The sequence below is a fragment of the Polistes fuscatus genome, unplaced genomic scaffold (assembly GCF_010416935.1).
Source record: "Polistes fuscatus isolate 324 unplaced genomic scaffold, CU_Pfus_HIC Scaffold6, whole genome shotgun sequence".
Taxonomy (NCBI): Eukaryota; Metazoa; Arthropoda; class Insecta; order Hymenoptera; family Vespidae; genus Polistes; species Polistes fuscatus.
The window spans coordinates 10,313,718-10,385,806 of NW_025113140.1; the positions used below are offsets into that span (position 1 = coordinate 10,313,718).

The 72,089-nt window shown below is 32.3% G+C and overlaps 1 protein-coding gene across 2 annotated transcripts; it reads right to left on the minus strand.

Annotated features, from left to right (window-relative positions):
• Nucleotides 1-4,516: 4,516 nt before the first annotated feature.
• On the minus strand, nucleotides 4,517-48,895 carry LOC122523144 (zwei Ig domain protein zig-8-like). 2 transcript variants are annotated; one of them, XM_043644760.1, is made up of 8 exons: nucleotides 48,770-48,895; nucleotides 48,246-48,559; nucleotides 25,934-26,212; nucleotides 10,637-10,818; nucleotides 10,129-10,342; nucleotides 6,154-6,340; nucleotides 5,588-5,709; nucleotides 4,517-4,941 (listed from the first exon to the last, which is right to left on the minus strand). In XM_043644760.1, exons 2-8 carry the CDS (start codon nucleotides 48,250-48,252, stop codon nucleotides 4,808-4,810), a joined length of 1,125 nt encoding a protein of 374 aa, XP_043500695.1. In that variant the 5' UTR covers nucleotides 48,253-48,559; nucleotides 48,770-48,895; the 3' UTR covers nucleotides 4,517-4,807. The 2 variants fall into 2 exon arrangements, with proteins under 2 accessions (XP_043500695.1, XP_043500694.1); XM_043644759.1 differs by having other exon boundaries at nucleotides 10,637-10,821.
• Between the last annotated feature and the right edge of the window lie 23,194 nt (nucleotides 48,896-72,089).

Consider the following 72,089-nt stretch of genomic DNA (forward strand, 5'->3'; position numbering starts at 1 on the left):
CAAGGTATGTAACATCTCTACTCATATTTTAATGAACAAATGTATCTTGCAATAACTATGGATCGATGTATCTCATACATACACACACACACACGTACCACTTCACTGCATTAAAATCTTCTCATAATTTCGTTCAACTGTCGATCAACTGTAAGTTCTATGCCACTTTTTTCCATATCGTTTCATACAAAATTTTATCGTTACCAGTCGTTTAAGAAATCTCACCCGAATAAGTGAGAATAATTATAAATGGAAAACCAATTATTCTTTATAAATTAAAACGAATGTAATTAAACGTAGATTTTCAGAAAGAAAGAAAGAAAGAAGAAAAAAAAGAAAAAAAAGGAAAGTATCAGCAATAATTGTTAATCAGTTTAGGTTTGTGTATGTGTATGTGTACGCGTGTGTGTGTGTATGTATGTATGTAATTTTCAACGTGTTCTACGATAAAAATGAAATTGTACGATAGCGGTTGAACATCATTGGAAGAGAAAAATTGGATTATCGTTCTCATCGAGAATCTCGAGTAGTCACGTACGTCGTTTTCGCGTTCACGGCATATAACGGTCCTCGTTATAACGTTTGTGATGCAAAAGGAAAACTTGTACTTTGTCTTCCTCTCTCCTTCTCTCTCTCTCTTTCTCTCCCTCTTTCACTCATTTTCCTTCTTCTTCTTCTTCTATCGTTCTTGTTCGCTGGCTTTAAAGTTTCCAGAGAATAAGAAATATTTATCGATGAAAAGTCGGTACTTGTGGAAGTGATCGAACGATCGATCGATCATTGATCGATCTTTCTTCCTTCGAATAGCAATTTGCACGTCTTCCAGCGGTCCCACCGTGTGCGTAGGTGAAGGTCTCGTCGTTGTCATAAATCTTGAAAGAAAGAATTTAAGAGATGTTCTTCCTATTCGTAAAAGATCTTCCTCTCTACCACCACCACCTTTTCCCCCTCCCTCACCTTCGTCGAGCCGTCATATTTTATAAACATTCTTTTAAGTGGATCTAAAAGCAACATTATGTCTTAAGAAGTTAAAATCGTGTGCACGCCACGAATGTGGGTCAGTGTCGTTACTTTTTTCGGTCAAATGTATAATACTTACATATGTGTTCTACATATCCAGAATACGAGTTGCTCTGTTACGTTAAATCGATAAGGATGATTAAACATATGTAAGAGTTCGTTACAATGCAATAATATATATATAAATCGTTCGAACATTTTTATTTTATATAGGAATATTTAATTCATTTTAAAATGAAACATCTAAAGTTTCTATTTGAATTTTTCGATCTTGTTTGAAATTAATTTTATTAATCAAACAATTATGAGATATCTTTTAGCGAGTATATGTCGTTCAAAAAATATTTATGTGTGTATAGCCAAACATATATGTTACAATATATACGTATGCATAACAAGCGCTACAATGAATATGTTATTTCGATGTTAATTGGTCGTAAATGTAATTACGTTAATTGAAAATATACTTCAACGAATGGACTTCTTTTAATGTTGTTTCATTTATTACGAACTTCAATATATTAATACGGTAACTTGGGTAAATGCAAGTTTATCGAGAATTTAACTTCGATTATATTTATGTATGTGTATGTACATACATATACATATATATATAAAGAAATATATATCTAAGTATACATATATATATATTTTGTAACCATATGTTCACACATGTACTTGATTATCCAGTATGTCGGTTAATAGAATTGCAGAAGGGTCGAGGGGGAAGAAAAGAGGAGTGAGTAACACCCTCTCTCGTGTTCGTTTAACGCTTGTTCTCGCTAACACGACTGTAACAACGACGAAATGTCAGAGAACTGCAAACGCAATCGTTATAATGATTACGCCTCGAGGTCGATGCATCGTTATGCATTTCTACGTTTGTGTCGCTACCCATCTGGTATATTGTACCTCTCATAGTCAATATGAAAATAAATTACCAACAATAACCAACGACGTATATATTTGGATTAAAAAATGATCATAAATGATTTCTTGAGCTTACACAGTTTTATCGTTGGCTTATGTTCCATTGTTTTGCTTTTGAAGATCGAATTCGGTAAGTGATATCTTAATCATTCGTTTTTATTCTCTAAATTCTTTTATTTTTTGTATATTTATTATAGATTTTGATCGTGAATTTTGTTCGAAAATTGATTTACCCAAGAACGATCGCTAAAACTTGTTACTTGTATAAATTCAATGAATATTAAATTGAGATTACACGAGAATAGAATGCTTTCGGGTAAAGTTCTGTTATGTGTAGGACATACACGTGTCTGCTCTAATAATACCTCATTACGTAACAACATCGGAGAAAACTCTGTTTATACAAGTAATTATTAATCGCGGTTTAGTTTAATTAAACTTTGGCTCGATAATATGTAAATTATTTGAAATACTAAATGCGGAGAGACTATTTTGTTTCGGTTAGAAAGTTTTCTACTTGTCGTTATATCAGCAAATTATTTTCTATAATCGTTCTAATTGGATGGAAGTTTTGATTTTAGAAACATCGTTGATTATTGGTGTAAATTTATCTTAAGGTGAAGTGAACAATATGATTTATCGTATAATTTTAATGTATAATTTGGTAATATCTCACATAGAAAGAGAAATTGGATACAAGTATATTGACCAAGTATTCGCATTGTTAAGAGTGATGCACCATAAATTCTTGATAAGTTTGACATAATACCGCACGAAAACCTTGAGCAAGCTTTCACGCAAGACGGCTATACACGCGATGTCGAACTTCCGTGGAACTTCTCTAACTTAGTTTCATGAAAAGGGTTTAACGTGTGTCGAGGTACTATCTAAATTTACGGTCATTAGTATTTAGCAAAATGAAAGTTAGAAAATGTCTACTATATATGTGTGCTGGACGTTCGAATAACGTGAGAATTTCTACTGTTTTAAACTATAAGACGATTTCAATTTTTGTACTTTTAATATAAAGTAAATAAATTAACAATGAATATGTATACACAATGTTACTAAATAAATTTCTTGTTAAATGACATCAAACGAGGAGCTTACTGGAATATTTTAATGTCAATTGATTTAATTCGAAAATGATTGATAAATATGAAATATCTTTTTTATGTTATATTGAACACGACTAACTATTTTTATATCATTTAATGTTTTTTCTTGAATTAATTCGAATTTATTTTTCAATTGACAAAGATAATATCACTGTAGATAAATTACTATATTATGATAGTTAGATCATGTTATCGCAGATGTTCGTTATCTTAGAAGTACGATAGCTAATAACGAAAATGCTTTAAATTTTTGATATTGAACATTATTTTCTGTTGGTAAGGAAATACAACTTCTTAGAACTTATCATGGGATACATTGAGTTAACAACAAAAGTTAAATAGTTTTGAATGTAGAAAATTTGATATTACGTTTTATCGACAATAGGTATACCACTAGTAATAGATATATCACTAGCAATAGGTATATTACTAGCAATAGATATATTAATAATAATCGATAAAATTACTATCAGTTGATAATATCGTTTACTGTTATCAATATTCTAGGAATATCTTGCGATTTTAACATCATTTAGATCATTTAAATTGTAACTTATACTATTTTGTTATCAATGAACTTTGTTTTCTTTTTTTCTGATTATAACAAAATTTGGGGTAACTAAATAAAAATGAAACAACAATTTGTCATTATTATTCGGAGCTCTTTATTTTACGAGATCACGAGTGCACTTAAAAACAGTTTATGCAACCAATTAATATTTCCAAGATATCGGTAACTCCTTAAAAACAAAACTTATCGCGAAATGTTTAATCATAACTTTCAGGTTTTTTACATTTACATTTCACATCGTTTCTTACATACATATAATTTCGAAACCGTCCCCATTCGGTCCCAATTTCGAACGTTTTCTTACGATACAGCGAACGTTTTTTTATCTTATATACAAGTTTCTTACATTCATATATATATTTACGTATATATTTATAATATCAATCGAACACTCTTCGCAGAGACTTGAAATAATACTGTCATTTTTCACTCGACTTAGGTACAGAGATCGATTCTTCAATATTTTTAATTTAAAGATAACTCTCCTCGCTGAGTACTTATTCAACACTCACGTACACTTACTTATATTTTATTATTTCTCGCATAACGAAATAATGATCTTACAGTATGGTATTATCATTTCATCGTAAGATAAAAATAATTTTATCGATTAAAATTATTTAATATAATCGATATTATCAATCAAGCCAGTGAAAACGAGAATGATGCAAATTAATTTACATTGTTTGAAAAAAAACATTATTTTCATCGATAGAAATATTTTAATTAAAATTGCAAATAAATTTGATGTTTTTCTTATACGTTAAATGATCAATTATTTTTTTCAATAATCACTTAAGAATTTCGTTTTCTTTTTTATAGAAGAAAATCAAAAATTATATTTTTCATTTATAATAGAGCTTAAATATTTTTTTAATTTTTACGCTTACAATAACCATTCATCTATTCACTAGCTTGATCGAGAGCAAAATCTTAGTAGCACGCAAAGACATGGTCACGATACGGTACTTCGTTTTCTAATACCACGACGAAGTATTTAGAAACGTGAAAGGGAAGAAAATTGCGCGAAAATGAACAGTAGCGTTATAAGCCGTAGCTCTTTTACAAGAATGAATGCTGCGAGCACGTGCGTTTGTATGTAGGTTTGTGTGTGTGTGTGTTTGTGTGTATGTGCAACGTCGTATGAATCGAGTAGGAAAGACACGATTTACAATGAATGTATTGCCAAAGTATGTAGTATTAGAAAGGTTGTTAGGAAGATGAAAAGATCGCCATTTCTTTCGTAATAATCGGTACACGCTGCGTTCCATTGATCGTGATGAACGGCCGCTTGTTTCTCACCTAAAATCAAATCCAAAATTTTATCGATATATTATTTTTTAAGATTATGAGTCAAGGATTCGATTTAAAGTCTAATAGGATAATAATAAAATAATAATTAAAAAAAAACTAGCATAAAATTATTATTTAGTTTTTTTCGGTACAAATTGTAATACAAATAAGAGAGATATAAATTAGGAGTCTTCGAGTAATTATCAAAGCATTCTCTATCTCTTTATTTCTCATTCCATCCTTTTACGTGGTCCATTAAAACGCGGGTCTCAACTAAATAGGTTGCCGTTGGTTCGGTTCGACTTAGTCACCGACACGAAATCTTTACGTTGATATTAGTTTAAGAAGAATATGACCGTGAGTGTATTTCTCTAACGACTTCTTTGATACTATATAGTTTTGCAATGGAAATATCCGTATGTCATGTATTTCTTTTCGAATTAATCATTTCTTTTTTTTTTTCCTATCGTTTTCTTTTTCCCTCCTTGCATGTCGATACGTATGAATAAAAAATTAATTAACCTAGAAACTAATGAAAAATATTTGATTAGCATTTAGATATAAAGTTATATAAAAAATATAAAAAAATAATATAGAGAGAATAGGGTGGAGAAAAAAAAAAGAAAAGAAGAAAAGAAAATTTAATAAAATTTACCATTAAGAACATGAATGTGAACGACGGTCGTGCTGAATTGTCCAACGGAACAGGCATACTCTCCACTGTCAGTCTTTTTTGCTCGTTCGATATGAAGCTTCGTTATCACCTCCTCGTTCGACCTGGAAAATCCATTTCTCCGAATATTTCTATCGCATAAAGATACAGGCTATATTATATCGTCACGAACGTCGAAACGATATTCCCTTGTCGAAGCAATCGAGATGATTGTACGGCTATTCTCGATCACTTTAAACGATATTACTATGAATTCGTGCACGGCGATCTTTGTATATGTGTCAGAGAAGATCCACGAAACTTGATCGATTCGTATGTATTACCCAAATAGATTTAATATTTTCTACGAGCTTTAAACATACCTTATCTAAACTTTCGTTACATCAACGTTAAACTAAATTCCATTGTATTTGATAAGTGTCAATTTAAGATTCAAACGTCACAACGGATTATATTCGTAAGTTTACGTAAAATGTACATTTCATTTAAATGATTGACAGAATGGTAGTGTTTTATTTTAAATAAACTATACGATTGATTGTACTGACCCGTTAATGTAATGAACATTTACACGATCCGATAAATTTTCACCACTTTTCCTCCATACCGGGTGCGGTACTTTCGAGTCTGGACAAGATGGCCTTACAATGCATAAAAGTTCAATTCCACTTCCAGTTTTATAATAACGATCGTGTAACTCGTGTCTGGCCTCATCGACGATTCTTATATCAGGAGCTGTAAAATATTAATTGATTGAATATTTTTCCTCGCTTACAATAAGAATATAATTAAATGTTACACTTTTTAAATTATTCCACTGTTCTATACTTATTCCGTATAATAAAATTGATATTTTTAAATGTGCGCGCAAAAAAGAAAATTGCGAGAATTCGAATTAACGATCGGAGAACATTTCGACAGTTTCCATTAACGATAAAACAATTTTACTTTAAAATATCCTAATGAGATATAAATTTAATTTTCTTCTTAATCGATTAAAAATAAAAAAAAAAAGAATTCAAAGAAAGATCAATACTTTTTCTGTATATTAGCATTGTGTCAGTGTTTGTTTTATGCATTTCAAAAGACAAAAGAATTGGGTTATCAAAAAAATATCGAAATTATTTATTAGATAAAGAAAGGATGCTGAAACTTATAAAAAAGAACGCGCAAAAAATGACGTACAAAAAAGATTTCTTATGTTTAGATAACAATTTTTAATTTTTCGATGCATCATCGAGTCGACGTATCGATTTATGAATTATAAAACAATATTTTTTGGATGATATAATATAAACATTATACGATAGGACGGTTCAATTTATCTTGTGTTTCCATAAACAAACACTTAGCTTGGTATCGATCTAATAAAAAGTAAAACGATCGGAAGAAAATCTTAGCAGCATTGTGCTTTAATTGAACACTGAATTTCTGCAATGTCGAAGCAAAGAAAGAATGATTGATATTGTGTATATGCTATAGGTTAAATGGATTCCCTTCGGCAAGACTTTAAGGTATTTTTACGACAAACGATCTCATGGTTCCTCTTTTCTCCAGCTTATTCCACTTATGACTCAAAATCGATGAAAAATGAATGATCGATCGACTTCGTGTATTTATCCAGCATATGTATGTGTGTGTGTGTGTGTGTACACGCCACACACAAGAGTACATTGTCTCTTATCCCTTCAAATTTCTTTTGTATTTTATTAAAAACGTTTTAGAAAGCTTTATATATAATATATTCTTCATTTCTCATTTCCTTATAACATATTTAAAAAGTCGTTAGTATAACCATTATATACAACCTACTACGATAGAAAGATTTATTTAAAATCCCTACTTCTTTTCTTTTTTTTTCTTTTCCGTATTAAATTATCGGCTCTGTTGATTCACAAATACGACGAAAAAAAAAAGATAAAAATATGGAACTTGTATTTCATAATTTAAAGAAATCCTTGTCAGATTATGTCAGTAATCGGGTATCTGTTTCAGTGAACACTTTGAGGAACGATCGTAAAAAAAAAGGGGAGAAAAAATATAGGCAGAAAGAAAGAATCTTGTAAAATACTAAACAGGGATTGGGAGGGGTGAATTTAAAATTCTGGTAAGTTTTGTAAAAAAAAAAGAAAAAGGAAAAGAAAAGAAAAGAAGCTGGCAGAAAAAGTTTCTCGTCACTTAAAACGAATTAAAAGCGAAAAGAAGGTTTAAGTTTCGCGCATTCTATTTGCCGATGTAGAAGAGTGAAAAGAAACGAGGATAAAGAAAAGGAGGGGTGGAGAATGGTGGGAGGGGAAGGGGATTGAAACGGGGAAAGGTCGAGTACAAAATGTCTAGCAAAGTGTTCAAACCGATGACCAATGAACGAGAAAACTTTTTGAGGATAAATCCCAGGGAAAGAGTAATCGTTTCTTCCATCATTCTTTTTCTTTTTCTTTTTCTTTGTTCAATCTTTTATTTTCCATTAGAATATCTAAACTCTTATCTACGAACTTACAATGCGGAATGCGACGCGTTCGAAGAGTATCCTTCGATGACTCACCGATCCGATCGAAGAGTCGAGATATCCAGTTTGTAATAAGCTTTAGAAGGTTTCTCAAAAGAAGCTTATACTAGAGTTTCGTTTCTTAGAAAGAAATGAAAAAAGAAAAAAAAAGGAAGAAAGACGCAAAGAAAAGGAAAACACGATTTATTGAATTTCCTCCACCCCCACCCCCCGATTTAGTATACCTATACTTGCATCTGTCCTTGTAAATACATATATAATATAATTTAAACACCAACTCTCTCGCGTGACTATGACAAAATGTTAATTAGGAATATTATTCGGTGCAAAATAATTGTTGATATTACGAGATTCGACTTTTTCATATTTCGTCGTATTGTTACGAATTATTTTGAATGAAATTTCAGATGAGTAATTTTGATGAAAATTTGTTAGAGAAATCGGACATAATGAATTTGTATGAATAAAATGAAAATAAAATGAGTATTTAAAAAATGTTGGTAAAAAAAAATAACAAAGTTTAAAAAATATTGTTTGTATGTATATTAGACGTTAGATATTCCATTGAAAGTAAGTACGACAGGTACATGGATATGCCATCAACTGAACCTACTTCAAAGTGATTTGAAATCCTTGTTCAGATTGATTTGAATAAATAAATCGAGTTACATATATATATAAGAAGAGACGATCGTACAGAAAATTTCTTCTCGTATCATTGACGAGAAAGAAAGAAAGAAAGAAAGAAAGAGAAGGAGAATAATAATACCAACCATTTTATCGTTGTAACGTTACTTTCTTTTGTCTTTTTGAAAAATCGATTTCCTTCTCCTAATTGCATCATTAAAAATTTATTACCACCGATAGGAAAAAATAATACTATAAAATGAAATAATTCTATCCGTTTCAAATTCTATTATACGAATGAACGAAGGAACGAACGAACGAACGAAAGAATTGAATAGATGAAAAAAAAAATCTTCGGGAAAGAAATAGTATCTTATATCGATTTGTATTATCTACGTAAAGTACTTGCTTTTCTTTGGGATTTGAAAATCGATTTCTATTAAAAACGTTTTGAGGAGTTTGAGATCGTCTCTTGATGGAGAATAATAGAAAGAGAATTGTATCTTATGTGTTTGTACAATCAAGATCAGAAGTGAATGGCAAATTCTTGAATAAATACGTTCGATTGTAAAGTCAACTTCGAACAAGGTTCTCACGGTCGAAAAGCGATATGTGTTCGTTCGTTCGTACGTACTGGTGGCACCTATCGATCTATCCATTCTTACAGAGTCAAGTGGAAGAACGTAAAAACAAGGATATTCTTCGAGTTCAAGATAGAATTTATTACTACATTGGAAAATTGAGACCGACTTTACACATATATTTTTCTCGACTTTTATTTCTTTTACTGTAAATATGTAGGATACTGTAAATATCAGATAACATGAAAATAAAATGAAATCTACTCATTATGCAGATATTTATTTTAATCAAACAATAAATAAATGAATTTAAAATGCCGTAGGAATAATAAATTTACCATAACGCTACAATAAATAGATTATTTTTAGAGTGTTGGTACTATAAATTAATATTAATTATAATATCATCAAAAAATTAATATCGAGTTAAGAATCAGTTAACAGTTAATACACTGCTGCTATAAGATAAAATTTTGTTTTCTCTTTATTAAAATTTCATTCTGTGAGAGAGAAATATAAAATAATTTAATTAAATTTATAATTATTCACGGGGTAACGTTTAAACACATATAATATAAGAAATGTTCTCCAATTGATATTTAAGTATCTAGAGATAATGAATTAAAGTTTCAAAGAGCGTTTAAAACTCGAGCTTTAAACAATTTAGGTGAAAAGTTTAGTAGGAACTTCAACCCTTATAATATATATCTCATGTTGTTCGTATTTCTTGGATGTTGAGTTTTCTTCGTAATTAAACACAGACAGATAAGTCAACGTATCTTTGGCTAAATTTAAAGTTACGATATTACCAAGAACAGTGACATTCGTAACCAGCATTCTCGGTGGATGTGTATTCACTTGACAGATGTATATCCCATGGTCTTCCCTCTGCACACCAGCGATTACTAGTCTCCAGTTATTCGGATACTGGAAACTGACGCTGTATCTTGTACCGGAAATGTGAGTCGTGTTGCCCAGAGTTAGAAGTGAGCTCCAGTCGTCGTTTCGACGAACCCACATGACCTGTGATCGAAATATATCGGTTTACATACGAACTCGAATTAGACATGAAATATCTTATTGAATTCTCATATAACCTTACTATTAGATTATACCGACCGATATTATCCAGTAAATATATTTAAACAATTTCCGATTTCCTCATTCATCTGTATTATTACCTTTTCTTTCACATTTTAATAACAATAATATCCAATAATTCCGTGTAACTTCATTATAAATTAAATATAAATGTATACCTAACATTTTTATTTTTTTTTATTATTTATAAAATAATTCATTTTCGTATATACTAACTTGTCTTCCAGCAAGCATAGCAACGCGACAATCTAGCAAAGCCGTAGCACCCAAATGCAATGCCACGTTCTGTGTTCCATTGATTCCTTGTCCTTCGGCATTTTCAAAATAAGGGTCCCAATCGGTGACACGGTGATGCCTCAAGCGAGGTATCCTAAATGGTGGCAATACAGCAGACATTTCTTCTGAAATTGATTCAAATAAACAAATTATATAACAATATGTAAATTATTATAATATTTTCAAATTATATGAAAATCTTTTTTTATTCATATACGAGTTCGTATTTATTTGTTAAATTTTTAATGAAAAGATTTTGATCATAGACGATTTATTTAGAATAGGTACTGTAAGTATTTCACGCAAGATTACAATGCATTACAATTCCCTTTTGCTCGTTTGCCTATCTTTTCTCTATTTCTCTCTCTCTTACTGTTTCTCTCTCTCTCTCTCTCTCTACCTGTCTCTTTCTTCCTCTCGTAATGTTCCAAACAATAAGGGATAACAGAACCATCCACTGTCTGGGTATACGAGTAAAGCCTCGATCTAATTTCTCTGAGAGCACAATTTCAGTAAGATTTTCACGTAAGCCATAGACATATGTCTTGCGTGGGAATGTTGCACGCGTAGGCTTCCTCCTTTACAAAAATACTCAAAAAATACACGTACGCATACATGTACGCGTATATAAATTAGTATAGAAATGTTTACGACTGGAAATCCGAATTTCATTTTGTTAAATATTAATTTCAAGTTCTTCGTTCTGTAACAAGCAAACCCAATGGAATATTTTCCGTTATATAAACATATGTATTTATGAATAAACATCCATTTATTTTTCAAGATTTGTATTATATTGTAAGATATTTTTCGTAATCCTTATAATTCATACAGATTTTATTAATTATGATATAATAGGATACAATATTATTACTCTTTCTTTTTAACTTTTTATTCTGAGGTAGGTTTACTCAAAATAGGTTTACTTATCTGTTTTAATCTCTGTTATATTCTCTCTTTCTCTCTTTACTGGGCTACTCCAAACTCCACTAGTTTCATTCGCGTTACCGTGAAAGACCTGAATTGGAGAATGTCAAGATTGACGTGATGAATGTTAACATACACCAGATACTTTAGCGAAAAATCGAATATTTGGATTTATTCTTATACATTAATATTTCGAACATACTTCAAGCGAGCATGTGAATCTTGATATTCTTCAATTTCGGTCTCTCACGGTAACACATACCATACACACTTCTATAAACAAATGCGTATTGTTATCAGTATTGATCGACGCATGTCGACCATATATACACAAACACAATTAACTAACTCCAGAATCTTTCATACTTTGCTCAGCTGTCGATTTCACACACACACACACACGTACACAACTAACTAACGCTAGAATTTTCTATAATATTATTCTTTCAACTGCCAATCAACTTATCTTATACACCTACTAATTATCATTCAACTAATTATTTATTGAATCTTCTATACTACTCTTCCATTTACCGATTAATTAATCTCATACACCTACCTACGCAACTAATAATTACCTGAATCTTCTATACTACTCTTTCAGTTGTCAATCGATTTATCTGATATTCACACACTAACACATCTGGCTAATGCTATGGTAGAATCTTTCATCCTACAATATTTTAAGTAATGAAAAAAAGAAAGAAGTGTGTAAAGGTTCATCTTATGTTGATTTATTATAAAGTAAATCAATCGAAATTAATATAAGTAATTAGCGTAATAAAAAGAAAGGAAAAAAAGAAGCATATAAGAAAAAGGTATTTTTCTTCGTAAAAATAAGATAGAATATTTGATCTTATATGCACGTATAAATATATATATATATACATAAATACACATTTATATTTCCGTACAAAGTAAATGTATTTTAATGAAAATAAGAAAGATATTTAAAATGCGAAATTAAATGGAGAATTTATTATCGATCAAATCGATTGAAAATTAACGTACGTAATTAGCGTGACAAAGAGAAAGGAAGAGAGTGAAATAGGAAGGCACACAAAGAGGGTATCTTCTTTTGATAAGAGCAGGTGCAGCCTCTTCCGAGTCAACGCGGAGCAATATCCGTCTGAGAGCGTGGTATGAGGGTTGAAAAAAGTCGAACTCTTGGAACGCTCGAGATTGTTCGTAAAGAGGTGAGAGATATACTCGACTTGGTTGGTTGGTTGGTTGGTTGGTTGGTTGGAGCAAAGAAGGTAGATATCGTATATAAAAAAAGACGGAAAGCGTAAGTGTAAAACGTCGAAACGAAAAAAAAAAGATTAAACGAAAATAAGAGAGAAAGAGAACGAACAAAGAAAGAAAGAGAGAGATAGAGAGAGATAGAGAAAAACGAAGTTCTAAATTAACTACAAAATTGAGTAATCTCTCTCTCTCTCTCTCTTTTCCTATAACAGTAATTATTAACTGTCTATTAAATATTCGAAGTTTAAAGAGAATTTATTTCGCTCGTTTTCGGTAAATGCGAGATGAGTTCAAAGGGTGGAAAAAGTTAAGTGGACTTCTAAAATACTGGAAACGAGCTCGAGTGGATATAAACAAGCGTGGAAAAGTGCTTCTTCTTTCTCTTTCTCTTTCATTCATTTCGTCTCAACTCTTTCACGAAAAGCCCTTTCGAAAAGGACCCTAACATCACGAGGTTACCAACAAATTGTACGGGGTTTCTTAAGGATAATAAACAAAAGAAACTTGCTTTTTATTCTTCGAACTCTCTCTCAAATGTCTTACTTGTTGGCTTTTATTCTTTCAAACATCTTCTTTTATCGTCTATTTTTGTTCTTTTTTTATATGTTTTTTCTTTTTTTAGAACATTGATGAATCTACAAAGTGTCATTTCGTGGTGGCGTTTGATTTATAAAGGTTCTTCGTGTCTCATAATAGATCGATCATTTTTCGGATATTGGTTTCTGATTTCCTTCAGCGTTGATTATATTTTTATTATAAACGACAGTCACATTATAAACGTTACGAATGATGCTCGCGTCTTAATCATATAAATACAAAAATTTATTATACGATGCTATCATTTGAATCATTTTTATGACATTTTAAATTTAATCGTGATCATTTTATTTCGACCTAACAATAAATGCAATGACATTTAATTTTAAATGAGATCAGAAATCAAGAAATCGAAAGTTAACCAAGTGATTTCCTATAAGAACCATTCGTTCTACGTGCTTGAATAAGCAATAATCAATGACCTGATTTAAAGAATGCACAATTGTTAGAAAATGTATACCTATATCTATACGTTTCTAATGTAAGTAAGTTGATAATGTAAGTAAGTTGGTACGAGGACATTGTAGGTGCCAAGAATTTCTCTTCAATTTCATCCACTATGCCAAAAAGTCTTTCCAACGTGAGAATCTTTCGAATTTGTGAACGAGTAAGCAAAGCTTTTCTTACATTTTCTCAAAGATTCGTCGAGATCAATCTCTCATTTTCTTTTTATTTTATGTATACTTTAATATCTTCCAGATAAATAAAAGATATTGTACGATATTTTTCAACTAAATCAAATGGAACATTGTAATATCCCGATTTATAAAATGAAAAAATCATTTTATAAGATTTAAAAAAAAAAAATTGGAGAGAGAATTTTATTAAATTTTACAACCGTTACTTCATATTTTGCAGCCTGCGTATTGGTAAAACGGGATGAACGACTAAAGTGATGATAAGCGTCATTTGCAACGCAAAACGTGAAAAATTGTACGAGTACTCGATATTGCCAATGCTCGAAATGGAACAAGGATATTAACTAATTGATTCGTTCGATCTTCCCTTTTTCAAACTCTCTCTCTCTCTCTCTCTCTCTCTCTCTCTCTCTCTGTTATTTTGTCCATTTTGTATTTTTTTCTCTTTCAGTTTTTTCGGTTTCTTCTTTTTCTTGCTTTTTAGAAACAAAAAAAAAGAATTTATTTTTTCTTATTTAGTTCATTTCCCTTTTTTCTTTTGGAGAAAAGTGTGTCCTTCAACGATTACATCATATTTGCATTTCCCTACTAAATGAGATTCGCTAAAAACGAGCTAAAAGATATTTCAATTTAAAGACGGAGATAAAACTACGTGGCTTTACTTAGCGAGGAGATATGAATATTAACGAGAACGTATGAAAATATTTTTCTCGATTATCGCATAGGAAAAGTGTGTCTTATATATTATATTTCATTTTATACACATTTGCACGTACATATATACATACATACATATGTACACACGTACGTACACATATACGTTAAATTTAGAATCGATCGTTAAAGAGATAAAATGTTCGCTCGAACGATCGATTCTTCTATGTCTCGTTGAAAGAGAAAATGACTTATCCTTTGGGTGATCCGATTTTTGTTGTCAGTGTTTTTGGTTCACTGGATAAAAAACCTTAACGTCTTCGACAAAGTATAGTTTTATGTCTTGCCTTCGGCTCAGTCTATCCTATCACCTTGGAATCCTCTTCCTTTCGATCTACGGTCTAGATCGTTCTATGAACTATGGGAAAGAGGAGGAGGATAAGGAGGAGGACGAGGAGGAGAATCCAGTAACTAGACACTTTCTAGTTTAACCAACCACTAAACTCGATAGTAGTGAACTCAGAGATCGTTTGAGTTGCTTCTATCGAATCGTTAACAATATCTGGAACATCTATAACTGGACTTGTATATAATATTATATATCAATTTTGAACAATACTATTCATGCGATAATCAAAATAAAAAATGTGTCTCACAAGGTTCGAAGATTATTAATAAATTATTTTTCTTGTTGTTTCTCTATTTTCGTAAAAGATTTATTAATTTTTGTCTATATTTCAATTCGCACGTCTTCTTTCTGGCTCGAAGTATATTTCTGTTTTCATGAATTTAGTACTCCGATTTATTTTAATTTAATATCCGCAACCCTGACGCGCGCGCGTGTTACCTATGCCGAGCGATTTTTGAAAACGAGTGATTATAGTTGAAACTTTCGTATAAAATTTTAGTGACACTAAAACGTTACGCGTTAGATTATAAACCTGGTAATAAATGCGAATTGGCAGCTGGCACTTTCTCGCGTCGATATTCGATTTTAGGAACAACCCTTAGCGAGGTTCTCCTGCGTCGATTTTCACCATCAGAACAGTTTCCTGATTGCTTTTCGATCGACCTTCTCTAACTATTAGGAATATCTAAAATCGTGACAAGTAATTGACGATTCTCGATACAATTATTTCTAGTTATTTCACGATCAATTTTACATCTCTAATTCTTTTCCATGTTAATCCGTTATTCCTCCAAATACAAATATTATTATTATTATTACGATTCTAACGATGACTTGTATATATAATTTAAAAACGTCTAGTTTCAGAAGGATAACATCATTATAAAGAAAATAGAAATAAGAGACAAGTATAATGGTAACTTTCATTTCATGAAAATACGTTAGAATCTTTCGTAATTGCAATATTGTTCTTTGTGTACGTGCATGTCCAGTTTCTCTTTGGATAACGTTGATGATTCTGTTACTATACTTGTTATAGCTTTTACAAGATAAAGATAAAGAGAGAGGGAGAGAGAAAGAGAAGCTAAAATAAAAAATAAAAAATACGAAACGTCATCGGTCAAAGCCGAGAGGTGCGTGAATCTACAAAAGGCCAACATAATAATGAACGAAATAGCTTGTTGTACAGGAAAAACCAGCAAGTTTTCTACCTATTTCTTCACATGCATGTGTTCACGCGCAAAAAAGGGCGTTAATTAAGCTCCGCGAATCCATTAGACATTCGACAACTTCTGTACAATGACGAGAGAGAGAGAGAGTGGGAGAAAAAAAAGGTCAGTTACTGCACGTGCCTTTCATTAGCACTAATGGGAGAGGAGAGGGGAAAGGTTTGAACTCTCCGCTAAAAATCTCCCGCTATTCTCTCTCTTTTACTCATACACATATAATCTCTCTCTCTCTCTCTCTCTCTCAAACTCACACAAACACACATTTTTCCTCTCTCTCAAATTTACACACTCACACTCACACTCATCCCTTTACCTTTGTACTCACTTTTCTCTCCTTGTTTCTTCCACACACATATATCGAATATATATGAATATACACTCATCCCTTTACCCTTTTCCTCTCTTATTTTCTCTCTCACTCTCTCCCTTTTCCTTTTTCGCTCGTAGCTTCGAGTTAGAGATTAAAGTACTTGACCCAAAGTGCTCTATTATCGACGTCCATTCTCTGCTGGCGATTCTTCCAACGATGGACTTTCGAGCCTCGATTCGCATCGTCGACCATATAACTCAAATAATTAACGCTTAGCTGCATTGTCGAGGGGTGGGATTATACATTGCCGAAAATTCGTGAAGAAAGTTGCTGAGAAAGAGAGAGAGAGAGAGAGAGAAATCGTATATAACAACTGATTGGAATAAATGAACGGAAAACGGTAAAGTAGTTTCCCGATTGCGATTCGTTACGATCGATGATGTTTTCTCGAATTTAAAATCGAGTTTATTTTATATCGGCCAGTTTTTTTCTTTTTTTTTAATCCAGGAAATTGAACAACCATTGTTGCATTGTAAAATCGCTCGGAATAAAACGAGATCTTGTTCGTAATATCTTTTTTTTTCTTCCACTATACTTTAACGCTTTTATATAAATACTTTTGGAAATGTATTTTCGAGAGATGTAAATATCTCATACGCGAAATAATACGTATTAATTATAAACATTGTGTATATATATATATATGTAGAATTTAAATGAAGGCATTTAATTATTAGTTTATCATTTAAAATATTTGTAGTGTTCTATCGTTAAAAAATTCTATTTAAAAAAATTAATTTTTAAAGAATATCTCATTAATGAATATAATATTGTTATTTTTAAAAATTATTCTTTATTTATAAAACATAAAAATAATAAATGCTTAAGTGTATTTAATGATAGAAAATTAATGATGAATTGTTTCAAACAAGTACATTCGTTTCATTTATATTCGAGATACAGTCACGAATAGACTTTCTTAAAGATCTTACTTGAAGATCTCATTTTCCTTACGTTTCACTTATTTCATTCTTCTTTCAAACTCAAAAGAAGATACCGATCAAAAGGAGGATCAAGGTAGACATTTCTAATAAATATACATCTAACGAAAACCATTTGTTTCGACGCATCACCTTATAGCAAAAGTGCGAGAACGTTGGATCATTCGTCTTTGGCGCTCGTTTTTCATCTGTGGAACGTGCCGCCGCCCCCCTTCCCCCTCTTCTTCCCACTTTTGCACATTTTAAACCGACGTTTAGCGAATTTTCTCACACGTGTTTTGTACGAGAAAAACTCGACACTCGAATGGTCAATGATCAATTGACAAGTTCGATCATTTCTTGATACAAGTTTATTTTCTTTTACAGACACTTGTTAAAGAATAAAAACAAATTTTATTTCAGTGTCAGATTTTAACAATATTATTTGTAAAAGAATATTTAATATATCTTTTATAAACTTAAATTCCTATAAAAAAAACAATCTGATCATTTGTTCCACATTAATTAACAAATGTAATATGAAAAAGTAACATTAAAATATTATTTGAAAATACACAGACATGCACACGAATAGAAATTGCCTTTCTATTAGGATACAATGAAGAAATATATATACATGGGATAACGTAAACAATTCTTCGGAGAATGTTTTTTTTTATTACCTTGGTTTATTCATTGTTGATAATATTAGTTCCGTTGTCTTTAAAGATGCGCAGATCAATGTCATATTCAGTTCGTGTTTGGAAACCGTACGGTACAGACTGTTTATCGTGATTCTCGCGTATTAGACACGAAATATCTTTCGAAATACATTTTTACATTGTTCATTGTAATTATTAATTATATTTTTTCTACAGGGTGATCATTTTAACCAAGAATTACGATTTACATTAATTAGATATCTCGTTTCATAAATAATTCATTTTACAATTGATTTATTACATTTTAATAATATTCAAATGTTCGTTAAGTAATATAAAATGCAATAATATATAGTTACATGTCACGTGGTTTGAAAATCATTGTCCTTATATATTCCAGAATTTTCGTACTACTTTCTCGTGATTTCTCAACGTGAACTAAGAACTTACTTAATCAAGGAAGTACGTCATCCTGGAATATCTTCTATGAACTCACCGAGCAACAGAACGATAACAAGTTCACAGCGACGTGTACAGCGAGTTGATACTTCAATGAATATGTTTATACATTGTAATTATAATCTTCTTGTTACAATTCAAAGGAATAAGTTCAATTCCATCGAAGAAAAGGTATTTATGTATATATATATTTTGTTCTAATCGTCATTATATTAATTATTTAATTAGATAAAAGAAACTTTTGACGATTAGAATCATTTTAACGCCAAAAATAATTTACTTGTAATATTTTCGCGTGGTTTATACGAATACATTTTCTTGAATATTTTAACAACGTAAGTACGCATGAATACATGAGAATTTTCTACATGGGATCTAATGTAAAATAAAAGAAAAAATATAATAGCACCAGCAGCAGCAGCAGCAGCAGCTTTCGAGATATCTCGTGGATAAAACAAAATGCCAACGGTAAAACGCGTTCGTCACGTTGATAAGCCATGAAAAAAGAAAATGTAAAATAGATTTGTTCGTTGGGCAGAGGTGAGTAGGAGATGAATGGGAAGAAAAACGATACTAATATTTCAACGTTCCACATACATACATAGAAATATATATATATATAACTGATCTTCCCCAAATATTTCCATTTTTGGTCATGTAAAACGAACGAAAAAAGTATTTTAAATATATTACGAATATATAGTATTAGACAGGTGAGAGAATTAATGAAATAAACTACCTATTCGGATGAACCTTTTATATCGATTGGGATTAACTGACATGGGAAAACGAGACGTTAACGATTCAAAGGCAAATCAACGGAAAAAAGCTGTTAGAATAAAAAAAGGAAAAGAAAAATTCTCAACGAGAAACAATTACTGTGTAGACTTTCCAACAATTTTGGGTTATCGCGTGGAAATATTATTTCCGTTTCGTGACGCATCGTTAAGCTGAGAGATAGATATAAATTAAATACATATATATATATATACACATGTACGTATATATGTAATGCATATATTTTTTTGTCGACGTAAAAATATGATTTTTCTAGCGGTATTTAGATAGTAATTATCAGACATATGTAACGTATTTCTATTTCCTCCGAAAAAAAAGAAAAATAAAAATAAAAATAAAAATATAAATTGTTTCTTTTTCACGATGAGAAATACTTGTTGCTAGCATAAATACTTACACGGAATTTTCCGCGTGGATGGGACGTTTCGTTATTTTTTTGAATTGCCACTACTAAAAATTACGTTACAATGTTCAACGAATATGGATTGTCATGCCACGAAATTAAATGAAACAAGATTTATAAGCTACACATTTTGAAATTGCTTGTACGTTTTTCAAGTCGGAAAACTCGTCGCGATTCATCCGGCAATAACCTTTCAATCAGCATTTTTCGAAATTGATTTTGAGATCGATTTATCTCGTGTAAGTTCATTGAAACTCGTTTTAGATAAACGAACACGAACGTACACGAATGCGCGTTTGTATTCTATATGAAGCAATGAGAGTAGATCGTTTTTTTTCTTTTTTCTATTTTACAATACTTCAAGAGAAATCAATTTCTCGTTAGACCGGATAATAAACCGAACGATTTAGTGTTCCAGATGGGACATTGTTTACTTCAATTGAGAGTTAAAATAAAATAGTTCTAATACAGAAGTAGCATACTAATTCCAAGAGGACATTCTCAATAACGAAGTAACTTTGAATCTAATCCTCTTGTAAATCCGTTTCGACCGTACTGGAATATTGTACTTCTTCCTAAGATTGTAGATATGTATGTGTATATATATATAAAGCTTTGTAGTATAGATTGTTTGAGTAATCTAACTTATTTACTTCGTTATCACGTTTCTCCAATAAAATTTGATATCTTTCATTTCGTTTTATTCTCTAGAGAGTTTCTATATATTACGTATGTACGTTCGATTTATATCGATTTATACGATTGTATTATTTCAACGTATAATATAATATATATGATTAAGTTTATTTTGAAATTTTCATATCTTGGAATTTTTTTTATTAAACAATCAAATATTTTTTATTTCAAGTTTACAGTACTTAGGTATCCTTGTGCATTTCATCATAAACTGTTACGCATTTAACTGAATCGATAACCGATCCGATATCCGATCTCGATAGACTCGTCAAATGCTTAAAGTCGTATATAACCACCAATTACCTTGTCAAAGTCAGAGTCGATAAATTTAAATTGAGCGAAAACATTTATTTGCTTGTCAAACGATGTCTTTTCAATTTGCTGCTCTACGAAAATCATTTTCTTAACGTATAACATAGACGTGCCTATATGAAAATACATAAAAGTGTATTCTTAAACGAGTATTATCATTTTCCTCAAAATTATTAAAGTACATATTTTCGGTAAAATTTTATTTTGTTATTATTAAATTGATGTACTTACTAAAATTAAAAGATTCTACGTAATAAATGTCACGCTAACAAACTTCAGTATACGTAGAATTTCGAAAATGAAATTAAAAATCTAGGTTAGTCGCTGAATAATGCTTTCGTCACGACCTCGTTTAGGTGAACCATAAAGAAAAGGAACCACCTCCAGCGTACTGATTTTCTCGACTCGTTGAAGAATAGCGATCATTTTGTCGTTGTGAAATTATTAGATATAATACAATAACATTCGGTTGATTTCATTCACACATTCATAGAAATACGTTGACCATAAGATCGAAATCTTTGGACCGAACGACAGATAATGATAAAATTTCTTTATCTTTTTTTATATTAGATCGACAGTTTTCTTTGTAAACAGAGTCCAATCGACAACCGACAGGATGGTTTTGATCGATCGATATATTATCTGTTTTTCTTTTAATCGAATAATTCGTATAATGTTGAATCACAATTTCTATTGGTACACACTGGCTTTCCATAATTTCGAGCCGATCACTTTCGCGTCAATGATGAAACTTATGGATCGTTCAATAATCCAATTCATTACTTCATTGCATAGTTGGAAAACTATAATCCTCGTTTCGAGAGACAATTTGATTAATCAGGATCGTTGATGTTGGGAGAAAATCATTGGAAACTCTCGAACGTTTTAAACACGTTTAAAGTGTTTGTTAGATATGTTAATCTGTATAAATCGTACAAGCTGTTTTGATATTATTTAATGACTAGTAAGAAGTTGATAATATTAGGATATAACAATTTTATGTTAATTTGAGAACATTTCTTTTTTAAAACGTGTCGTTGCAAAACTTCTTTTTTTTCTTTTTTTTCAAATCTAATCGTCTCGTCAAAATTTCATGAGGATTTAGAGGAACTACTCGGTTCTGATAATAAAACAGAAAGACCCTACATTTGCGGCATAATGTGGCAATAGATTTAAACGGGATTCAAGCGATAACACGTAAGTGCACTCGTCGGAATATTTTCTCACGAATTACGTGTCCAAGTGTTTCGATTCGTCGATAAAAAAAGAAAAAGAATTTCGTATATTATTTAGATATTTATCCAAACAGTTTATCTTACCGCCTTAAATATTATAGCATTGTTTGAAAGAAAATTATTCTCCATTTTTTTCGTATCGATCATGCATACATTTTTTTAACGAAAAAAAAGAAAAGAATAACGTCTTATTTTGTAGATCATCTCAATATTATCTACGAATATACGGCTTTCGACGCAAACTCTCATAATTGGAGTTTGATAGAAGATTCTTTCTATCTGTTCTAAATTCGACTGGACGATACGACGGTGGGTACGCCATGCAATTTACACTTTCGATGCAATTAACGGTTGGTAATATGGGACACGTTACCTCGAGGGAAATGCAGTAACAGCAGTAGCAACAACAACAACAACAACAACAACAACACAACAAGAACGAATGTACGTTTCTATCGTTAGAGTGTCCAGGACGAGGCAGGAAAACGTAAGAGTTTTTTTTTTGCACACTTGCATTTTTTATTCGTCGTATAAAAAGGAAGTAAATGCATTTTAAAATCACGCGACGATTTTTATCGTTGGTACAGTCACGACGACGACTACGACGACGACGACGTTGAAAATTTGTGTCGCTAAAAGTTAAATTTCTACAAACGTAATCAGCTCACATGATATATTAGGTTGTGTTAAATTTATAGGAACATACGTGTACACATACATAGAGATATATATATGAATACTATATCCATGCGTTTACCACCCCACTACGAACATCGATAACCAAACGATCGCTAACGTTCGTGACTGTGTGCACAACATATAGGGTGTTCCAAAAATATTTCCACGAATGCTAACAACCTTGCCAGTTTGATACGAAATATCGAATATTAGTAAATCTACATTTTCGTGATCCTTATTTTTAAAATCGATAAAATTACCAACCAATCGATCGGTCACTAAGTTCATCCCTAATATTTCAATGAACGCACCCTATACAGGATGGGGTGAACATAAATGCGACGTTCAAATAAATCACACGGACAGATAAACGTAAATCACCGTTCTGCATATATCCCCATAATAGAGAATCGTCCCGATTCGTTGAAAATTACAGCATACTCGATGACATCCGTCCGTTAAGCGTGAAATGAATCCGCATTATCGGAATGAATTATTTTCTAGATGCTTTTTTGAATGGAAGAATATCAAAATCGTTCCCTGTTATCGGAATGTAACCTATTATTCGGTGATAGGGAGCACCATTTTCGACAACTTTTTATAAAAGTAAGAAAAGAAAAACATAAATAAAAGACCGATGTTAAATGAATGTATTGATCGATGTTATAAGGAATAATAAATACGGTAAATAGAAAACATATTGAAGCTGACCAACTGATCTTTTTTTATTTATTTTCTCAAATCTTTTCGCATAGATCGAACGATTCGGTGTTGGGATTATTCATTGAATTATAAATAAAAAAGAGAGAGAAAGAACGAAAGAGAGACAGAATATAAAATTCGTACGGTGTGTTAGAGAAGGATGGCCGCAATGGGGGTTCGGTCATAAAATTCAGCCTAGAAGCGAAAGTTTAGCTGGCTAGCTCGAGCTTATGTGTGCAGAAAGTATGGATCGTTAGGTGTACTGAGGAAGGGGGGGATGCTGGTTGGACGGGAATTTTGGCGAGAGAGAGAAAAATAGAAAGAAAGAGATAGAGACAGAAAGAGATAGAAGCATTGGTGTGTATGTGTGTTTGTGTGTGTGTGAGAGAGAGAGAGAGAAGAGAAAGTTCCGTGCAACTTTTGCGCCAGACGAATCACCGGCAGGTTTGGGTCGGTAACTCGGATTAGCCACGTATAGTGATCAACTCCAGAGCGAGTAATTAAAGCGGTGCGCACCTCCTTGCACTTCGACTTCGCGCGCCGTTTATTATATTAGAATGGAAAAGGTGGTCTCGGTCCCACGCGTTTTCCTTTATACCACCAAGGGAAAATAGATATCGAGTAGAATTTTGATTAAAATTATCTAACCCTTTAACCAATTCAAAGGAATTAAGGTAAACGTTTAGATGATAATAGAAACAAAATATTGGAAGAAAAAGTAGTAGGATTTGATACGTGTTTTCCTTCCTCTGCATCGACAGAAAATAAATATCCGTGTAGAATTTAGATTAAAATTATCTAATCCTTTAATCAATTCAAAGGAATTAAGATAAACGTTTAGATGATAATAGAAAATAAATATTGGAAGAACAAGTCTTAGGTTGCATACGTGTTTTCATTCCTGCATCTAGGGAAAATAGATATTCGGCCGAAATTTTGTTGAAATTTTTCTAATCGTCAGAACAATTTGAGAATTATAAATTGAATATTTCAATGGAATTACCAAAATTGTAAGAAACTGGTTTACGTTGCATACGTGTTATCTTTTCTACACCAGGATAAATGTATATCTAGGTGAGTTGTAATTAAATTTTGTAACCATTTGAAAATGAGGTCTAAAATTTGGGTAAAAATATGAACGGAGAGAAAAGGTGTAACGGTGAACATAACTGTGGGTTAGATAAATAAATAATTTCTTTAATAATTATATCATTGATATTAGTTACATATTTATAATATAAAAATTGAAACAATTGAATATAAAAAAAAAAAGAAAAGTAGATAAAAAATATAAAAGAAAGAAGAGATAAATAACAAAACAAAATGCTAGACATAGGACATCATGCGAAAGACATAAGAGAAGGTAGGGGAAAAGAATTCGAGCAAGTGAGCAAATATTGAAAATTCTCATTCATGCATTATCGCTCGCCATCTGTTCCCTTCATTTTCTTTTTCCCCCTTTTTTTTCTTTTCTTTTTTTTTTGTAACAATATTTTTTTTCTCGTACAAACAACTGTGCGGAAAACGGTCGGAAACTAGCATGAGAGGCTTTGTCCGATAGTCATTCGCTTGATAAATACAGACTCACTTTACAAATCGCATTCCATTTTCACCCTTTTTTTTTCTCTGACAGATTTTTTTTTAGGAATATTATCAAATTTCGCCATTAGATTTTTACTGGTCGAAATTTTTATCGTAGCAATATTAAAATTCCTGCTTTCGAATAACCTAGATATCATCTGTACATACATGAATACAAGGCTCGTTGCGATTTCTTTTCCATTTCGGACAAATAACGTGCCATTTTTGGATGGGCAAGCTGGATTTAATCAACTACTATTCAACCTACGCCAGAAGGCCTTCTATTTTTTCAAAGTTGAATCAGTTCTTTGAAAAGTTGCTTTAATCTTTTGTATTTTTACGTTATCATGCACTGATAATATTTTTTTAATCATCGATCATCAGTGGAATCTGCATTTGTTTCGTTGATAAAAGTTTTCGTTTTAACCGATACAATTGTATACCTACCAGCTGTCCGGTAAAGGATTAATATGATACTCGTTAAAATTTATTTCAAATTGTAAACATTAAATGTTTCGTTGAATTTTTCGATTTTTTATAACAATTATTTTTAATTCCAATCGCGCGTTGATCATCGATTCAATTTAATTCAAAATTCGTCATTGAGATTTTTAGATAAAATTTATATAAAAAAAAAAGAAGAAAAAAAATAGAATACAAAAATTGTCTAGAGATTAAATAATAACTTTTCGTTAATAATCGTTGAGTCGTTAACTCACCTTGCAAACGAGTTATATTTCTCATCGTTGGGTAGCTGTTAACAAGCTTCTCGCGTAGATGGGTCCTCTCGCAGTGGCACTGATAATTGGTGATTACGATCGTGGTTGTCGCGAATGCGAGGAACAACCTTGACCCCCAGGTTGGTCCTGTCGACATCGTCCACCGGTTTTCGCATCCCCCGAAGCTTTCGATGTTCAACGCGGAATCTTGATATTCGCTGACGTGACACCTCTGGGGGATCGTTTTCAGAACGATCGCAAATTGTCGTACTTGTCCGTCTGAAACACGGACAAGATTATTCGCTATGGAATTCTTTAAAAAATAAAAAAGAAAGTGTAAAGTGACAATTTTTATACGATGTCAATTTACTTGGAAAAAATCATTTAGAATAATCAATTTTCATTCGTCAAGAATAAATGTCAAATTAAATTCCTCCGGCGTCAGATTAAAATTTATACGACAACAAGAAAATCAAGAATAATTATCGAAACATTTTCTACATTTTCATAATAAATTACTACGAAAAGGTAGAAATTTGATTCCATATATAAATATATATATATATATATATCGATAAATTAAATTTGATATTTATATTGATAAATTAAATTTGCAATGAAAAGAAATTTATTCGTAGTTAGTTTTATTTAAAAAAATAATAAAAAAATAAAATTACGATAATACGTGTTATGAAATTTGTTCAAGGTTCAATTTGAATGAGGAGAAAAAATAGGGTAAGTGATAGAAAGAAAAAGTAATCATCAGTGTCCTTTAATCTTTTGACGTTGATCGAGGTAATGATAGGAGAACATCCACGTAGGGAATCGATCTGAAATGCGGCTACAGGTGCGAGTGACGTACAATACGGTCTATCGTTGCACTCGGATAATAACAGTTGCACTCGTAGCGCTTGGGCACTCAGGGCTCGTCTCCCGACATTTAAATTATCGAAGGGAAGTGCACAAGCGTTCGATATTTTAACGTCAGTTTCACGCAGTGGGTTTAATAGTCTACTTCAACGATTACGCGTTGGCTGTGACGCGAGTCACCAGATAAACGGTTCAAAAGTCAATCAACGTAAAGTAAAAGCTTACACGCTCCAAGAGATTTAATGAAGAAAGAAGGTAACAAATTTTAAGTCTCGTAATTCCTTTTCTTTTTTATTATTATTTATATCGACGAGTGTTTAATGATGCGATCAATGTTACACAATTTTGTATTTTTATATTTTTCTATCTCTTCCCCGTTAAACACACGGATTGAAAAAATTTACGATATTCGTAAAATAAATATCGTTCGATTGTACGAAACGATAATTACTCGGAACAAAAAAATACAAACTGTACGAATATTTGTGCACGATTATATTGTAAAAAAAGTAAAAGAAAAAAAAAATAACAAATATTTGACATGGGAATAATGTTATAATATGAATAAGAGGTAAGAAGATTTATATATCAGCTAGCCTAGCTAGCTATCATCATTACTTTTTCGTACATCTACATTTTCGAGGATTACATTTGTCAGTTGACTTTACGTTATCGAGATATATTACGAAGTTTCGTTTTCTCACATAGTGAGAAAAATTCGTGTTGGTTTTTAGCTTTCGATGGTGTGCGAATAAACAAAGATGGATGAAAGTGGTGAGAAAGAAGAGAAAGAAAGAAAGAGAACGGCTCGACGGTTATCTGGCCGAGATACAAGTGCACATTCATTGGAGTATACGTAGGTATACAAGTACCTATCGACACAACCTACAAAATTCTACCCTTCCATTCCTTTCTCTTTCGTCGGGCTGTGATCCATTGAAGAAGCATTCGGAGCTATCGGCCTATCTCTTTTCTCCGTTTTTCAGCATCAGCCAACCCCGAAAAAGAGTTTGGAATTTTATTCAACTTTCCTATCGAAAGACGATACGAAAGTTTCCATGCAAACGGTCGTTCGTTTTACCCCTTTCTCCTTCCCTCATTCCTCCTCCGTATCTAAAAAAGACCTTGCTGAGATTTCTCTTTGAACATTCCATGAAGATGGTTTGCTGGTATCGACTTAAGTAAAAACGAAAAGTAAATCAAATCTACGTCTACCCTCGTAATACCTACATCTGTGTCTATGTATCTTTCGTTCCATTTTTATTTATCCTTGTTTTTTTTTATATATATTATCAAATTATTTTAAAATAAATTAAAAAACAAAACAAACAAGAAAAGTAAAGACTATGTCATAAATAACAATTTAATATCATATTAATCTTTCTATAACTCTATCTTGTATTTTACTTTTATTTTCGAAGATGGCACGTGGCAAATGACATTATTCCAGTTGGCAATATTTTTTCTTCCAGCTTGAAGTTCTCGGGAAAGTTGTATATATAAACGTTTCTCGAGCCATTGCTCTCGTCTGTGTTTCATTCGTTCGCCATACATATCTATTTGTCTCTTACTCTCTTTTTCTCTTCCTCTCTCTTTTTTCATCCCCTCTAATTTCTCTTTTTCTCCTTCACATTTTCCTTCGTCTATTATTCCAAGCAAGTGGTTGCACATTGTAACATCGTGGTATAATTTATTCCACCAGCTCACGCAAATATATACTGAAATATTATGTTTGTTCATTTTCGTTGACTATTTTAGTTCTCTCGAAAATCTTCTTTCTGTTTTATCCATTCTGGTTACTTCAAATGGTTTATTTCTTTTTTTGTCTCTTTTTCTTTTTTTTTAATATTTTCATTGTCAATGATTTCGTGATCGGTTCAATAGAAGTAACTGGAACGGATCAAGTTTCGTTTGAACGTTTCGACAAACGAATCGATGCAAGAGAAGAAAGGATGATCAAATATTTTGCTAGCCGGCAGACTTTGAGAGGCGTTTGATCGTGTTTGATCTTATTTGATGATCGTCCTCTCAGTGATATATGTGTGTGTGTATGTATGTGTGTTGTAGAATTTGTCTTCTCATTCTCTTTATCTAGGCGACGAAATTAATGAAATGACTTTGATGAAACTCATTCGATAAGAAAGAACAATTTCACGTCATTGTGATAACAAACAAACCCTTCGTCCTAGGATTAAATACAACATAGAACACGATGTTCCTTTGTTTGAGTTTGTTTCAACTTTGAGTTAGATTATAGTAGTAGAGGGACACGAGTGCAAATTTTACGGTAACGTGATTAAGATTTGTCATTTGAAAATTACTTTCAACGTTTATGAAAAGTTAAATAGTAAGTGTTCATCGAAGTGTTCATCGAATATTTTTTATCTTCAATTATAATCTATAATAATAAAGTATATTTTATTTTTTGGTTTCAAAGAAAATTAAATTCGTAGAAATTCCTTTTCAAAATATTAAATTTTAGGGGTTAAATTAGCGTTGGTAAAAGTTACAAAAAGCTTGGAGAAAAAATTTGTACACAATTCGCGAATATTAATTTAAAAGTTAGTAAATTCTATAGGTGTTCCAGTTTCAAGGGAAATAAAGGGAAGGAAGGTGAAGAGGTAACATCACGCGAAAAGGGAGCTTCTAATCAATGAGAAAGTAACGCCAAGGCACGATTCAGCTTTAGAGTTTTGAGTCTGTGCTGAGAGATGTCACGGAATCGCTATAGCATACTCACGATTTACACGTACAAACTTATTATATAGTAAGTCTTTGAATACTTTCCTTAAAAAAAAAAATAAAGAAAAAAAGAAAAGAAAATGTATTCGACTTTCGGCTAGCGTTTCATGACATTATTAATACGTGTACGTTGTTGGTGTATGCATATAAATGTGCATAACTATGTAGTTTTTACATATTGCACGGATAAAAAAAACGTTAATTTAAGAGATGATAACAACGTAGCTTCATTTTTCATCAGAATATTGCTTCGTGTTATTCATTAATTCGAAACGAAGTTACGGTTGTATTTGGGTATACATAAATGCATAAGTATGGCAGCATTCGCGTGATAGAAAAAAAAAAAAGAAACGAGGTACCTAAGAGCTCGTTATATTTGGGATCGAAGAAAAGTTTTGTGTTACATGTATATCAAACGTTAATCTTTTATAAGACTCAAGATATCTCATTGAGTGAGTAAGAAGGAGAAGAAAGTATAAAGTAAAGTAATAGCAAAGCGATGACTAACTTTTCCAGTTTCCTGTTCCAAGTTCCAAGCGTTAAAACCTGCGTGCAGTCGTAAAACGAAAAGCAGCAAATTTCACGACTTCGTTCAGAATACAACGTATACGTCTATCGACACACTAATACACATAAAATATAAGCTCCGCCCTTTTCATTTCGAAATAAACGCACCACCGGTTGCCTCATGGTCTTCAACATAGTCTATCTATTGTATTCGAATAACGAAGTAAATGCATTTGCAATGCAAACATTACGATCTTTGAACGAAACTCGTGTACCGCAACCGATCAACTTTTCGTTTCACTATCTTTTTTATTAGTTTTTATCGGGATATTATTTACTAAGATTTCGGATAGGAATAACAATTTTGTTGTTAATCATAAATTTTTATTAATTTTATTTTTGTTCTTCAATTTCTTTCTCGTTTCATTTAAAATACGATGCGTCGCTCAATATTCGAACGTATAAAACAATAACGTGAAATTCATAAATAAACAGAAACTGATTACTAATCATCTTAAACAAAACAATAAACCAGTTGATTATATTGTTGCGAATGAAACATTTGCATAGCTCATCGATGATGATTTTGATCCAGAGATAGAAGAAAATCAATCGTGCAAATATTTCAACTAAATATCGGATATTCAGTTCACGGTAATAAAATACGCTCATGCATTGAAGCATCCCTATTGGAATTGATTGACAAGCAATTATATTATTATTCATTTCGAATATCGTTTTTCTATCGGTTAAATGTCAACGTCGATGTCGACCTATTCCTTTCCTTATTCCTATTATTTCACTTCTATCAAAATCTCGTGTACTCTTTTATATTTTTTCAACACTTATATACATCTAAAAATTCTTTTTTCAAAATAATCAAAAAAAAGTGTATATTTTAAATAATATATGTTTATACATATTTTCACTTATTTTATTCGTAAGAAAATAAAACGAGATATTATTACGATGCTTTCGTTTACATTTTTTAATGTCATGATTTTTTGCCTGCGACGGGGAAGCACGGAAAAAGAAAAAAATAAAACAAAAAAAAGAAAGACATTCCATAGGAACGATACCTGACATACGAGAAATGGAAACGAAAAAGGAAAGTAGAAGTATGTACATGGTAAATAGCGAATGTAGACTGCAAACTACGATCGAACTGTACGATACAGCACGACGAAGTTCCTAAGACTTTGAAAGATTTCAGACAGGATAACGATGCTGCTTTTCGGCTTGAAACTACTACCAGTACCAACAAGAACAGTGAATAGTATAAACCTTTTTCCTGTCGAATTTCCTAGCAGACATTGCATCGATATTTATACTATAGCAAATCTCGTAAGTACGAACGCGCCGGTGAGTGAAACGTGATCAGACGAGAGAGACAGTATCAAATCAAAGGTATTGTGAACAAAGAAAGACAGAAATATAGAAAGAGAGAGAGAAAGAGAGAGAGAGAGATAGTGAACTAAAATTCAATAAAATATTTTTTCTATATTTCTAAAAACGTAAAAACAAGAACATACCCTCATTTATTCTTCCCAAAATATATTCATTTGATGAATAGATTCTATCGAATAATGATACGAGTCTCGTTAATACCCGACGCATGAAGCATGAAATACAAACCAACATTAAAATATGGGTCTCAACGAGCAAACAATACGAATAGGAATTAATTAGCAAGATTTTTATCCCAAAAATATCATTCGGTAATTATGAATCTTTTTATCTCCGATAACACGAAGTACCTGGAGCCCTTGTAATTTATTTATTTTTTCCAAAGGGACTTTTTTTTTTTTATTTACGTCTATAGTGCAATTCTATCTCTCACAGTTCATACATCAACGTTACATGTTCTGTAGCTGTAGTGAATCTTTTTCTATTACTATTTTTTATTCTTATTCTACTTTTTCCATGATAATCATGAATAATGGTTTTCGGTATTCAGACGATATAATCGAGAACGCGTGTAGGATACTCTTTTATTTATTATTATTTTCCAATAAAATATCTCTCTCTCTCCTCGATTCCAAACATTTAAAACGCGAAATTGTGTTAACAGCGTGAAAATCTTTAAACGTGCGCGTATATATGACGTATTTACAAAAAAAAAAAAAAGAAATAAAGAAAAAAAAATTATCTTCCTTTAGTCACATTATTTTTCTTTAAATGCATACTCGTAGATAGGATATGTTCTATCTTTTGTTATCTCCGTAGTGATATTTTTAGCTTGTACCTTTGAGAAGTAAAACGCTCGACATATACACACACACACACACATATACACACGCAGAATAGCGATATCTCTTGGTCCGGTACTACATTGCGGTATCTCTCTTCCTTTATGGTGACGCTCATATTGAATATCAAGCGAGGGTGTCCCTCGCAAAAAGAGCGCAAGTCTCTTCCAATGCGCTCGCTTTGAGATCCGAAAAAGTTTACCATCTTCATTAGCATTCATGACGAGCCAACATGTATAGATTGTAATGTGCTATACATTACCTACTATACTTTTAAAGTGTACACTTCGTGTACGTGTACGCTTTCATGTTTATTCACGACGTCTTCAATAATAATCATGAATTAATTAACATGCGTACCGAATGCTTCATAAACATTACCTTAATTAGAATCATAAAGGTAAAATACATATTGATTCAATGAGATACATTAGCTTAATAAAAGAAGAGAAAAAAACGAAAAAAAAAACAAAGAAAAAGAACGGAAAAATGTAAAATGATAAAAAAGAAATTTAAAGAAATAGAACGAAACCTTCTTTGTTAATTACTTTGTTCATTGAATGAGAAAGAACACACAGATAAGACGGTCTGACAACATTAACGAGATGAAGGAAGCAGATGCTTTAACCGTTGACCTTGAAATGATGATAACGAAGCTGTTCGTTCGTCGACGTTAGTATGCTCATTAGAGTACTCGCTAAGGAGTCGCTTTAAAGCGACATTTACACAAGTAGGACGGCGCTTCTATGACGCTTGAGTACCATGTGACTTAATTACCGATAAAGACGAGTACTAGAGGGTGAGATTGGTCAAAGGGATGTGTGGGGTGCAATAAGAATGGGGTGGGATTATAAAAAAATCGAGTGGTAGAAAATCGAAAAGAGAGAGAGAGAGAGAGAGAGAGAAAAAGATTGAGGGTCAGTTAGATTCTTTCTTTCGTTTCAAGGAGAATCTTGATGAGTGTCCTTTGTCGAAGAGAAGGATAGGAGAGACCAAGCTACGTCATTTGGGGATTCCACTCGTGGAAATCCTCATGGGAATCGGTTCTTTTTCGCTACTGGGTTCTCTTCTACTTTTTCTTCTTCTTCTTTTTCTTTTTCTAGCCCAACTTCTATTACTTTTTCTTCTTCTTCTTCTTCTTCTTCTTCCTTTTCTTTGTAGCCAAACCCAAGCAGCTACGCGTTGTCACTTTACGCGATAACGTTTGGCAAGAGTAAAAGATGTAGCTTCCTATCAAAAAGCTCTTTTATTCCATACAAGATTGTATACTATCCAAGGAATAAATCCCAGGTTGCGATAATGCTAGAAGTCGTAATCGACATATCGTTTGCACCAAACTTGCTTCTGTGCTTTCTCATGAGAAACGTTAACCTCAGTTTATCGCTTACTCGAACTATCCTTTTTCTGATGCCAATACTAACGTTCAAGAATAGAGTTTGTCTGGAAAGAATGTTGATCTTGTTTATTTTCTTTTTATTATTATTTACTTAAACTATCTTTTAAAGAATTTTTGAAGTTGTTCGCGAATTCGTTGTTTGATTTTGATTAAACCGTAAATTAAACTTCGCGAAATACCTTTCGAAAATAATTCGAAATTTCGAAATGTAACGATCAAGTAAATACTCCATAATTTTGTTGGGAAATAATTCGAATTTTTTCTTAAATCGATTTAGTATTCTCAACAATACTGACGAAAAAGTCGAGTTAGATATTGAGAATTTCACAATCTTCGTACTTGAAGAAATTTTCAAAACGATCATCGCGAAAGTTTCCGATGTCTGAGATTATATTTCGTGTTGTGGAAAGTTTAAAAGATAGCAAGAGGAGATTAGAAGATTTTGATCCTCGTCGTCATCAAAGAATGAAAATAGAAATGTTAGATCTTAAATTATTCTCATCTAACATAACTGACAAGTTGTTATTATCTGTGATAGTTACTAGATTGCAATGAACTAAAAGAACATCTGGTTCGACGTTTCGCGTGTTTACCTGGAAAATGTATTCCGCTTGCGAGCATCTAACGAATGAATCGTTAGTCAAACGTGTCCATTCGTCTAATGGAACTAAATCGATTCGGAGAATTAAGACACACGCTATTATTGCACATTGTTAACGGAACGTGAACAAGTTTTTAATAAAAAAACGTTTAACGAATAGATACGGAAAAGAAAAAATAAGTATACTTCGAAATTAATCGGAATTGTATTATAATAGTTAAAAAGTGATTCGATTGTTTTGAAAAAATGTTTAATTTTTCTACGTGAAAGAAAGAAAAAAGGAAAGAATATAAAAAATATTAGGTACGTCGTAGATTTTTTATTTTATATTTACCATCTTTTATCATTAATCGATTATTAGAGAAAAATCAAATTCTCGTGGGAACGTTACGATGTATACAGAAAGATCTTAGTCACGATAGGAAATATAAACAAAATAAACTTTCTCTTAAATGTTAGTCGTCCTCGTAACGTCGGAAGCGTCGCATCTTTGAAACTCGGTCGTATCATCAACTTTAAGAACATACGAAGTGTCTTTACGAAATTTTTAGATTCATCGACCAATCCCCGTAGATCTTTTAATTAACGTATTTTTTATTCTCTTATTCTCGTACACGTGATGTGTGAAGTATTACGGTAAGTGAAATTTTCCAAAATATTCTCTTCGTGTAATTTTGAATAATAAACTATTACGATATCGCGTGAATATATGTACATATGTATATTTGTCGTAAACAACATTAATAGGTATACTTTAATTCCGACAAACATCGATTTGATTTCTATCGATATGTAGGAATATCAATTAATGCATAAATTTGTATTAATCAGAACACATACGTGTAAATTCGTGCTCGTAAACACACCTCTTTCCAAAACGGAATAATAGATTGAACTCATTGATTGACATACGTTTTCTCATTCGCTCATTCTCTTCTATATTATATGTATAGTAACTATTATGTATATATATAGTTTTATATGCCACGGTATCTTTGTAATACGAATGAAACATTTTTATTTGACGTTCGCGAATAGAAACGTAAAATATCGGATACATTCGCTTGACTTAGTACAGACACGCGTGCTTACGTGCTCGGTCGAATACACACACGTATATACGTGGAATAGAAAGAAGACAGAGATATGGTGATCCATCGATGTGGAAGATTGACATTTTGCGGATTCCGGTTTTATGATAATTCTGCATCAATGCCAAACAGTGAAACGAACACGTTTTCCAATTTTCCATTTTTCCACTTTTCCACGAGTGGACACGAATTCGTATACGTTAACTGTATAAACAACAAAAATTTGTTTCCCTTCTTTTTCTTCAACTTTTTTTTTGCCTCGGTCGAAAGAAGAAGAAAAACGAACAGAATTTTATTTTATTTTCTTTCCTTCATTTTCTTTTCTTTTTTTTTTTTTCGTTACATAACTATGAAGCAGCAACGGTTAGGAAGATAAAGTACTTCATGAAGACTTTCAAGTATCCTAAAAGATTCAAGTGGATGTTTTAATTCGGAAATAAAATTAAAAAGAAGAAAAATTGTTTTGTTTGCATCTCCTTTAAAAGCCGGTGGGATTGGTGGGCGGTCAAAGAAGAGTACACATTTTTCTCGTATTTTATATCGAAACTCTACAAATTTGACAGAGTTATAATTACTCGAGGCAGTCGAAAAATTCTCTTTTTCGAAACAAAAATCAAGTTTAACGCTAGTTCGTGATCAAAAATAAAAGTAAAGGTTGATAAAAAATTAAACTAGACTCGCGTGCCGTTATAAAAAAGAAAATACCAATCGACATTAATTAAATGATGTTTGTATTTAAAAAAAAAAAAATTAGTTTATTGAAAAACGCACACAGTTAAAGTAATTTATTTTATTGAAAGAGCAATTTTATTTTGATGCCACGAAAATTAAATTTGTACTCTTTTTTTTACGATATAAGTTTTTATATTATATATGTTACCATGAAAGACTGAAATTGAAAAATGTCTAGATTTACATGGTGAATATCAGCACATATCAAATACATCGGCGAAAAACTAAATATTTGACGCAACTACTAATTTTCTTATTTGTTTTATAATTTATCTTTGAGAAAATAGCGTAGGAAAAATCAATGACTATTATTTTTTATTTCGTCTACATTGAGAGAAAAAACAAAAAACAAAAAAATAGGAGAGGAAAAAAATAGTCATTAAGTTTTCGTTATATATTAAAAAGATTGTGCCGTATAGTGCTTGAGCATGAAAGGTACCTTGTTAAAAGTAACCACTTTATTAGAGACTCTTCGAACTTACCTTTGGGAGGCTTTAAAAATTTTTAATCATTACTACCACCACCACCACCACCACCACCACCACATCGTTACGCTGCACATCAAAACTAACATGAACGAAGGTACGATCGTAACTCCAGACACTATATACATATATACATATATATAGGTCGAATGAAAAAGTACGGATCGCTGCTGATGTTTGCATAAAGTTGGATTAATCGTCGTAATGGTTAAGCTCGCTGGTTACTATCCGCGGCTACTAGTTTCCGAGAGATTGGAATAATTAAAACTGCATCTTAAAAGTAAAAGTTCATCGAAGATGGAGCCGATCGCCGTACCGAGGGGTTGGTTGTTTCCCCATGAATTTCAACGAGTGGAATTCTTTGAAATTAAAGAAACAAAAATTAGAAAGGTAGAACGTTCATCCTTGTGTTTCATTGCAATTTACTAAGAAAGATTTATCATGAATAATAAAAAATAAAATTAAATTTAGATAACAAAAAAGCATCGTCGTATTCGTACAATTAGTAATAAACAATTAGTAATAAACAAGAAGTAATCGTAAATAAAAGAAAAAAGATTCAAATTAATATTCCATTTCGAAATGTTCTCGGAGAGAGAGAGAGCATACCGCGAGATTTGAAATATTCCAAAGGTGAGACCGAAAACTTATCTACGTTAGGGAAGTTGATAAATTAACACCGGATATAACACGGCATCGCGAAAGGCATTTCAATCGCGAATGGAATGAAATATTCACCGTTGCTTCCGTGCTCATTGAAACGAAGAAGGAAGAGAAATAGCAGAGGAAGAAAAAGAAAAAGAAGATGAAGATGAAGAAGAGACCAATGTGTTGGCACCATCTGCTGTTATTCGTTATTTCCTTCGATTTTCTCCTACGATTTAATGATCGTGCAAACATCGATATTGAACAAACCTTGTTTTCTGCTACTACAATTATTATTATTACTATTATTATTATTATTATTATAATTACAATTACGAGATACGTATCGTTAGAAGTTTTGATACCAAAACCAAGTGCAAAGTTTTTAATCGAGTGACAAAATCACCTCGTCGAATAGAAAAAAAGGAAAAAACAAAAACAAGAAAAGAAAACGAAATAAATTGTGAATATTTCGATTGGAATAAGATTAATAGTAGTTTTCGAACAAAAATCTAAGATCTTTGAAATTCGTTTTAGGATTGCGTCTGATTAATCGTTGCTGCACTCCGATCGAAAAAAAACTTAAGAAATTTTTAAAAGTGGGAAAAAAACTTGTTGGATTAGATGACGACTAAATTTTGTTATTTCACATCATTTATATTTTTCATTATCGTTAACAAATGAGATGTACTCTCTCGTTAACGTTAATAAATCATTAATCTTTTCCTTTGTACTTTTTCTCTGTTCTTTTTTTTTCCTTTTTCTTTTATTATTTTTTAGACAAACGAAAGAGACACGTTTCCCAATTGAACACTCGGGAGCGTTTAAAAAACATTAGAAATTCTTAATTCACCACGTTGCGATGAAGGGAGAGAGGGAGAGAGAAAAAAGTTAGAAAATAATGGATACTACGTGAGATTCTTCGTGCGAAAGGTGGGGTGGTGAAATGAAAGGAAAGCTAGGAGAGGAAAAGTGAGATTAGAAGTGAAAATCGTAGGAAAGGAAAGACGAGAGAAATTTCTTGCACTCGTACGATCAAATCTCACTGCACTCACACACCTTTTTGGGCTGGTGGGTGGGGGGGGGAGGAGCGGGGTGGTAGAAAAGAGTCCTTTGTTCGCTTTTAGTTTATACAGTTGAGAGTGGTCTTAATTTATACCGGTGTGGTCAGTTTGAGAGATAGAAATGGTGAAAGAAAGATAAAAGAGACTGAGAATAGGGGAAAAAAAGAAAGAAAGAAAGAAAGAAAGAGAGAAAAAAAGAATAAAATAAAATAAAAGAGATTGAAAAGAGAAAGAACACGGTTGATGTTGTAGGTAGGTAGGTAGGTCCTGGGGTATTAAAAAGAATCAACTTGAGGTTAGCTAGTAACGTAGCAGCATTTATACTGAAGGCGAGTAAGGATTCTAAGAGAAGGGTGGAAGGGTACTTTCGTAACCCAACCGAATTTATCGTCGAGATCAACGGGTACACATCGACCGGTACGTGTGAGCCATTTTTATTCGCTGTTGTTTTCTACGGATGAGCTTTGGAAAATGGTGGAAATGAATGTCGGTATTAGCGAACCGAAACTATACTTAGGGATACCTCGATCTTATGTCATTTTTCTTTTCGCTAACATAAAGAATAACTCTCGGAAACGTTCGATTGAGTTACTTGTAACGTGTGACGGATTATTTTTTTACGCGTACCATTTCATTTATTTATTTTTTTTTTCTCATAAAAATACGCGGATCATTTGACAACAACGTGGAATAATCATACGTTCGAATTAATTGTTTTTTTTCTACGCTCATTTGTTTTTAATTAAAAGTTTTCACGCCGTATACGCGTATACTTGAATTTATCTGTTCATTTCCAACATCCAGCAGTTGGTAGCACAACTTTTCGATTATCTTTCATTTTTTTTTTGGTACCCCCTTTTATGGTTTAGTCCCTCATTATTCGAAATCGAAATCGTTCTTTTAAAAGTATCCTCTTAAATTTATCGTTTGGAAATGCAACGCGAAATAACTCGATGGGGTGACAAAAACGGCTCTCCCCTTGATAGAATTTTTCTTCTCTTCTTCGTTCTATTTTCATTTTCTTTTTTCTTTCTTTCTTTATTTCGTTGTTATTTTTTTTTTTCTTCCTTCTTCTTTCTTTTTCCCATTTTTTTTTCTCCGTTCATATTTTCATGTCCTTACGGTATTTACCTCTGGAAAGGGTCATTTTGTTATCCAGGGAAATGGGTTGGTACTTTTTATCGAAGAATGTAACCACTTTGATATCTTTAGAATAGAAAATGTTTTATGGGTATATATCTGTTATACGTTCTCTGTGTTATCTGAATGGTGAATGATCGTGAATATTGGTTTTTTAATAATACAAAAGTTCAATCAGTGTTTCTTCCCGAAAAGATTTCGTTCTAGATACGAAATAGAAATCGATTACATATTTATGGTGATTTGTAAATTCCCTTTAGTCTCGCGGGAGTCTAGGAGAGACTTGGGAGTTTAGCTGAAAGGAATAAGAAAGATATCGTATTGCTTAGTAATGCGATGTATATGTAACAAGTAAAAAAAAAAAAAAAGAAAGCAAAAAATGAAAAGCAACAAAAATTTACAATTTCACATCTGTGAAATGGAAAAAGAAAATAGAAATAAAAAAAAAAAAAAACAAAGAATAAAGGAATAAAATAAAATATTGTAAGTCAAAACCTGACAATGCATCTCACGGGTACAAAACACTGACGATTAATAGATGACCAGATTTCTCGATATGTCTGCATAATCCAGGAGGCACGTTATTACCCTTCGATATTTTTTGCGTAGGACATTTCGTTCAACGACGAAAAATATTTTTACGTGACAGTAGCGACTACGTGCTCGTGCATAGCTTCGTTATTCAGAAAAATAAAAGCCATGAAATATGAAGAGAAATAGTGAGTGAGAGAGAAAGAGAGAGAAACGTTTTATTCGTTAAAATTTTAGTATCTTTTTCACTCTCTCGTACACGTATACGTACACGGTAAACATAAAACAAACAAAAATATAAAAAGAATTATTTATGATCAGCCATCGGATTTATTTACTTTTATACGATATATTCAAAGTTGCAAGCTTTCGTAAAAATATATCGTTCATAAAGAAATTTCAAGGATCTCTCGAGAAGGATCCTTTTCGAAATAGAGAATCCTTTCGATTCATTGTTTTCAAGAAAATGTCAAATCGAAGGGTTACTTCCAGATTGTTAACTTACGGAATTCCATGAAATTTACTCATTTGAAAAATTCCTTTTTACTCTTCTTCTTCTTCTTATTCTTTTCTTTCATTCTTTCTTTTTCTTCTTACAATCGTATTCTTCGAACAATCCAAGTTTGATTTGATGTATAACATCTAAATGCATACGTGCTAGGCTCAATATCATTTACTTTTTTTCTCACGTATAAGAAGAAGATGAAAGAAAAAGTAAGAATAGATGAGAGAACTAACCTTGCGCTGGTAACTCGAATAAAATGAGAGAAAGAGAGAGAGAGAGAAAGAGAGAGATAAATTCGTGTCAACGGAAGCTGAAGAAGTTCTTGCATCTAAGCGCATTAATGTAAATTAGTTGGAAGATTGCTATGTCCTTCGGGAAAATCTATAGAATACCGTGTAATCCATAGATAGTGTAATATGTAAAATGTCTGTGAGAAGGGATGAAAATGATTTGTCCTTGATGCTTAATACGAATCGCTTTGACATAATAGTTAGATATAATTCGTTTAATCATTTCATTGTATAGTACGTCGTTGATTTCATTAACGATTTCGATCTTGTCTTCGAGTCCCTCCCATCAAGTACCATCTACGAGACGTAATAATTGTAGATTAAGCACACGTCTATAGAAACGTCTAGTTCTCGAACGTATGCGAGTTAACCGCAATTGCTCGATTCGCATCTACAAAATTACGGAACCTGTTCTATGTCTTCCATGGCAAATATAGGCAAATCCTATTCCGTTCTCTATGCTTGTACTTACACGACGTCGAAAATTTGTCCTAACAGACCACGACGAGTTCACGGAGAGAGAGAAAGAGAGAGAGAGAGAGAGAGAGAGCTCATGCGAACATGGAAAATAATTAGATATCGTGGATCGAGTAATTGGTACGTTAATATTAACGTTGATTTTATTTTTGTCTAACAATGGACCCTCGCCCGAATGAAACTTTGCCTTTATTCGCATTCGTGGATTACTATTTGAGTACAGATATATGATATTAAAATTACTTTTACAAAGATTATAACCGATCTTTTATATTTTCTCGATACATTTGTTCAATGTATATTCATTTAAACGATTTTTTTCGTATTTAAACTCGGCGTTTAATTTTTACTTAATATATTTAATATTTTGTTTATTTATTTTGTTTCTTCCTAATACATCTACGTATTTATTATTTTTCATGTATTTTTATATTAATTATTCGTCGATCAATTATCGATTTATTGGAACGAACCATTGAACCGCTTTAAGCTAATGTCCGTCAAATCTAATTGTGATAGCATTGTGAAACTGCAGAAATTGCATTGTTAGAATACACATTGACGAACGAACATGACGAGTACGAAATTAGCCATCAAGTTTAGTTGCTGGTTTCCAAGCGTCGATCCTTTGTAAACGAGTGGAGTTTTTAATCGTGATCAACGACCATTTCACTTCCATCAGTAGCACACTTTCTCGAGATTAACGAGACTTTGCGGGGAAAAGAAAAACGATATTATCCTGTGTACCGTAAATAAAGCTACTTTGGAGAAACTTATCCTCGATGATTCGAGATATTCTTGTGTTGTTTTTCTTTTTTCTTATGATATAGCGTAATTAAAGTCACTTTTTTGAACCAACGAGATAACTGACGCAAGATTATAACGTTTATTTTAAAATCCATCGGTAGATTTGTTCGTTCCGTTAAAATTTGACCAAGAAACTCTTGAACAAAGTTTACATTCTAAACTTGCACTATCTAAACAAGAATGTTTACACGCTATTAAGTTAGCAGATAGTGAACAGCACTTAATAATAAGCAAATAAAACGAATTTCTTTTGATTCTTAAGCAAATAGTTTCCTACCAGATTCGAGCGTAAGTTAACGCTCGAATACTTCCAAAATTAATGACTAAATATGAAATTAACGTGGCCATTAGTCATGTTACATCATGAAGAAAGTTAGTAACTGTTTCTATATCGTTTATAACTGTTTTATAACTAATTTAAATATAAGGTAAATTAGATCGTGCGAATTAAGTAGATTGTAATTATGTTTCTATATTGACTTATCTAAGACTCTTTATTTCCATTATAAAATTTGTTAGACAAATCCTTGAAAGTTACTTGTTCGAATTCAACGAATGATTTCAATAGATTTAATCTAATTACAATGCGTATATGAGACAGGGAAAACCAATTGCTATTACACCAAATGGAAATTACATGAATCCGTTAATGTAATAGGAACGAGCAAAATAATGAAGCCGCGTTAGAAGGAATTTCCTGGAATATGCAAATCATATCAAATGGATCACGCGTAGGTACGTAACATTGAAGATACTTGGGTGATAACTAAGTATCATTATAGTTGGCTTAACGAAACTAAACCAACTTCTTCCATATCATGAACACGTACTTATGATGTATCATTACTTTTCTTTCCTAATTTATTTTTTCTATATTCGCATAATCCTTTGGATACTTTTTAATAAAAAAAGGCTTTCTGATAATTGTACTTACATGTGTACAAATTTTAATTATCGACGAAATATTAATTTTTAAATTGTTTTATAATAATATTAATTTTTATTTCAAATAAAAAAATGTTCATAGAACATTTTGCCTAGGACTATAGATATTTAACGACAATTAAATTTATTTTTTGAATGATATAATTTTATTTTTTTTTTTTCCAGATTTTATTCCTAATCAAAAATGTACGAAGCATTTTGTAGGACGAAATCGTATCAAAGATTTCTCCGTTCAGTTTCTCTCATACGGTCGGCTGCACAAAGCGTTCTTTGCCTTTTCAATCTCTCTTTTTTTCTTTAAAAGACGCACGTTTACGAGAGCAAACGACGAAAAACACATCTCAAGGTGCATTTTTCTTTTCGGTATTTTTTTCCCCCTTCCAAACGAATGGTTGGCAGCCGGTAGAAATCTCAAAATCTCACGTTCGATTTAAAAACGGTTCTCTTGGCCCTTTTTTGCAATTTTCAAACGAAATAGAAAAAAAAGAAAAATAAATATAATAGAGTTAGAAAGAGACGAGGATTGTGAAATAAATTGTAGGATCATCATCGTGTTAGTTTTCGCGTAAAGCAACTAGACGAGTGCAAAAGATACGTAAGCTTATTGTAATATGTATAAAAGAAAATATAATTTTATTTGAACAATAGCGATGTAATATTTGCCGAGATAACATTCACGTTTTAATGACGTTAGTTTATTATCGAAATATTTTTCAGATAAATAGGAATTCTTTTTATGTGCATATTTTTCTTTTTTTTGTTTTCAATCAATCACCTTTTGGACTGTGTATGTGTGTATGCGTATGTGATATTTTATATTTATTCAAAAAACGAGAGATGACGCAGGGATACTCGATTTATTAACAATAATCTCTATAGTTGTCGATCATTTGATCAATTCGATTGAATTATCGTGTCATGAATATATCTAAGTCAGAAAAAGTTATATCAAAGATGTGGGGGATTGATGTTGATGTTCGATATGGTTTACATTGGTGGTAAGGATTGATTACAAGGCGCAAAAGATGGCGGAAATGAGGTGAATTCCGTGTCCCTTTCATGGCGATACATCATATCCACATTCTGGAGTCGATATAATCAATCCGCATTACTGCACAGATTCGCTTTAATAATATCTCATACCCGATTCGACCAAGCCTTCTCGTGTATATCATTTGTACTGTTATCGAAATATCAAACGTGATCAATATTTCACACATATATACTGGATAAGAAATTATTTATTAATATCTAATGATAAACAATACCAAAATATTAAATCTTCATTTAATAAATTAATAAAATAAATTTGTTCAAGTTTAAATTGACTGTGATAAATCTTTTATTTATATACTCAATTAATTATGTATTAAATTAAATGTTACATTGTTAAGATAAATTAAGATTACTTACAAATGAGTTATCGCTAATAAATATATTGAAGATAATAATGAATAACAAATAATACCGTAATATTATATACGAGCTTCATTATTAAAAGTACATAAAATGAATTCTATTTTCCATCTGATAATTACTATATTGATTAAAGTTGAAAATAATATTACTTATCAATCATTGACTATAACAAGCTCCACATTTGGGTGTTCCATTTATTAATGTTTTATATTTAAATGTTACTTCATGAAATTAAAATAAAATCATTAAGTGTAATATATAGGTAGAAATGAGAAGCATAATGGGGGATGTATAGGAACAATGGATACCCGAATGAAGCAAGATGTGTTTGGGGTTGATATCAAGTAGTACGAGTCGATGATATTGCAAGCCAATGCTATTGACGGTCATCTAAAGGGAACTAACATCGCGTTGATCGTTCCTAATCGTGTATGTTTACGATGGATGAATCGAATGGACGTGGCTTACGGCATCCGTTCCAGGAATATCGTCTACAAGCTAGCACGGTATAAGATGGATCGTCGATTGTGTAAAGCATTATTCGACAGGGCACGCAGAATCAATTATCGCTAGGATCGTTCGTTATTCAAGATGTACGAGCGTGCCGTTCATTTTCGCTATGGTGTTGGGGTATCGTACCAACATAAAGGTAAATAGGTAATAGTATCGATCCTCGATTTATCTTTCGGTCTAATACGAAACGTGCGAAACGTATCGTTAACCTGTTAACAAGAAATAATTTTTCGAATTGATGACAATTTTGAGAAATTTTATATATATTCAATGTAAAATATAATGCGAATTGTATCGATTAGAATTAGACTAATATAAGATTTTCTTAATTCGAAGTTAAAATAATGATATTTTATTTATTATCGCGACAAGTTTATTTTCAAAGAATTTCATTCGTACAATAATTTTCAACTTAAAAACACGAAATATGTTTTTTAATTTAAGTCAAAGACACGTATAAGTAATTATATGGATATTCATAAACGTGTGCAACGAAATTAGGAATGCTTTATACGTTTAGTAAGCAAGCGTGAAGTTTCGTATTCTCTTAAAACATACTGACAACTAAAATATTTCTATAGTTACGCCACGTTCCGAGAAAAGGGGAGTACATATTATCAATAATTAAACGTTCAAAGCTTAGTTTTCGTACGAGTTGAAGAATTAGTTAACTGTACTTACTCAACAATGAGTTCTGTATTTCAATCTTCATACTTTATGAGTCAGGAGAAATCATTCTTCTGCCGAGCGTCTTTTACTGAACATTTCCTAGATTTATTGAATATATAATTGTTTCGATGTATGTGAAATTATATAAAAAAAAAAAAATAAGAAAAAATCATTGATCAATTTTACCTTCAAACAAAAATTCTTGAAGAATTTTATCAAGAAAAGACAGACAATGTTTGAGTTAAGAAAGAAAGTGGAATAAATGAAACGGACGATAAAGAAAAAAAAGGGAAAAGAGAAAGAAAAGAAAAAGAAAAAAGAAAAGAAAAAGAAAGTGAGATCCATACTCAGGTCGGCAACCTCGGAGCTTGCGTAGTTTTGCGAGGGGCGTCGAAGCTTTGTTAAAGGGACAATTAGCATTATGCATAGTGCAAGCAGGTGCGGCAGCAGTAGCAGCAGCAGCAGCAGCAGCAGCAGCTTAGCACGATAGTACTACTAAAGTTGAAAACGTTAAGAAAACGTTGAAATCGTCTCTCGTCAGTCAGCTTTCTCATGCACAGAGTGCGGCTAGAATTTCTATTCGTTTAGTGGTCGTCGTTTGAACCATTCGATTCTCTTTATTCTCATTTTAAGTTCTTCTTGTTACGAAATTCGACGAACGAATCGAAAGAAAATCGAGACCGAGAGAGATTATTCCACCTTTGATTGTAATGAACGTAATTTTACACGTTCGATATTTTTATTTTCTTTTTTCTCGTTTCATTTAAACCGCAAAATCGAACTCATTGTTTTCCCATTTGTTCTTTCCGCGTTTTATGATTTCATTAATTCATGGAAAAATATCTGTATTATATCTTGTAATTGATTCATTCCAATGCTATTTGAAAATGATTAACTACGGGAATTTCAATCTAATATCATCCGCAAAGATCGTATTTTATCGTATCATCTAATTTATATAGCTTAACCGATAATGCAATGAAAAATCATTTCTCTCTGTATCTATCCATCTCTCTTTCCATTTCCATTTTATCCTCAATAATTAATGGTATACTCGAAAAAATCTCCCATCGTCGATTTTTTTTTTTTTTCCGAAACGAGCTTACCGATGATAATAACGACGTACGTTGTTACGAATGGCACTATTTCAATTGAGCACCAAAAGCAAATTGACACCAAATCATTGGTCCGAATTTAACTCCCACCCCAGCCCAGTCATCATATCCGTCCGCGCGCCTGATTCGTGCTTATAATTCTAATAATTCGTACTTTAATAGTGAATACGAGTGCGGAATATCTCGATGATATTCGCCTGCTTTTTGGTTATTTCGAAATTCGTTTTAACGCTTGATGAAATCAAGCTTATCGCGAATGCGTGTTTCGATAGGTACAATACGGTAATGGAGTTTGTTTTAAGGTAGATTGAGTAACGGAAAATTCGAATTATAATGAATAGTATAATTAATTGACCTCATTCTACGTTCGACACGAGTATAATATTTCTATCACTCTGTCATATTGATTTGAAATTTATTTTTATTTATATTTTACGTACACATAATATATTATATTATATTTATCTCAAGAAGGTGATTGCACGCAATATTTTTTAACGAAGCTCGCTAACAAGATTACAAATCTTTCCTTGTACTCTCTCACGTTCCTTTAATTATAATTATACAATTTTTTCTTTTTTTTTCATCTAATCTAGATAACTTCTTACCCATGTGACAGCTCTTCTATGAAAGATTATATTTATTCATAACTTCCTTCCTTTTTTTCTTTCTCTCTTTCTTTCTCTCTCCCTCTCTCTCTTTTTTCCAATATATTATAACCGATGTTGAGACTAGCAATGACGTGGAGGTCGACATATCACACTTACAAATTAAGCGCGTTCTCATTAGTCTTTCGTCGTAGCACCAACTCCACGAGTGAGATGTATATCACGAGCCAGTATGAAAAGGTGAATAATTTTACAAACGCTTTCAAAAACACTCGTCGAGTGTAAAATCCGAAAAATTCGAGAGAGAGAGAGAGAGAGAGTGTCGAAAGGGGTAACGGTGTGCCCATTCAGTACGCATTTAATATTAAAACAAGAAAAAGTACGACAAAATAATAAAGCAAGGAAGAGTGGACACAACGCCAACGATGAGGAAAACAACACAACGATATAACGAATAATGCTACTACGAGTTTACTACTAAGCGAAATATCCTGCTTTTGTTTCGGCGGTCATCTCCTAATCGTTAACATTATGTAACATTTTACAAAAGTGTTGAAAACACTATCCAGCAAGTGTACGCGGGCGCGGGTTATAGTGTCACATAAAAGAAAAGAATAAAGAAACGGAAAGGAAGGGAGAAAGTAAGAAAGAAAAAAGAAGGAAAAAGAAAATGAAAATTGAAGAAAAAGAAAAAGTGTACTTAGAGCTTTTATTCATACTAGAAGGATTACGTTTATTTCGAGGCACGAAATGTTTAAATGTATTCGCGTTAACGCTCCTTTTTCTCACGAAAAATACTATACGACACAACACACACAACATACGGTCACATACGGACACATGCAAACATGCACATACACACACACATACACATATGTGTATAAACATACTTGAAAAACATTCGTACTTACAAGTCATAATTATCGCGTGTTTAAGGTATCTGCCGAATATAAGCGCGACAATTCACATTTTTTTTCAGCGACGTTCAGGAAACTAATTAGCTACCGCATAACGACTCGTAGAAACGAACAAAAAGGAAGTCTTGTAATTAGGCAGCCTTTCCTCGGCCCCGTTAAAACCCCCTTCTCTCTTATTCTCTCTCTCTTTCCCTTTCTCTTTCTATCGATCCTTGAAAACATATACACGTTTCTTATACGTTTTCAATCAAATGAATAGACGACATTCGTCCTTCGAACGAGTACTTCGATCGGAAACGCTATAGATCCTGTTTCCGAAAAAGGAAAATTAATAAGCAGCCCTTAAATAACGATACTTAGAACGAACAAATGAATTTGAGAAAATAATTGAAATATTTTCGATATTTTTATTTCTTACTTTCTAATTTTATGAAAAAAAAGGATTTAAATGTAAACCAAGTAAAAAAAAAAAAAAAGTAAGACGATGAAAAACAAAATCATTGCCTAATTGAACTTACCCCGTAAAGGTAACGTCCAACGATCTTCATAGAATTAAAGAACGAAGAAAATCTTAATACATATATATATATTTTGAAAATTCGAGACACGAATTCCGAAAGTCGCGTATCGCGGAGCAGAGACGACCGCGGACTGACTGCATTGGTGAGTTTGAAAGCTTGCAACCTATGGGGCGACATCTACAAAGATTCTACCACGTGTTCGAGGTGCTCGTGCCATCTGAAGCTACCCTGCGCGTTCCAACCCCCTCCCCCCAAAAAAATTTAACTCATCCCCCTTTTCTCTCTTTCTCTCTCTCTCTCTCTCTTTAATTTCTTTATTTCACTTTTTCTCTCTAATGGCCGCTAGCAACGATTTTATGTGTAACTCGCTACGGTATTAGTAATGCACCTAGAAAAAGAAAGCTTCGCGATAGTTCTCTCGAATACTTTTAATCTCTCGATTTTCTCATCTTTTCTGATATTCTTTTTTTTTATTCTTACTTTCTTTCTTTCTTTCTTTTTCTTCTAATCAGTTTTTAATACTTTTACGAAAGTTTATCCGATTCGTTCGTTCGTGTGAATCCGAAGAAGAATATCTTTGAGATGTAACTTGTTACACTTTTTTTATTTTTTCTTTTGATTGCGAATTATATTCAGAACGAGGAAATAGGACAAAGAGACGATGAAAGAAGGAGAGAGAGAGAGAGAGAGAGAGAGAGAGAAGAAGGAGAGAGAAGAGTTGATTACTAGAAGAGAACTGTAATCTTGTTTGAGGAAAATTCAGAAAGTATTATTTAACAATAGGTATGTATTTAAAATCTGACGAGGAAAATATTGTTAGATAACAAATCTCACATGTAATTAGAAAGAAACTGAGATAATCTTAAATTAACTATTAAAAATCTTACTTAGGGTTAATAGCAAATAGCAAACAAAAAACCAAAAATGATCGATCGACAATCATAACGATTTGTGAAAAGGCAGAGGAGAGAAAAAGAGACGAGTATAGGGGTGGGAGGGAGGGGAGAAAATGAATAACTTCTAAGAAAATAATAATTTCTTTGAGATGATTAATTTTACCTCAGTGATGTTACTTTAATTAAAAAGAAAATAGGGAAAAGAGAAAAAAAATGGAAAAAAAAAGAAGAGAAAACAGTAAAAGGTATCTAGAAAAGGTAATTTGAAGAATCCTTTAGATAAGATTGGTGTATACTGTCCATTAATCAACTAGTAAGGATTACCTTTTGGTAATCGAAGTGCAAGCCGTCCCCTTCCCCCTCCTTTTCCATTCCTGACGAATCTCTAGCCTTCCACCTATCCCATTTTTACACATAAAGTCACCCCGTTTGCATTAGACTCGCGAGTAACGATCTTTTATTATCAAACGAACGACACTATTTTTTAGTAAAATAAGACAAAAGAAAAAAGAAAAAGGATAACCGAATGACTCGGTAACCGGATACCGGGATCGTAAATTTTCAGATCGGGACACGCGCGTGACCTTCCAATTACAAGTGGGGGATGGATTAACCTAAGGATAGGAATCGTCGTTCGACGTTTTATAGGTCGTTGACCCTAAACAAGAAGAGGGAGACAAAGTTAGAATAAAAACATTATTGGGAATGCAGTATCCCCTCTTGCAATTGTGATTACACTCGTTTTGTTTCACCCCTTTCCCTGTCTCTCTCTCTCTGTTTCTCTTCCTTTCTCGTTTTCTGTTTTTTCTCTTATTTTTTCTGTTTCATCCTCCCCATTCTATCGGCAACCATCGTGGACGAATAATAGCATACCGGATGTGTCGGTTTTATTCTTTCCGCGATGCGTTATACGACCGCCTTCGAAAACTTGCCATCCTCCGCTGATGCTTTTAACGGACGGACGAGCAATGATAAATATCGCTCGAAACAAGAGATAACGAATTTTTCCTCTTGGTGAAAAAAAGTTCCCTCTTTTTATTAAAATTTCTTTTTTTTTTTTATTATTATTCTTTATTTATTCCTCTCTTTTTTTCTTCATTTCTTTTTTTTTTATCAACTGCACGTTGAAAACCATAGTAAATATATATGAAGCAGGGAGTTAGCGAAGATATAGATGCGTGCAATTTATTTTTATTTTAAATTAATGCTTTCGGTTTTATACGAGATTAAATCGTTCTTATTTTATTTTAAAGATATTTTTTTTCTTCTGTTTTTTTTTTTTTATATCGATTCGAATACATTATTTTTGACGTTACGCGTAAACTCGTTTATTCGTTTTGGTATTATATGAAGTGATCTCGTAAATAATTCGTAATCCTTTAGATATTGAACACAATTCGTTTTTTAAAAATTTAATTAACACGCTTGTTTAATTTTTACCTCCATGCAACGTTTATTATTTAATATTTATTATCATTACGATGGATATATGTATATACGCGATTAATTTTCGCAATGTACGATTGAAATTTCTGAAAATTCAATCTGTCTTTTTAAATTTATAGAATATAATAATAAAATAATAAATATAACTTAAATTAAAGATCCTAGTTAATTATACATTTTTTAATTATTTCAGCGAGTACAGAAGCCTTTAAATAATAGATCCTTTCTTTGTATCATCCTGTGTATAATATATTTATATGTATAATGTTTCAATAATTGTGTAATTCACTATGCTAAAATTATTCCGTTTGCTCATACGTTTGAACATTTGAGAATCGGCAATAAGAAATTTTATGTAAATTTCATATCTGCAATATTTATGTAATAATAATTGTTTTCGTTTTTATGATCGGAATGACATATCGTTTGTTTGGAAAAAAAATCCTTTGTGAAATGAGTAATAAAAAGATACGAACGTGATTGCGTTCAATATCACAGGATATCAAATAGTATCGAATGAAACAGTCAGGGAAATGAAATCGTTAAAAAAGTTATCGAATTCATCGAGGCGAAAATGATGGGTTTAAGAATTTCGTTTAGGGAAGTAAACCAAGCGATACGTTTCCCTTCATGGTTCATAAATTAATTTCGACTTTGTACAAAATAAATTGTACAGACCGGTTTTCTATAACAGAAAAATACAATTACAAAATATCGAACGTGTTGCATTGAACGATCGTAAAAGTCGATCTTTGATTGGAGGAAAGTCCTGAAAATACCGTCAATGCTTTTGGATTAGGAAAAAAAGTTTCAATAAAATAGGATTCTCTTTCACCCGACAACGTTTATAACACAAATTGATTTTTCATAGAAAATCTCACGGATATAAAATACGTAAGAGATATAAAAACTAACATGTATACTACGTGAAGTTATGTTGTGTACGTAGTAGAAATTTTTGGGTCAAAAACTTGATCGAAAGTTCGATTCGATGTAAGAACGAGTTTAACTTTGAAAAAAGATTTCTCTCCTTTTTTTGTCCCCGACTTTTACGTTTCAAGATTCTCTACATCACGTACTATAATCATTGAGAATAAGAAGATCCCTTTTTTAAAAGGATTCTTTGATCAAAGGAAACCAACAACTTGAATAAAGAATTCACGTGACTTTTATGGAAAAATACAAGTCAACAAATATTTGGGAACGAAAGAAATAGAATGAGTCATGAATACAAAAAAAAATATTATTAAAATGTAATGTGGGCGAATATTTACACGTCGTTAGTTATGTTTACTTTCAAAGAACATTGTCTCGCCCAATTCTACTCTGATACAGCTTGGTGAGATAAAGTTTGGTTCTACATAAATTGGACTAAAGGAAACTTCTCCGATAGGGATCTACCTAATTCGTTTATTTCTAGCATCGATCTTTCCCTTTCTCCTATCGTCTTTGAATAACGTAGATTGGTATTATATATTTTACATACTTTACAATGTGGATTGGTAAAGTTCTTTAAATTTGTTTCTTTATAGGATACGTAAAGAGTATCGCGTGTATCGATGTGCCGCTGAGAAAAGAAAACATGAATATCAAAGTATACGATAACTTTTGCAAATAAATATGGAAGAAGAATTTCATACTATTTATTAGAAAAGTACGTAGAACTTCATTACTCGAAAAGAACAAATTTAATTACAAAATTCATTTCTTTAGATATTTAATGTAAATTTGTTTATTTATGAACAACATTGATACAAATCAGATTTTTTTAAATATTCACGTACATTGGTCACAATTACGACAATCGTAAGTTACGAAGCATTTAAATTTTGTATTTTTATTTAAATCGTATTATTTACCGAACCTATTGATTAAATTATGTTTCTTAGACTTAACGTGAGTAAATAATTAATGTAAAACTTTTGTGAAATATTTATGATCTTATAATATCAATTATTAACAATGAATTGTATAATTAATAATCTAGATATTACGTTATTCATCGATAAAAATATAATATCGGATTATAAATTAATTTCATTTATAATTAAATTTATCGAATACAATAAATTATAAAAGTACTCTCATAATAAACGGCTCATTTGTCTCATATACGAACTCGAACATTATCAATAATTATTATTTTTATTTCACTCTTTTTTAATATTTTCATAACTAATGTATGAAGTAAAAAATAATAAGTAATTTTCGTAACATTTTTTTCATTATATCGTTTCATTTCGTTCTATATTTTTTATGTAATTAAGTTAGTACAATATATATATATATATAAAATCAAAATGTGTGTGAGTGTGTGATGTATGGAGAAGGAACATTATTTTACTTTAACAAGAACAAAGATAAGCTTTGAAACTAGACGATTATCTAAAAGTTTTCAACGTTGGTAGATAGAAGAAGAGAAGCAGGCGTCTTTAAAAGTGGTAAGTACAAGGCCAAGAAAGAGAATGGCACAAAGTCAAGCAAGATTAATGGTCGTTGGTCTTTTCTCGCGTGGAAAGACGAAGGAAGAAGAGTCGACGTGCCTAGCGTTAAGTTTCTTCTTCAAAGATGATCGTGGCTTACGCGTCTACCATCAACCCCATCAACCCCATCTCTATCACAAACACCTAACCATTGACGATGATCGTTCGTTCTGTTTCTAACTTACGAGCTATTCTTTCTTCGTTGGGTCACTTTAAACCTTCTATACTCGCAATTTTCTTCTTTTTCTTTTTTTTTTTGGTTGACAGTCTCTCGATCAAAGAATGCGAATAAAAAGAAAGGAAGAGAAACTCGTCATTTTTCAAAAGTCTCCGTGTTCCTGTCTCTCGCCGTTTTTCAAATAAATGTTGAACGTTCCAGAAACCGTGTATTTGTATATACAAAATTTTTCATCCCTTCGGACGATGGCTCTTTGATAAAAAAACAAATATTCAAAAAAGAAGTTAGACGTATTGATGAGATAGACTTGTTGGGATTAGTATACTCTGATATTTTTATACGCGCAAAGTGTAACTTTTGTAATTTCCATTCTTCAACGGGAGTTGCGTAGAGAAATGGAGTCGTTCGTTGCAATTTTTTAAGAACCCTTCAAAGTACTCGAACAAAATCGCGCGGGAGAAAAAGAATGCTCGTAGGAATGATCGTAATGGACATTGAAATTTTTCTGAATTATAGTATTTCCTGCGAATAATGTCAAGTACTTTTTTTCTTTTTTTTTTGTTTTTTTTTTTTCATATTACTTGCTTTTCTTTTTTTTTATTCGCACAGGTTCAACATGAAAATACGAAAAAAAAGTAGTCACGTTAACATTTTTAAAACTAAAACGAATTGAGGATTTACAATTTAACGTGGGAACAGGTAAAAGTTTGAAGATACAATAGGGAAATAGAATGGAAAAAAAAATTCTTTGCCTCGTTAAAATACGCGAAAAATGACATACCTAACTCTCGTTAGGGGAGTTAGTACGAGCACGAGTACGAGTTGGTAGAAATAGCAGCAAGAAGAAGAAGAAGAAGAAGAAGAAGGAGAAGATTCTCGTTCGTGCAAATCTCGTCAGGATGGTAGCTTAATGTCTGATTTTCTGAATGGAAAATTATACGAATCTAGGAAGGACAACGTGAAGAGTCCCACCATGCTGATTTTCCACGAGATACGCGAACGTGCTTAAACTTTTAAATAAAACGACGCGAGACAATAAGATGCACGGGCGATGGTTTATTATAAATTTTAGACACGATTTCAAACGGCTCGTTTGTTCAAATGAGATCATGATTAAACGAGAGAAAAAATAAGAAGAGAGAGAGAGAGAGAGAGAGAGAGAGGAAGAAAGAAAGTGATAGCAAGAGAAAGAAAAATATATATTCGAAATATTCCACGACTCTTATAGGTTTTCTTTATTTCGAGATTCTCAAAGAAACTCGGAATCTAAAATATTAATATTTATCGAATATATTTCTCTCGAATCGATCGTTACATTCAACCGTGAAAAACTATAAAATTGATTAATCTCTCATATAGTTCGATTATTTTCTGTTTCTTTTCTCACAATTTAGAAGATTAATAAGTCACGATCTACTTTTTTCGAAAGAAAATTTGACGTCAGTTCGCTTAGATAATATACTTAATATCTAAAACCTATAATCGATGTTTGAAAATTCGGATTATTTAATAGAAAAAAAAGATATTATAAAAAGAAAATTAATTAACTTGAATTCAAACGAAAAAAGTAAAGTAGGATTATTCGAAATTATTTTCTCTAACCAGAAACTAACGATAATGTGATCGCTTAGTTGAATGCTCATTCGTGAAAAAGAACTGACCTATCTTAAGATCCAGCACTTATCCGAAAGAGAGTCAGGACACCTGCTGAGACACTTTTTTCTTCCTCTTTTATACTTACAAAGACTAGGATAAAGGTATGGTCTTTGGTTTTCTCTCTGGCGTTTTTCTACCGCCAACAACCCAACAGTTCTCTCGTGCTTTAGCAACGATTTATATGGGTCAGCATTCGTTCCTCTATTCAATTCATTCAAGGTGGAGAACCCAACACCGACTATCTTGTATTCCAACGAATCCATACGATCACCCGTTTTTATAATCGAAACGTAATATTTTTTTTTTCCAAAGAAAAAAACAGAACAAACTAAAACAGATATACAAAAAAAAAAAAAGAAAAACTACGAACGATATTTTACAATGAAAAAATTTCATGCTTCAATTAAAAAAAAAAAAAATATTAACCAGATTTCCTACTTTCAAATTGTACAGCAAAAGTTAATTAACGCAGATTGAAAATGTAAAGAAACTTACGAAAAAAAGAAAAAGATGATTCCTAACCCCCAGTTACCAGTATAGGATCGATAGAATATAATTTGAAATTTGAAACCAGATAAGATGACGTTTCTGTTTATAAAAAAGTAAAAACGAAACGTACCTATTTCATTGCCTTAATTATAAAGAAAAAAAAAAATGAAAAAAGAAACAAAAAGTCAAACAGTTATTAGCTTTCATACTGTATCGCAAGAGATAAATTAATTCGATGAAAGGAAATGTAAGAAAACCTTTGAAAGTATCTCTCTCGTAATTATTAACAATCTAATTCGATTAAAATGAATAATATATGACTATTATAAAGAATTGATATAAAAAAAAAAAAAAATATTTCGAGACAGATTCTATTGCGAAGATAAGAATAAAATGAATGACAATGGGAGCAAAAAGATGTCTAATAAGGCTGGAAAAAAAAAGAAAGAGGGAAAGAGAGAGAAAGAAAAAAGGAATAGAAAAAAGAAAACGGGACAGACATAGGTAGAGGAACATTGAGAGGAACAAGGAGGGGGGGGGCTTTCGATTTGATAGTAGACACCTATCCCACGGGACGATCTAGTTTTGCCGGTCTCGCGAGTCTCGGTTTCGCGCATTGTTCGCGGTCGATAGTTTCCCGTGCTGCTGGTGCTGCTTGTCGCATATACCAAGGCATGGCTGTTGACAGTTTTTGCTTGATTAATTGTAATGCACGACGACAGCTCATAGGAATAGCTTCCCGCACGGCTGTTCTCGCTACATGAGCTTTAACCGAAGCAATCATTGCGGTGTGCGGTACGCGTACCGTGCGAGCGTTCTGTATTATCGCAAGAATCATTTCACTACTACCCCTACCAACTACGATTTCGATTCATTTTTTCCCCTTTCTTCCTCTTTTCCCCTCTCTCTCTCTCTCTCTCTCTTTTTCTCTCCCTATGTTTTTTATATTTTCTTTTTTCCTATACTTTCTTTTCCATTTCTAGTTTCTTTCTTTCTCTAGTTTTTTCTTTTATTTCGTGATACACGCTAGACACACGTTAATATACGTATTATCCGTTTGAAATATTTTCAAGTCTTGTTCCATTTAAATTACACAAATTTGTTCATACTTATCCATCTCTTCCCCTCCCCCTGTCCTTTATTTTTCTTTCTTTCGTGACTCGTGATGATTCTTTTATGCATCGAATATATATATGCAGTTTTTTAAATTTCTTTTTTTTTTACCACAGTTAAAATACTACTTTTCATTAATAAGATCAAACGGTTTTCTTAAAGTTGATACGGGGGTTTAAAAAGAACAAAAAATATAACGATAATCTCGATTTTTGTTGAGTTTTAAGGGAATGAATATTAATTTGTATATTTATCGCGATATTACTTTGAAGTATTGAAACGGGGTTTCGATTAAATCGTAGGAAAGTATCGGTTCAAGAGAACAAGTACATACGTTTCTACTTGTCTACTTTGAGATAATAAAAAAGGTCCACTGTCGAGAGATGAAATTACTTTGCTGAGAGAAAGGTAAAGGACGAACCTGATACCAGCGCCCATAGTGTTTGCACGAAAATTAAATGGACTCGAACTTTTTTCCGTGGGAAAGGAACGGAAAATTAAATGGAAGAGCGAAGATACGCTTGGAACGTGAGTAAAAAGGAACGAAATAAGAAAGGCACGCATTTCTTCCTCTTTCCTTTTTTCCTTTTCTTTCTTTTTTTCTTTTAGGTTCGTTTGCTTCTTTATTCTTCCTTTTCTCTTCGTTTCCTCGAAGAGAAAATCGACTGATAATTCGCACGTTCTTTTTCCCGACCCTGTTCGATTTCGACCAAAAACTTCGAATCTACGTTAAAAATATCGAACAATTTGATATAGTTTAGTAAAGTTTGAGAAAATAAGGTGTACAAGTTTGCTACAAAACAAAACAATTAATCAGCGATCGATCAATTTTTTTATTTCAAATTATTATCGCTCAAAAAAAAAACAACACTGCGAAAGAAAACCAAGCAAAATAAAGTGATACGCCGTTCGTTTGTGTATGTGTTGTTCCATTCGAGATCCATTCGAGATACGACGGAAATTGAACGAAGCGTTCGAGAAAAAAGAAGGATAAGAAGAAATGATGACAGAAAGTCTGAGCGTGATCAAAAAATCAGTTTCGGTGAGGATTTTATACCATTGAGTTTCCGTCGTGAATTGTCATTGGTAGAACGTTTACGTGTGATTGAACAACAAATACGAAATAGTAGATACAATTTGGGAAACGATTAGACTTTCTTCCTTTCTCCTTTCTTATTATTATTCCTTTTTAAATTAAAAATCAAAACTGTTTTACCGTATAAGACTTCTATTTATATTCAATTACGTTATTTAATTTTATTCGCCACAAATTTGTAAATACGCGATTGCCGAAGATAAATTTTCGAATGGAATTTCGAAATACTCATCGAGATAAACTTTGTGTAATATATTAAATGTAAACATAACAAATATTCGAATATTTAACTAGGAACGATTTCATTCTGCATTAATGTCGTGATTGATGAGTGCCGTATGAACGTGTCGTTTTCAAGAACGTTTAATTGATAACATCCTGTATGCGAGTTTGCACATAATATATTACATTGTATGTATATTACAAAATAATAGGTCCTATTGATATCCAATAGGATTTTCGATGGAAACGAAGTTTCTTCAATTGATTATACGAGATACTTTTGGAAATTTCGATCATCGTTACCTCTCGTTCGACATTTCGAGCGGAATACTTCTGCGGACAAGCGGAAGTACAATCAGAGAATGGTAAACGAACGCAAACGGTTGGTTCTACGAGCCCGTGTGCGGTAAACTAGCAAGCTGCTAGTGGATACGCACGTGTCGCGAACACGCAACCTCATGACGAAAACACCAACGCGAAATAGTTGCGAAATTTCGTTTAGTAATATCCTCGAGAATCATTGTTAAACTAGTGTACACAACATCTGCCTTTCCCGCCCACCCTTCTTTCGCTTTTTCGTAAAACGCAATGACTATGATGTCGATCCCTAAAACCGAGTTTCCGACCCCGAGATTTCCGGATTTCATCTAAATGAGGTCGTGGCCTTCGTGTCAGCTCGAGACAGCTCTCATTCCGAATTCAAATGCTAAATAAACTACCAACACTTTTTGTTCAATTATTTCATATAAGTTTAATTAGTCTCGTATCAGAAATTATTTAAATTTAATTAATTGAACGAACGTTTTTACATTAACGATACGGAAAAATAAATGCACGTGTGGCTGAGAGTTGAGAAAAAGAAAGAAAAAGAAAAAATATAATAAAAATAAAATTACGAGAAATTAAATGATAGTGGAAATGGTAAGAAACGATTGAAGATGCTGAAGGGTAAATGTATTTTAGGAGCAAAAGGGGATGACGTAAAGGTGGTAAAGAAGGTGGATAGGAAATAGTAGGCCAATAGTCCAGCGTGGATCCATACGCGGCACTATAACTTAAAGCAAAAGCCAGTAGTTAGCAGAGGCAGTATTTCCCTGTCACTCGCAGTGCTTCCATGTGGAATATATGTGGCTCCTGTGTTAGTATTTGTGTATCTACGTTAGTGTATTAGAGAGACAGATCCCGCCATAAGCACGGAATGCACTGCCAACAACGACCATGTGCTCGCACGCGCGTCTTATACGTCTTTAAACTGTTTGCAAAATTTCGAGGAGAAAAAAAACACATTTAACTATAAAGAAGAGAAAAAATGGAGAAAGAGAGACAAAAAACGAAGAAAAAAAAGATTTAAATTAGATTCCAGGCTTTTTTTTTATAATCGATCATTTGGTTCCTTCCATTCATTGGACGCCCTATTCTAACCGATTTTCCATTTACGAAAATTGCTTTCAACTCTAGTTTCGTAACTCTCTTTCTCTTTCTCTTTTACTCTGTTTTTCGTCTATAATACCTGTGTACGTAGATATCTATCAGTCTTTTTTTCTTTACCTATTTGGTGATCGACGAAAACGATCGATTATCGTGTTTCCACTCTCATGTAGCAAACACACACACACACACACATATGTAGTAGAAAAACAATCTGCTGCGAGAAAACGAGTTTTCGATGCTTCGTATTTACGTTTCTTATTTTTATTTCTCCCCAACATCGTAAAAAGAAAGGAAATGTATGCCCAAATATAAAAGATACGTTCTTTTACGTAGTAAAAGTTTACAACAATTGCAATAATTCTATCGGTATTCCAAACGAGTAACGTATTCGTTTAAATCTTATTTGCATCGGTAAGATGGATAAAATATAAAAAACGGTCGTGATTTTTTGACAGACGTATGGCAGCGTTGAATTTATTTATTTATTCACATGGATAATCTTCAACGGTTTGTTTTTTATCGGCGAACCTTTCAAACGAATCTATCGTTTTAATGAAATATCGTCGAGCAGACGATACGTCATCGGTAATTACGTTGTGAATAATTATTCAAAGGGTGTGAAAGGAGAGAGTTTAGGAATATCATGGTATCAAAGAGACAAAGACATGTAACATTGAAACGTCTAACACATCCATACGTTCGTTTGATATTCCAACGAGATCTATGGATCTATGGAAACTATCTTCACGATAGGGTTAAAGATGATACGAATTATTTTGCCAATGAATTAAGACATTAAAATATAATAAATCGAAAAGGAAAATTCTCTCAATAATTAAAATTAAAAACAAAATATATATATATATACATCCGCAAAACTTTATTATAAATTAATTTTACAGTCGAATTTCGTAGTAACGATGATCAATTTGAATTTTGCTATTAACAAAAAGCCATCCAACGAATTAGACGGATGCATTGATCGACGATTTAAACTTTAAATGCTTTTGAAATCGACTCGATACTCTCACGAGTTCGATAAGTTAATGGGTAACCCCGGAAGAGATAGAAAGAGAGTAAGAGTGAGAGATAGAGAGAGAAAGAGAGAGAGAGATATCCGCATGGTCAAATCGATGCAATTGAATTTAACGTATTTGCACGTGTGGTCTGTATCCTCTGGCGTTGTAATTAGATGCAAGCGGGGGAACTTCGTTAAAAACACGATTTGCCTTGATAATTTGAGGGCTGGACTGGTTCCATGCGTAACGAACACGCCACGTATTTATTCGTGGTAACTCGTCTGATTTCTCTCTCTCTCGTTTATTCTTGCTCCTCCACAATCTGCACATCAATGATCATGTCTTTTTGTAAAATCAAAAACAAACAATAAACTTTCTTCCCTTGAAAAATGAATTATCTTGATTTGTTAGATAGATAAGAAATACGATGATCGTAAATTGAACTGTTATCGGTGAATATGCGAATACAACGAACATGGGATTTGACATTTCATTGGAACAATTAATTGTTAGACTAACCGATATAAAATTTGTTCTATTAATTAAAAGAAGCAATTTTATTTATTCGTTCGATTAATTATTTTTTAAATTTGATTTTTCGATAAATAAATGTTAGTTGAAACAAATTTATCAGTAAAAAAAAAAACAAGAAAAAATAACTTTATTTTTATTTAATATCGTTTTTAAAATGCGTATCGGTTTTAAAATAAATTGAAGAACGTACGAGATATTTGTTATACATTAAAAAAGCATTCTACAGAGAGAGAGAGAGAGAGAGAGAGAGAGAGTGAATTTGTCGAACACCCGCTATTAGTCGCAAAAATCGTCAACGTTATATGAAATTGCTAACTTTTGAAGAAACGATAACTTATTGATCTTCGAGGAGACGCATCAAACGCTTTTGATGATTGGTTGAGAAAAAGAGAAGAAATAAAGAAAAAAAGAAAATGTTGACGATAAAAAAAGGTTTTGCTCTCTTAGCATTGCTTTGAGTACAACGATGAACTCTGCAGGAGTGCTTCTTCAACTCCAATGCAAAGAGAAATCTCTTCTTTATTATCTTGCTTTTATCTTAGCTTTCTATATTTTACAGCACTTTCTGCGGATTCTCGGTTGCCGCTTTTTTATACTTACTCGATTTAGTTTTCCCTCTCTCTCTCTTCATTTTTCAGACAGTACAAGAAGACATGAATAACGGTAAAGTACGAAACATGTTTTACTTTTGTTTAAAGTACAAGAGTGAGTTTGTTTGTTTGAAATTTATATTTGAAATTTTGTTAGTAACAGTAGTTGCGTTGGATAGTAATAAGAAACGCAATAATATTATATTATATTTTTGGTTTCGTTTCCCGGTTTAAAAGACTTTTCTAAACATAGATTGCAATTAATAATTTTCATAGAATATATTACAAGCGTGATATTTTCATAGCAACTTAATGAATTATTTTTTATGTTTCATGCAGAGAATTAAGATCGTAAAAACGAGTTATACATTTTTTGTTGAAATTTTGTTGAATGAGAATGTTACACGCGTTTAAATTCTCATTAAAGTTTAGGTGACTTGAAAACATGATATTACAACGTTGGTAATTATTTAATTTTGCATTCAAAAATTTCTGTATTTTTCTTTCTGTTTTTTTCTCTAGTACAGCTTGAATATAAAAATAAAGTGTACATTTTTTTTTATCGTCGAAAAATAAAAAGACACTGTAACATCTGCAGCTCAGTACTATTCATGAACAGTTAGTTTAATAATAGCATAAAATATAAGTATCAACAGTTGATTAGTAATAACGAACTAACAGTTGGTACAAATTTTAGTAATACATTCAGCTCAAACATCTATTCGATCGATGAAATACAGTTTTACCATTTATCATCAGTAGGTAAGGCCTATTTATCAATCAAAAAAAAGATTGATCAAAAAGAAACCTTCTATATCCAATTGAGGTATATCTGACCAACAGACTGTATAATTTTTTTCTTACTAATTCAGCAACTTTGTCGATAAGCATGTATTTTTTTCATGATTTACCTACTGTTATTTAATTAGTATTAGTTATTCGCTATTTTACGATCTAACATCTCAGTGCTTATAATGGTAAATAAAATATGAATCTAGTAAATCAAGATAAAATGAAAACATAGTAATCTTCTATTTCCGATAGTCAAAATACAATTTACTATTACTTACAGTTAATAAGCCTAAATTTACTGTTACTTACTGTCAGTAAATAGAATTTATTCTTATCAATAATCGATAACTGCAGAATATGCTATTGTCGGCAGTTGATAAGAACAAAACTCTACTATTATTTCATAGAAAATAAACTTCATAGTGTATTAAATTGAAAAATAAAAACCGTTTTGAATATGAAGCTAGTAAATCAAACGCAAATCCTGAACATCTTGCACTATCATTTCAGTTGTAATGATACACGTTACAGTAACTTACAACGTCATTCGCGTTTCTGTAAAAATTATATTATAGATCTCAATTGTGTTTTTAACATTTATCATAAATTTGAGGATGTACAACAAGCATGATTTGTTCTAAAATTTTGTCAAACATACGTAACATAAACTTGACACCTTTTTTATATTTCATCCTCAAAACATGCTAGAATTTGCATATAATATTATATAACAAGTAGTTATAAATTAAACTCTGCAAAATAAGCAACAAATATGTGACCCAAAAGCCTATTCCTTAATGGACCTAATGATCAAACGATTAGTCTTGATCCCGCATTTTTCTGGAAGCATCCGATGCTCTAATTCATGGCGGTTTAATTCGTTAAGCTGATAAAGAGCAAAAAATCGACATCGTTGGCGGACAGAACTCTGTACCTGTGACTTTGACGATCGATTTGCAGGCTCGTTAATCTCCCAAGCCCCGATAACGTCATTAGATTTTCAACGTGGTGTGTCAACGCGGACTGCGTTCTCTCTCTCTCACGTGAATCAGATTCGTCCTTTTACATACACCCCCTTCAGTTACTGCTACTAATACTACTAATACTAGTACTACTACTACTTCTCGGTAAGTGAGATGAATTTATCGTCAAGAGTCGTCCGCTTAATATTCGCTGCGGTATCTCCAGACGGAGGCAAATTAAAGTGAAGAACAGTTGTGGCGGGAAGGGGTTGGGGGTATAAAGGTAGAAAGAGAGAGAGAGAGAGAGAGAAAGAGAAAGAGGGAGAGAGAGAGAGCAAAATAAAAAAGAAGAAAAATATGAAGTATACAAAGAGAGATGAAGTTCAGTAAGAGGCAGACGTAACGTAATGAAAAAAATTGCGAATGGTCGAGCCACTATTCTTTTCATTTATTTATTTATTTCCAAAGGAAAGTTTAAAGAATGAGGAAGAAAAGAGAGAAAGAAAAAAATGACGAATGCGTTTATTGTGTCTAGGGTGGTTACCCCTTCAAACCGCATAATAATAACTTTAGATGCCAGTAAAAATAACTATATAAAAGGTCGTGAATAAATGAGAAAATGTACAATATAATGATTAATAGAATGTTTAAAGGAGGGAAATAGTAATTACAGATATAAAAGAGAATAATTTGAGAAAAATAATTGTTTAACGAAATAAAATATATATAATTAAAATATCTGAAAAAAATGCTCGATTTAAATTTAAAAGTATTTAAAGAATTAATTGAAAACTTTTCACTTTTTAATACTAGGTCTTTGGTATTCGTTTGCGTTTTTTTTCTTTCTCTCTCTCTCTCTCTCGATCGACATGATTGAATTCATTGTATATTTCAGTAACATACGTTAAATATTACTCGTTCGTAACATTTCTCGTAATATATTATAACTCGATGCGTTAAATAATTTCTCGTTCGTATTACTGTGAAACTAGATTTCCAGGTTGTTTCGTAATCCCTTGTCGATATAACGTAGTACGAACATGACGTAGAATATTGGCTTTTAACGAGGCTGGCTATGCTTTGCGTAGTGCGTACCCGGCTGATAATGAGCAAGCGAGAAATTCGAAGTGGACGTTGGCGAACGTTGTAAAAGGTTTAACCACTTGCACATTTTTTTTCATCAAATTATACATTCGACTTTTTCTCGATTTCAATGAACAGAAAATGACAAAAATCACATTTCGATGGATCGTACGGAAAGGTAAAATATAAATGAATGAAAGATACTGTAATATATATATAAAAAAAAAAACGTTTAGATTCGGAGTTTCCAACTGATTCTCATTGATTTTTTCAAACATGCAAAAGCACGCTCAGATCATTCGTGAGTATCGAACGAGACTCGTAATATCTTTTTGCTTTTCAAATAGTTTCCTTTGCTTTTTCCGGCACTTCTTCTTCTACTTCTTCTTCTTCTTCTTCTTCTTCTTCTTCTTCTTCTTCTCGTCTGTGTCTCGACTATCTCCGGTACTTTTATTTCCCCTTTCTTCTTGATTCTACCTAGAAAAGTGCATCCTGTTTTCCAGGGAGAGCCGCAGAGTCAACTATTTGGAAGCGAAAGTCAAACAAACGCGAAAGCCGATGACGGTGAGCTTTTCCATTGGTAAAAGGAAAGAAAGACAGAAAAATATATACATTAGTATATATATATGTTTTTACCAGAAATGGTACCGGATGTATACAATTTCGAGCAAGTGAAATGGGATTTGAAAAAACAAAAGAAAGGCTATCCTTTTATCTTTTTACCCGAAACACTTCACTCTCTATCTCTCTCTAGGATTATAATAATAGTACGCATACCAGGTTATTTCGGTTTTTGAATAAGTGAAAGCGTTATACCAGATTTTTTCTCTTCTACCAAAATTGCTCGTTCATACGGAATGACTGTATAATTTCTGCAGTATGTGCCATATTATATCTTTTGTCCTTTCTTTCTTTTTATGCACACGCCATTTTTCCCACTTGCGTTTGTTTAAAACCGCTAAAAAGTTTCTCCCTCCCCCCCTTTTGGTAGGAAAAGATAAAAATAGAATTAAGAGAGATAATGAAGATTTTTATTAAACTCAATTACGATCTTCAAGTATTTAACATTGTGTATAAAATTTAGTTCGTTTCTTCTTGAATACGATTCGATAAGTGCACCGACCCAGTTGTACGACGCGTCGTCCAGGCGACGGTGAACAATTTGTGGTGTTTTTAACAAAATCAATGCGGCCGAGTCTTCGAACTCTGGACAACGGCCAAATCCTGATTTCGGCTGAAACGAAGAGCCGAGGTCCGTTAAACCAGCTCCGCGATTTCATCGCGAGACTTTTCCTACCCTTTTACACGCTCGCCAATAAAAAATATCTACACAATCCTGGTTGGGGAAAGATTAATGGTACGAAGAGAGAAAAGATCATAGTACGGTAAATAAAGTCTGCCGTAAATATGCCTTCGCATTATTATATTCCTTTGCTCTATCTCTTTCTATCTTACTCGTTCTATCTATCTTTCACTTTTTTATTACTCAGTGAAACCTTAAAAAGTTCTCTTAAGAAACAGCTTCGTATAACATAACCTTAAAAAGCTCTTGATTTTTATTATCGTCTATCATCTCTTCTACTCTTCCTTACTATTAACTTAAGTGTTATTATTGTTGTTATTCTTATTATTATTATTACTATTATGTTGCATTTTCCAAATTATTCTTCTCTTACATTTGCGATTTCTGTTGATGTGACGGGCTAAGCAAAGCCATGTTTTATTTTACCGCTGCATGAATTTTCGAATTATGGCGGTTGTTTTCAGTAAGACTGCTTTTTGTATGAAATTTTATCTAGTATTCTAATGTCCAGCCTATTGCATGTTTATTGTCCTATTCGCGTTTGTATAGTCCTATACCAATCAATTTTTTATTTATCATATCTATCATTATTATTATTATTATTAGTAGTAGTAGTATTATTATTATTATTATTATTATTATAAGTAGTAGTAGTAGTAGTAGTAGTAGTTGTAGCAGTAATATAATAGATGAAAAAAGAACTCAAAAAGAACGTAGGACTCATGTCGAGAGAATAGTTGAAAGAGGAAAAGAATAAGAGCAATTTTAGGGTACATACTTGAAAATAGTCTTGATATAACGAGAAACTCGAGACTGAATAATGTCCAGTTATATTTTTTGAATTTCCTGGACGGTTTAAACTCATTCTTGGACCTTTTCGACCTCTTTCATTTCATTTCTTTCGACGAGTTTTCTTCTCTTACTTTAAGAAAGAGGTCGTGCTTTGCAAGCCAGTACCACCACTACCACCACGAGCAGTACTGTAAATGTAATATGACGGTACCGCGTTCCCTAATACATTTTAAAATCCTGCGAGTAGAGATTCTCATGCGGTAGATCAAGCACGTAGACCTTTGGCTTGTACATACTAACATCATTTTTGATGACTCCGAGACTCCCTTATTAGTTTATTTTTCATTCTTATTCTTTTCTTTCCTAATGATATAATAGATCAAGGAACCAGTAGAATATTATTCAATTTTAAGAACAATAGCTTCTTATCTTTATCTTCCTTTCTTTTGTATTTCACTTATTATTAATTATGACATTTTCGTGCATATAACTACTGGAGATATTAATTGCATATTCTCTTATTGTTAATAAACGTTAAAGATTTATGTTGTTACCTATTATATTCGAATGATCTTTAATCATTTTGTTTGATGGGATCGTTAAACGTCTACAAATCGTTGTCCGAAACAGACTATCCTTTGTCTTCTGTTGTGACAGATAATATCACGTGAGTTGGACGTAAGTACCTTAGCGTGTTACCTCGTAAGCCAACGTAAGTCAACCGAACTTAGGTCAACGTCCTATCTAGTATGTCAATAGCGTTCTGTGGCTTCCAGGCTAATCACCATTTATAGATGATAATAGGATAATGAACAATAGATAATCACCAGATATAAGCGAATAATCACGATATTACGACAATACATTACATCTGTACGTGTCATTTAAAAAAAACAGAAAAAAAGAAACGATTCAATCTTTTATCCGTACTTTCAATAAATATTTTTATCAATTTTAAATCGTACGATATTAATAATACAAATTATTGCCTTTAGTATTTATGCATAAAAAATAATTAGTCAATGTATGTAAATTCAATCACAATATGAAACGTGCAAATCTTACGATAAATTTCATTTAGTAATCCAATTTTTTTACTTTCGATCGATATTTCATAAAGAAAAAAGAAAATTACATATTTTGAGGAAAAATTATGATTTTTTTTGTATTTCTTTCTCTCTTTCTCTATCTCTTTGGTGGAAAAAGAAAGAAAATTACGTTACGACGTTGTAATGTTGAGAATGAAATATCTTAGTGGTGGTGGTAGCAGCATGCAGACCTTTTCCTTCCCTTCTTCATAGTTTCTAAACGATACAGTGGGATACTCAGACACGAACTTTAAGGGACTTTGCCGGGGCTAATGGGTATGTCATTTCACGAATCTACGATCGCATAAAGCGAGGAACTGTTCTCTAACTCTCTCTCTCTCTCTCTCTCTTTCTCTTTCTCTCTCGTGTCCCAATTCTCGTTGTGGTTTCGAATTCTTATTCCATTCTCTTTTGCTTTCTGCTCTTTTTTCTGTTTTTCATTTTTCTTATTCTTTCTCTTCTTCTCTTTATTCCCTGCGTTTTCTTAGAAGCTTCCCTTTTATTTCCTTCCTCTCGACTCGCACACCTCCTCGAATACGCGTTCCGCGATTTTCGCAAGGCTGCTCAACCGCATAACCTCATTACTGTATCTCCTCGCGAACTTTCCGAGATAGCAAGTCCCTTTTTAAATTCTTTACATTCTTACCGATTCAACTAAGATTTAAAAAGACAGTAGAATAAGGTACAAGGACAATTTTCAATGGATATTTCTCGGTTCGGTTTGATCTATATTACCAAGAAATATTTCATTCATTTCTATATTAACGCTAAACATACAACGAGTCAAATAGCCTATTCTAAATTTGGAATTTAAATTGTGTGCTTATTATTAACGCTTATCTTGACTTGATTCGATTAACGTTATAAATTAAAAAATATATTTATATAATATTCGTATAAAAGATATAATTTATTTTTTTTACTTTTTTGTTAAAAATCAGTTGCCAGTACAGATGAACGATCGTATTGAAATATTGATATAATATCATTAATATATATTAATAAAAAATAAAACGAAGAGATACTTATATAAATACTAGGATAGGGAAAAAAGGGGGTGAATAGAGACAAGTGAAAGAGTGAGAGAGAGAGAGAGAGAGAGAGTGCACGAGGAACAATCGTTAACGTTAGGACAACGAAATTTGAGAGAATCGATTGATCTCGATGCGAAACACCCGATCACGTAGAGCAAGCAGAACAGTACTTCGTAACAGTACCTCGAAATTAATCGAAGCGAATAGGATTTACACGGAGTATATCGAATTTATCGGATGTTCCGACCGTTATCATGATAAGAGCATAATTGTTAGTCAGTTCATTCGTTCACATTGTTATATGTCCACTTTCGTGGATAATAAATCATTAATAGAGAGTAGCAAAATTTATCGCGAAGATGATTTACGTTTATCATCACCTCCAATGAAATTCGAACTGGGTATGTCGAATGATTTTCCAACCGGTCTTTTCAAATCATATTAAAAAAGAAAAAGAATGTGAGAGAGAGAGAGAGAAAGAGAGAGTGAGTAAGTCGTCATTAATTTCGTAGCCAGTCTTAATTAGAAACTTTCGTATAAGGCTCTACTAATCGCAAGACAAGAGCACAAAAGCCGAGTTCAGGTTTTTGAGGTTAACAGACGCGTTTCTCTCGATTCCTCTTTCATCCTTTTACTTTGGTTCACCAATTCGGTTCTCCAACTCTTTCTCACTCTTTCTCTTTTCCTCTATTTCCCCGTCCACAGTCTTCCCAACGATTTTCTTTCTCCGACACTCAATGCTCGTAACGTCGAAACACTCTTCGCATTTTCGAGGCTTCCAACGTAGACCGCGGAAGGATAGAAGGTAGAGCGGTAATTCAACCAAAGTTCCCTAATTAATCAGGCTCCCAATTAGTTGAAGTAACGAAGGTCCGAACGTTATACCGCAGGACTAAAAAGAGAGAGAGAGAGTAGAAACTGGAGAAGGAGTAAAAGAGAAACGAAGATGAAGAGAGAGAGAGAAAGAGAAAGAGAGAGAGACGAAGTATTACCTCAAGAGAAAGAGAAAAGGAAGAAGGGGGTGGGGGAGAGAAGGAGTTGTACAGTCAGTCACGTTGAAGCCGATCGACAAACGAGTTGCCCGATTTCCTTCGAAATTACGTTTCGTGTTCCAATAGTCCTCTTCGATAAAGAGAAAAAGAAAAGATAAAAAAGAAAAAAAGGAAGGAATGAGAGAGAAGCTGATTCAGAGGAATTAGCCTTCTCTTCGGGACGTCACACGTTCTTCGAAGTACGATTTACAGTTAAGCGTCGATATCCGAAAGCACTTTTATCTACCATTAAATTCGATCCTCATCGTCGCGTCTGATTATCGAATTCGTTGCCGGAATGGAAGAGAGAAAGGGTTTGACAATGAACGAATTTTTGTTCATCCTTTGCCTTCTCTCTCTTTCTCTCTCTTTCTCTCTATTTTTTTCTCTATCCTCATTCCCATTTCCACAAGTTTCCACGTAAATTTGAACCAATCGAGGCGTACTGTGAAAAATAATTAAAAAAAGAGTCGGATAATTATTTGCTTTTTCTTTTTCTTTTTATATTTATTTTTATTTTTATTTTTGTCTGTCTGACTTATTTCTTTTTATTTCTCCAAGCCGAGAATACTTCTTCTGTATTACTTAGTCTGGTTAAAACTGCCTTTGACATTTAAACGACGCTAACCCGCCTATGTGATTCGATCGGCGTTAAATTACGAGCCTCGGGGGTGATGTTTTCAGAAATTGTTCTTACGGCTTCTTGGATGCTGAGGTACATCCTTTATAGAAGTCAGCCAAGTTTCTCTCTCTCTCTCTCTCTCTCTTTTTCTCTATTTTTCGATCTTGAAGTAGGTTAGGAGGCAGATAGAAAATAGTAAAAGCGTCGACTTCCTGTATCGGGCAAATTTACTTCCTCAGGTAGTTTATTCAGAAGATCAAACAATAATTTCGCTACGAAAGCATCCAGCTTTTTCTTTATGAAACAATTATAATTCAAAGGCTTGCGTATCAATTTAAAACGACAAAAACAAATCATTGTCTCTTGACATTAATCATTTGACTCTTAATCATTGTCGAATGAAAAGAAACATTTTATTGCATAATTTATGTTTCTCCTGTAATTTGATTTAAATCACGTATAGGATACGGCACACGTATACAATCTGTACGTGTGTATGTAAGTATACGTATAGTATTTCCAATTGGCTATCTCTGCATTCTCTTGAAATATAACGCTCATAGAATTTGCTCAGTTATCTTGTTATCGCGTTCGCGACATATTATTCACGTTGGTAAGCTTTGTTAATGGCCGGATCTAGTCTAAAGTATTTTAGAAATTAGTTGATTACATATACGCACGCGTACCATTTATACCAAGGATATATTTATACTTATGTAACTTACATAATACGTACATTAATAGATACATTTACTTATACATTAGATTGTTATTTGTTAGGTGTTAATATCTCTTTCTGTAACAGAAAACGGATAACGTTAGTTTAACTACGTGAACAACTTTGCGAATAGAATTTTGGACTAGAGACTGATAGGTAAAATGAGATTGTTTTAGGTGACCAATGACCATAGACGATACGCGTTTATCGCTCAATATCACCTATTTTCTCCGTACAATCTCGTAATTTCCTATAAAGTGCATTCATTGCAGCCGCTACGACTGATTCGCTCGTGGCTCGCGTTAATTTCCTACGATAGACCGACAATTATACGTTTAATTATGTATTATAATCTGATTTATCTACGGTACCGATTAAGGTATGAACCTATGGAAAGATTGGAACTTTAGCAAGCAACTAGCGAATAAATTATTCGATGCAATCTACAATTTGTGGTTGTAGTTGTAGTTGTAGTTATACGTGTTGTTACCAACACTTTCTGTACACTTAAACTGTTCAAAGAATATAGAGTAGTAAAACGAGGGAACGTTGAACAACTTCTCGTGTCGATGAAAAATTACTTTCTAAAAGGAGAGATTTTTATTTTTTACAACTTTCTAAATAAAATATATTTATATCGATAAATCATCGACGTTTATATTTATTTATCGATGATACTTCATGATAAGTATAATTAAATTATAAAATAAAAACAATGAAAAATGTGCACATTTTGAAG

Excerpts from the sequence above, each read along its gene's own strand:
- LOC122523144 (XM_043644759.1), bottom strand. Across the intron at positions 6,341-10,128 it reads TACGAATGTCACTGTTCTTG|CTCCTGATATAAGAATCGTC; the intron begins GTAATATCGTAA and ends AATATTTTACAG. Across the intron at positions 5,710-6,153 it reads AATGTTCATTACATTAACGG|GTCGAACGAGGAGGTGATAA; the intron begins GTCAGTACAATC and ends TGGATTTTCCAG.